Below are 72,089 nucleotides of genomic sequence, written 5' to 3' on the forward strand. Positions count from 1 at the left end.
TGGTGCGGCGGTCCCCCTTCCCTCCCCCCTCCTCCCTTTTTCTCGCGCCCCCTTGCTTTCTTTCTCTCCCCACCCCTCTTCTCGTATCCCTTTCTTTCTTTTTTTTTATTTATTTTATATTTATTTTATTTTATAGTTTTTTTAACGAGGGATAATTTGGTAATAAAAAAAATTGGTAAAAATGACGATTTTAAAACAAACTGAAACTTTGGAGACCATTTTATAGCAAAAAAAAAGTTGGGGACGAAACAAATTTTCGACCCCTATGTTAGGGACCAAAATTGAACTTATCCCAAAAATTTATTAAAAAATTAAATAAATATATATAATTATTATTATAAATATTTTATAAAATTATAATTAAAATTAAATTTTTTAGAATTTTAATATTAAAATATTAAAAATAATTAGTATTTATTTTAATTAATTTAAATTTTTTGAGTGATCATCTCACTCATTTATTTAAACAACTATTAGGAGTTAGAATCTCGCTATGTATGTGTAGCAATTCATTGGCTAGCAGCAAACTCTTAATCAATTGAGCATCAATATGTGGTTAGATTTGATAGGAATACCCGAATACGCAGGTACCCGACCCGTCCATACCCAATTGGGAAGGGTAATAACTTGACCTGAGTCGGAGCATATTTTACTCATGACAGGGTATTGTCGGGTTTAGGATGTACCCGCCCCGGATATATACATATAAACACTTTTTAGGAATTAAGATTTGTCTCACATCACAGATTCAGTTATTCATAACTTCAGTCCATACTCTATAGCCATGTAAGAAAAACCCAGTCATCCTCACCCAGAGTCTTCTTCTCGGCTTCTTTACAAAAAACCTCATAGCTCCCGTCATCGTCATTACTGAGCCCAACGCCGCCTACCCCTTCACAGCTCTCATCTTCCTTCACAGCTCATGTCGCCATCACTGCTTATCCCGTTACCGTTGTTGTTGAGCCTGTCGCCAACTTTCTCCTGCCGAGTCTCTTTTCTCTAGGTAAATTTCTCTCTCTCTCTCTCTCTCTCTCTCTCTCTCTCTCTCTCTCTCTCTCTCTCTCTCTCTCTCTCTCTCTCTCTCTCTCTCTCTCTCTCTCTCTCTCTCTCTCTCTCTCTGAGTCTATTAAGTTCTTCTCTTCTTCTTCCACAGACTCATCACTTACTCACCGTCGTTATGAGCCCGAGTGTTGCCGTTGCAGTTTCAGTTTCATCTGAGTCTGTCACCGAATAAAATAAAATTTTTATTCAAGTTGGACCAGTTAAAAACAGGCATGCATGAGATCATTTTTGCATGTAATTTCTGAATTTTCTCATCCAAACTTGATCTATATGGTTGAGTGTTTTAGTATGGCGATCATCATGGTTTCGTTGCGACACTAAAGGGATAAAAGTTGCGGTAATTTCATAACTAATATATGAGACAGACCAGATTATTAAAGTAATCAGGAAAATAACATTCAGATGTGCGCATAAAATTTATAAGATGTGATTATCTTAAGAAAATATATATGTATGGCCCAAGTGAAAGATTGTTAGGAAATTATTATTTCTTAATATATTTATGGACAATACATATATTAGTTATAATCGCAAATTAAGTAGTTTCACATTAAATGACTTATATAATGGTGATCTCATTTATTGTCATAAATGTTGAATTAAATAAGTCATTATTACTTTTGATTTGGATAAATGAGATTAAAACCATATATATTATTTTATTTAAATTTTAGGGTTTAATGAATATCACACTCAAATATAAATAATGACTTCAGGATTTTAGTCTCCAACACATCAAACTCGTCTTCGTAGCTCTTTTCCCACAGTAAAATTGTGATTCAGCTCTATCAGAGATACAAAAAGTTTTGGTTGACGAAGATCAAAGAACCACAAGAGCCGAGCTCTCTGATCTCAATCATTCTCTCAAATGAAGGAATGCTTCCGCGCTCTCAGTTATATTTCTTAATGATTTAACATGGATGATCTTGAGGTTGAGAAATCCTAAAATTTTTTGATAAAATAGAATTTTTATTCAATCAAATGATGATAAATAATTTTATTGAATTAAATTATATTAATGTGATTAGTGGATAATAAAGAATATTAAAAAAATAAATAAATAATATTTTAAAATTATAGAAATATTAAATTGTCATTTCAATTTATTTTTTTAATCAACGCAATAAATATCTTGAATTAATTAAATTTTTACAAAAAATTATATACCTAAAATTATTTCATTTCTTTAAAAATCTTTTGAACATACAATGGTTTAACGAGAGGTTAACTATTGAGAATTGAATATAATATTTTAAAATTCGTATTTTCAATAAAAAGATGTACTTAGTTCCATCCATCCTAAACAATTCTATATTCACTATTACTTATCCATCTAAATAATTCTAACACTGATAAAATATTATTTTTAGATGTAAAAAATTTAAAATATATTTATTCTATTTTAAAAATTAATATTCATATTTAACTTAGGATTTCGATAAATATGGCAAAAAAATTACATTTTTTAGTTTAAAAAGTAAAATATCTATAAATATATTTTTGTGCTTTAGCTTTAGATTTTTCAAAAAAATTTGGCAAGTTAATGAAATTAAATCATATTTCTATAACATATATAAGAATGTATATTACACATAAATAAAAAATGTTAGGTGTAATAGAACAAATATATAAATTAAAGTAAAATTTAGAAAAATAAAAATCAATAAAATATTGAAAGAAAGAAAAATATAAATAGAAGAAAAATAAAATTATTAGACAAAAGAGAAATAATTTAATAAATTTTATGTGTATATAAAAGAGGAATAAAAAGAAGACATACAGTACCTTGTTTAATTTAGCAAAATTTATGAAAATAAACACATAGAATAAGAGAATAAAAAATAATAAAAAACTAAATATCTGAATTAATATAAAAAAATAAAAATAATAAAATAATAATAATCCATCATAATCTTAATATTTTAATATAATTAATTAATAAAAATATAATTAATCTACCATAATCTTAATCTAATCTTTTAATATAATTAATTCTAATTAAATAATCAAATAAATTAAATATATGTCTAATCTAATCGTTTAAAGAAATAATAAATTTTCTATCATTAGACGTGTATATATATATATATATATATATATATATATATATATATATATATAAACGTCATTATAAAATGAAATTAGTATTATTAATGACATATAAATATTAAAATTGTATTAATACATTAATTGAAATATATAATTAGAATAAAAAATTGTAAGAATTAAAATAATAAAAATTTATTAATTTTAATTAGTTAAATTAGCATAAAATAAGAAAGAGATGATTAATCAGATTAAATAAATTAAAAAAGATTACCAAGCAAAGTAAATGTCACAATAATTATATTACTAATTGAAAAAAATCAATTCAATTTATTCAAATTTTTATTTAAAATAGACAATTAAAAATCACTAATGAATAAAAATAATTAAGATATAATGAAAAATAATTTTGGTAGTATAAATAATTAAATTAAATTATCATATACAATTTTTACTTTTTATCTTATTATAATTTAAGTTACCATTAATGATAAAAAATTATTTTTAAATAGCCCCAATTTTTATTTAACAACATAATTAAAGCACAATTCATAATTTTTTATTTTGTGATTAATCAATATTTTTTAATTTTTTTGGTTAAGACTTCTATATTTTATGATTGATAAAAATTTTCTACAAAATAAAATTTTTTGATGAATTATTACAATCATAATTAATTAAGAAAATTAAGAAAAATTATAAAAAAATTAAATAAAAGATAAAAAATAGAGTAAAAGTTTATTTTGAAACTTAAAATTTGTCAATTGTGCTAGAAATTCTAAAATTTGCATCTTATTATATAATCAATTTTGTTACTCACTTCAATTTTATTATCCATTTGTATCCAAAAAAGTATATAATGTCACACTTATTTTAAAAAAGATGAAACTCTTCAAATACACGGTATAATGTATAATTTAAGAATAATAAGATAAAAAATATTTAGAATTTTATAATAGTATTTAAAATTTTCAATGACGATAATACAAAGAGTTTAAATCTACTAAATGAATTCTAGATCTCAATTCAATAGTTATCCTTTGCACATATTATTTAAATTTAAATTTTAAAATTTAATTTGTATCTTCTTTTTTTTCTCCTAATATAAATTATTTTTGACAAAAAATAAGGAAAAAAATCTATTAGACCAAAAAAAATTCTATCAAAGAATTATTATAAAAAAAATTATAATTAGAGAAGAAAATAATAAAAGTATTAATAATAATAAAGAAAAAGAAATGAAGCTCATATTAAAGAATATTAAAAAAGAAATAATAAAGTTCATATTAATAATAATAATGCTGAGAAATGATATTGCTACTTTAGGCTTCTAGCCTCCGCCTTTGGCCATGATCTTTTTCCTTTCTTTGCTTTTTTATTTAAATTATCAAGTCATCAAAAAAATAAAGAACAATTCAAGAAAATGAAAACGGTAAGATCAATAGTAACTATACAAATCAAAACACATAGAAGAAAAATAAACTATTATATGATAGAATTAACATGAGTATATTTCATCGTTAAATAAATAAAGTTAACACAAAACAAAATTATACGTAAAGAGAAAAAAAGAGTTAAAATATCCAAAGTGATAAAAAGATTATTTTTACAATTTTATATATATATATATATATATATATATATATATATATATATATATATATATATATATATATATATATATATATATATATATATATAAAAGACTATAAAACAATGAACTTTTAACTAAATTAAATTGTATTTATTATTATTATTATTATTAGAAAGGGTAAAAGAGAGCAGTAGAGAAAATATGTATGTATATTCAAGTTGTGTTGAATGATATAATATAGAAGGGTATTTATAGGTGCTAAGAAAATCGACATTAATAAAGACGTAATATCATATAATAAATATTCAGATATGTTAAATAATGCTAATTGATTCTAATTATACTCTAACATCTCCCCCTCAAACTCAAGTAACAACTTGAGTTTGAAACTTATTTGAAACAACTAAATAAAAAAATGCATAAACTGATAGAACGGGTGCAGACGGAATTGCCTGAAGAAAGCACAGGCAGAACTGTCGGAATGAAACGCAGACGGAACTGCCGGAAGGAAGCGCATACGAAACTACCGGAAGAAAACACAGACGGAACTGTCAGAAGAGAACGCAAACGGAACTACCGCAAGAGTGGCCAACTGCTGAAAAGATGGCGAACTGTCGAAAAACTGTTGAAAAGTGATAAAGTGCGAAGAGATGACAAACTATTGGAAGGTGACAAAAAACATATGGTTTCTCCATGAGAATAAATAAGTAGTGGATGAGCTAATCAGTAAAGTAAGAAAAGTATCAAAGCATTGACAAAAGAGAAGGAAAAAAATAGTACGGAAGAAAAGTATGAAAAGTACGGTGATTTTATCAGAAGAAAATCAATTTATCCTACTCAAGGAGGATACCATGACTCTGATACCATGTTAGAAAGGGGAGAGGGAGCAATAGGAAAAAGGTTTGTGAGTATTCAAGTTGTATAGAATGATATAATATATAAGGGTATTTATAGGTTATAAGAGAATCGAAATAATAAAGACGTAATATCCTATCACACAAACTTTATCACTAAGGGCAAAAATACGAGATTTTTATAATAGAATAGATATCTAGCCAATTTTTTATTTTAAATATTTTATTTTTATTTCAAATGTTTTATTATATTTTATTTTAGTTATTTAGTTAAAATTAAATTTTTTAAAAAATATATTTTTATTCCATTATATATTTATCTAAATAACAGCATAATTATAGTGGTTGTAATCAAAGTAGACAAAATCGCGCTTTTACTCGTAGAAACGGACGATTTTATGCTTCTGCTCCATCTTTCCGTTGCGTTTCTACTATCTGTGTTGGTAGAGTGGCAATCGCGCAGAAATGCCGGAAAAAAGCACAGACTCACTGGAAGCGCGAATTTTTCGATGACCCATGTCTCATGAAGAAAACTGGTCCATAACCTCAGTTTTGCGCATCCAAATGGAACCCAACTCGAACTCAAACTCGAACCCGAAGCCGAGCCCAAGTCTAAATCTGTGTTTAAGAAAGATTGGAACCCTAGGTTCCCCTCTCCCTCTCTCTTCCCTTTTGCATCTGAAGCCTTTATCTTCTTCTCAATTTCAAAATTGAAGTATGGGTGCTAGTTGTGGTGGGTGGTGTGGCAACTCTTTACGTCTCTCATTCTATTCCTCTTCTCCTCTTGTCATTACTAGAGTAGCATAGGTGTAGCTTGGTCACACTGCTACTCTCTTTCTGTCACTCAAGCACCACGGGTGGTTTGGTCATGCTGCTGTAGTTCTCTTCTTCTCTCTTGAATTGCTAAATGTCGCTAACTACTTCACCGTTAGCCACTTCCTCGTTATTCCTTTTGTTTTGTTTGTGTTGATTTTATTTTGTTTGTGTTGGCTTTGTTGTGTTTAAATGAGTTTTATTAATTTTGTTTTTTATTTTCTTTTCTTAGTTATTAAACTGTTTTGCTAGCCTATAACCATTAGCATATAATATACATATGATTATGCTCTGTAATTTTTTTAATTTACTCTATTATGTTCTATTTTATTTTGTTCTAAAATGATTGAATTATTAATTTTTTTGTTGTTGTGGTTTTTTGGATATGTAATCTAATATGTTGGTAGGATATAAATTTTCATTGGAATCACATGGCAAGAAAAACGTTGAATACCATTGGATTTACCATTATTCTGGAGTTGACGGTATAAACATCGTCAAAAAACTGTTTATCGGCAGATTTTTTCATCTGACGCTAATTACCAGCAATTTTTCATTAGTATTTTCAATGGATTTGTTGAGACTAGGTTGATAATTACTGTACGTAACTTTGGCGCCATTTCATGTGTTTAGGCGCCAAGTTACCATCGGATAAATTCTATGGTAATGTTTTTTTTTTTTTTTTTTTTGGCACAGTTAAACTCTTCTTAACAAAATTGTTAGCAGAAATAAAAAATTATCAGAAATTAACAAATTATTTTATTAAAAATAAATGGTCTAAATACAATAAAATGTCACAGAAATAGAATACAATGAAGTAGATAAATAAAAAAATAATACCCTAACCCCTACTAGGGTTGGCAATTGGTAGGGTAGGGTAGAGTTTGAAGCCAACCATAATCCTATTCGCGAGTTGAGATTTTTATATAAACTCAATCTTACCCTACCTGCGAGTTGAGAATATCCTAACCCTAACCCTACCCGTTCTTAACCAGCGGGTACCCAACCCTACACGCGGGTTACAAAAAAGATGCAACATTATTATATAACATAATGATAATTTAAAATAGAACTGAGTTTTATGTAAAAAAAAAATTATTAAATTATCAATTAATGATCTTCTTTTAGTGGCTAAGGATCCTTTGCATTTAGTGAGAGGTCTTTGGTTCAACATCCACTTGAAATATATTTTTATATAAGTATATAACATATACATATATAGGGTGCGGGTTGGTCGGGTAGGGTTGAGACTTAACCCGTGCCCTACCCGACCGGGTAGGGTCGGGTTGGGTACTTGCGAGTAGGGTGAATGTTGCCACCCCTAAACCCTACAGATCCCGGTAATCGTCGTCGTTGTTGTCATCATGGTCCCCCTGCTGAGGTGGCGAAGTAGGTGCTGATGTCGGTGCCCCACTAATAGTGTTGCTGCTGGAACCAGCAGTGCCGCTGCCTCCAACGCCCCTGGCTCCAGCGCGCATCTGCTGGTTGTACGCCTCCATCTACTCTTGCAACCAATCTAGCTGCTCCAGCTTACTCGTCAGGTCCGAGTTGAAGGCAACGACTCCTCCCACGCGTGCAAGAAGGTCGTTGTATCTTTGCTCAGAGCCTCAGACTGCTCCACTTGCTGGTGAAGTTCCTTTGTCAGCTTCTGCACCTCCTCTCTCAAGTCGACAACTTTTTGGGATCGGCAGGGCTGGTGGTAGAGGCAGAGGTAGAGGAAGCCGCCAACGCAGAGGAGCGGAGCCACTGGCGAAGAACGACCCCAACCCGAAGCGGCAATTCTTGTAGGGTTTAAAGGCGGTCTCGCGCCAAACCCTATTAGGATCTACCACTGAGGTCTCGAAGTCGGCTTCGTCGTTCCCACTAGATGGCTGATATTGCTGGGTCACGGCCTCCAACCTCTGTGTGTAATCCTCCTGTGTCATACACGTCATGATTAGGATAACAGTTAATTGACTTTAAACAAAAAAAATTTAAAACTTAGAATTGATTTAAACTCACATAATGGGCCGCAAATCGCTCGTCAGCAAATCTCTGCTTGTTGCCCTTCAAAGTATGGGTATACTTGAAAGTCTCCGCTAGTGTCGCCTCATGGTCCAACGACTTAGACTACAAATTAATATATCAACCAATAAAATAAATGAACAAATTAACTAACTAATCCAGGTAACTATTAAAAAATCAAACAATGACAAAATTCTTACCAGTCTGCTCTTCGTCTTCATCAAGGTTGCTGACTCACCCGTATACTTCGACGACTTAGGCGAAGCCCTGTTAGCGACATTCATAAGATGGTAATGCTTGAACCCCTCATCATTGTTAAAATAGGCCTCCAGTTCCTTCTTGATGGATGGACAGATCCACAACGTTAGGTGGTCGTGCCCCTTACGAACGTTACTCATCATCTGCTGAAGTCGTTTAGCGGCCCGGTGGTCGCAGATCTTCCTGATCATAAGATTATTGTATGCATCCCATATTAATTTCAACTGCACAAAGTGATTTAACAACATTAGTTAGTTGGAATAAAATACAGTTCAAATACAGTTAATTAATTCAACATTATTGGGTTCTTACCGCCCACTTCTGAAACCGTCGATCTCTAGTTTCAGCCAGAATCTGCGTGTAGGTCGGCTACGGATGGTCGTACATCGACTTAATGATCTCGGAGATCTCTTGTGTGCAAGCATTACTATCAGAGAAATGACCAAACATTAACAAACACATAGAAACGCATAAATTTAAGATTAAAAAATTGTATGTACTCACGCCTGCATGCCATCGGGCCAAATTCTCACCCGGATGATGGGCGGTGGTAGAGGGGCATCTTACTGGGGCACTGGAGGAATCACCCACCTTGGGCTTTGTCATTGGATCTACAGGGGGGCGTAGTAGAAGGAGACACGTAGTTCGGGTTTAGGACCATGATGAGATGAACTGTTGGTTTGCTAAACCTGCCTGTGACGTCACAGGGGTCGACAGGGCAGTCGAGGTAAAGGGCGAGGACTGAACAGTCGCAGGAGATTTGGTGGAAACTCTCTCTCTACCACGACCACGAGACCCACTCGGTCTACCTCTGCTACCTGTCGTCATGTTTGGAAAATGAATGTATTATTAACACTAATCAGCACATGTTAACTACATGAATCATTCAACAAAACTCCCAAAAAAATTAGATATAACCTCTCCTAAAGTTGGACATATAATAATCATTACGATTCTCACAAATCTAATCAATCTCAACCCACAGTATCAATCAAAACACAATTAAATTCACCACATTTCCAACAGAGCATATTAACTTGTTTTCGTACTAGAATTCATACTATATATAATATTATACATATAATATTACAATGTCAAATACAACAATTTATTTAGTTCAATTAAAATTAATAATTAGTGACATGATGCCACCAAATATCATTAAGTAGTGTTCACCACTACAGGAATCTAGACTTAATTTCGTCTATGAATATTAAGCATTGAGTACATATATATTATGCCTACTATTATTAAAGTTATTTAATAAACTTTGATACATAAACTTTGAATTTAGTTTGGACGGTGAATCTGAATTTTTTGTTTAATTTTCCTGTTTTTGGATTATGAATTTTTTATTGCTAAATATTTGATTAGAAGACTTTGTTAAAAATTTTAAGGTTCTGAAAATCGGTTTAAATCGGCCGATCGAACCGTAAACCAACAAGAAAAGCGATTTCGACAAAAGGGATAACTGCATGTTTCAAAAATCGTTATTGGACCGTTGAACTGGCTGGAAACTGCCCGGTTGAATCAAACTTGAACTTAGTTAGTTTTCAAATTTTGGATTAAAAGTCACAAAACAACGCCGTTTTGTTCATTAATTAAAAAGAAAAAAAAGGAAAATGGTATCCAATGCAAGCAACATAATTTCAATCTCGAACCTTAATCCCCTTCCTCAGTTCCTTAAGTACTATAAGACAGCAGAATCTCAATCTCAATCTCGAACGTAGGCTCGCAGTAGAGAAGGAGCCTCCATCTCGTTAAAGAACGTCCAACCACCACCGCCATCACGATCTCCACTGCCACTGTCCGCACTGCGCTATCGTCATCGCAACGCGTCTATTCTCCACGTTTTCTCGTCTGTTTTGAGCTTCTGCCGCCTCTGTATCGTCGTGCTTCCGCCGCTGTGCTCCCTCTCCGTCGCTTGTTCAAGCTTTAGACCTCCAGCCTATTGTTATCACCACGCTTCGGCCTCTATTTTGACCGAGCTTCTATTGCGGTATCGCCGTGCTTCCACTGTTGTTCAACCCTCATCTGAGCTCCCTCTCCGTCGCGTGTTCGAGGCTTCGAGCTCCACGAGTTTCAAAATGTGGGAAGCAATGTTATGAAAACCAGATAGACCAGCTGGTTCGACCGGGTTAATTGGGAACCGCTCCTTTAGATGGTCTGGTTAATGTCTAAAACCGTCTTGCAAAAAACTAGTAGAAAACCGATCGAATCGATGGTTAACCGTTGAACCAACTGAACCGGTCCGGTTTTTAGGTTCCCGGTTTTGATTTTTAAAAAAGTAAAAAACAAATCAGAAAGACGCCCAAAACCCCACCCATCCCTCTATCTCTCTCTCTCAAACCCAACCCTAAACCTTCTTGGAACGCAGCCACCATCCCTCTTCAAAGTCATCGCCGAACTCTTCTCCTCCGGTAGAGGGTGCTGTCGCCGCCGGCGGGGACAGACCGTCTTCGAGCGCTCTCTCTCTCTCTCTCTCCCGCTCAACGTCCCTCTTCGAGCTCTCTCTCGCCGTCGCTGCTTCTTCGCTCCTCGCCGTGGGTCGTCGACGGTAAGTTCCTCGTCCTCGCCTCTGGTCTCTGTTCGTCCTTGTCCTCGTCCCTAACCCTCTGGCCTCGTCCTCGCCTTTGGCCTTTGTTTGTCCCCAACCCCAACCTCTCTGAGTCCCTGTTCTTTTAATTTGGTTCAATTTCAATCGCATTCATAACTTATTTTTTTGAAAAAAAAAAAAAGTTAATTAGTATCTGTAAGAGTATTATCATTGTTTTGATCATTGTTATAAATGTTTGGAAAAACTGGAAAAGCATTGTTGTGATCAACAATATAGTTAAGAACTTAAGATCATTGTTAAGCATTATTTGGGAAAACTGGAAAAGCCAAAAAGCATTGTTTTGATTTGTATACATAGGATTACTTACTGTTTGCATGTTAATTACAACATAGCAGCTGATGAGAAAAGAAAAATCTGTTTAAGTTTGTCATTTTGGAAAATAGCTACACTCTTGGTTCTACTGTAGCAGGTTATGCTCGGAAATAATAACTTTTCATTCTTCAATAAAACTATGTACAACAATTACGATGGATATTGATAGTTCTGGATTGATTCTTCACCAATTTGATATGATCTTTTAAGTATACAATTTATCTAGTTCCCTCTAAAAATTGGTATAAACATGATAAATTGTATTGAAGAGGAATGCAAATAATGATCAACAATCACAAGTCAGTGTTGGCCAACAATCACAATTTTTATGTTGAATTGTGAAATTTTGAATTTTAAAGAAAATTTATATTGTATTTTTAATAATTTATTTTATATTTAATTAAACTGGTTTGACCACGGTTAGATCTTTAAACCATTGAACCAGTCAGTCGACCAGTTCACTGACAGGTTCGGTTCTCGCAACTTTGGTGTGAAGTGATTTCTTTCCTTGTTCTTGTTCTTTCTTTTATTTGGGTTGCTGCCAGTTCTTTGTTGCTGTTGTTTCTTGGTTTTAGTTGTTTTAAATGTTGTTGTGGTGCTGATCTCATATCTGAGTTCATGTTATTATTATTGTTAACTTGGTAATTTGTAAAATTGTTATTAAGGTGCTGTTCTTTGACTCTATCTTTGTTAGGTTGTTGTAATTTTGCCCAATTGTTAATTTGAATAATTATTTTGATCTTAGTTTATGTTTTTGATCTTGTTAATTTGATAATTTGTTAAATTGTTATTGAGGTGCTATTCTTTGACCCTGTGATTGTTAGGTTGTCGTATTTTTGCCCAATTATTAATTTGAATAATTATTCTGATCTGAGTTTATGTTTTTGATTTTGTTAATTTGATAATTGTTGTTGTGGTGCTGTTTTTGATTTTGTAATTGTTAATTTGTATAATTGTTGTGACTTGCTTTTCATTATTCTTGTCATTGGACTACTGTTTTTGCGGATTTTTATAATTGATGACAAACTTTGATGTTGGCATTTTATATTTAGTTTTTTTTTTTGTTATTTGACTTTTGAATTTATATTTGGATAAGATTATAACATTGTGATTGATATAGTATTTTTAATTTGAATGACATTTTAAGGTTTATATTAGACTATAATTATGTTTTAGTGTGTTTATTTATATTTTATTTATTATTTTATTATAAAATGGTTATTTTGGTTGAACCACGAACAATCGGTTGAACCAATAAACCAGTGAACCAGTAGCTAGAGCGGTTCAATGACCGGTTCGGTTTTCAGAACCTTGGAAATTTTTTGTGATTCTGAATCCTTTGTCACTGATGGCATGTTAGAATATAAAAGACGACGATAGACGGTGTCAGTGGTGCCACCGCCGCTGCCATGGGTGCTCTTGCCACTCTCTCATCTTGGACTTCCGAGGACAACCTTCTCCTCAAGAACGCCGTTGAGGTTCTCTCTCTCTCTCTCTCTCTCTCTCTCTCTCTCCAATTCACTCTTAGCTTTCGATTTCAACCTCCATTCCTAATCTTTTGTTGCCTTTGCATCTGCGTATTTGTTTAATTTACTGTCTATCTAATGTGCTTTAGCGCCTTTTCTGATGAATAGTAGTTGTACTGCTAGGTAAAGTTGGTGCCTATGGTAAAATCCACAAACGTGTGTCTTAGAGGGTTCTTAGGTTGGGATCAATGAGTTATATTCATTGCATATTCATACTATTTATCATATTAAATGTGTATTATTTGAGGTCTTGGGGATAGTAGACACTCATATCATGGGGAAAATGTTTTAGTCCTTACATATTGAAGAGTGGATCTGTTTGTGGATGATTCTGAATGTCGTGGTTTATGTATGTCAAGGGGCAATTGCTCTGAATTGGATAGATGTTTGTTCTTGCCGTCTGGTTTGAGTTTTGAAGGGGGACTCCATGTTTAGTCTTTGACTTGTCTATCTGCAGGCTGGTGCTTCTTTAGAGTCACTAGCAAAAGGTGTGGTGCAGTTTTCTCGAAGATATAGTTTCAAAGAAATACGCGATAGATGGTATTCTATCCTCTATGATCCTATTATTTCTGCGGAAGCATCTGCAAGCATGACAGACTTCGAGATTTCTACTTCACCTCTCCCATCGAAGTTCATCAAGTTTGGAAATTCAAGAGAACGCAAAATTGATTCTGCAAAGAGAAAAGCTGAAAGTGTACGGACTTCCTATTATGCTATGCGGAAAAGAATCCGCAGTGACATGTTTAATTCCATGGACTTAGGTTTCCTTGTTGATCCTGAAAATGACAATTATGGTGCAAATGGAAATGAGAGTTTACCTGAAAACTGTGTGGCCGAAGGTGAAATGTCCAATCATTTTGGTTTCCATGGTTCACATACTGATCCTGCTCAGTATTCTTTTCCTGAAAATATGATGAATGGTGGTGCTACATCGAATGGAGTTACTGCCCATGCATATTACACCGGAGCTAAGGATCCAGTTCAAGACAATATCCCTGCTGAGCAACAAGATGTACTTAGAGAAGAACCTCAATTTCTTCGAGATGATGTTTCCAATGGAGCTGCAGAACCTCAATTTCTTCGGGATGATGTTTCCAATGGAGTTGCAGAGGAGATGGGTGTTCCAGAAGAACTAGCCATTGATAGCTTCATTGGTGACGATAATTTAGAGACCCCATTTGATCAGATCAACAGTGATCCTGGAAACCTGTGTTCTGAGTTTGATGGAAATGATGTATTTGATTCATCTGAAATAGAATGTGGTACATCATTTAATAGCTTACATTTGTCTCCACTCCCGGAAATGCCAGTGTGGAAAACACATGCGAGCATTCAAGAACCTGAAATGCCATGTGATGATTTTAAGGATTCTATTGCTTGTGGGGAGGCTTACCTAACAGAACTGTCCAATTCTCTCTTGAACTTCACTAATGAGGAAGAACTCTATCTGATGGATGTTGATGGAAAAGATGGGATTGATAAGTCTTATTATGAGGGTCTGAGTTCACTTCTACTGAGTTCTCCTAATGATGTTAGCCAAGATCAGATGCCTGAAAAGGCTGAGGCAGAGTCTTCAGTGGCATCACAACCAAAAGTTTCAAATCTGTCAGTTTCATGTCAGGCAAAAGTAGATGATAACAATAGATCACAGTCTAGCAATGCTCAAACAGTTCAGAAATCAGATAACCAAGTATCATCTTCTGTCTCTGTTAAAGATCCTCGTTTTCCTGAACTAACTAATGGAGTTGTATTCTGTGCACTAAACACTGAAGAACCAGAAGTTCCATGCAATGTTGATGTTTTCCTACTACCCTTGGATGTGCCTCCTTCAACATCTCCCTATTCATCTGAATGGATGTATACAGAATCCAATAAGCCAATGTCATCATGTGTTCAGGATTCTGGATTTAGTAACCATAAAGCTCTTGAAACAAGTAGAATGACAAAGGTAGAACAGAAAAAACCTGCAGAGTTTCGTGGATCTTCTCAGGTGATGGGATCTCCTCCCCTTCCAGGACCTGTTGGTAACTCTAAGGTAAAGTGTGAATTTCCGAATGCTCATGCATCACATACAGCATCCAGGAGTGCTATGTCTGTTTCTGGTGGGTTAGGTGGAAATAAAGCTAGCACAACCAATGCTATCATGCATGCAAATCCAAAGGACACACCTATCAATGTAGGCTTGACACATTGTCTAAATAGTCGTGTGACAAACTCTTTTAGTGAGAAACCAACCCTTGGGTCTAATGGCTTCAGAAATCATCCTTATTCTGATGGCTCTGGCATGAAACAGGGAAAAAACTTAGCCTTGCCAAAAGATCGTCATTTACAACATGCTGATGCGGGGTCTTCAGATGTTCCCAAGTCTCAGCTGGTGGCAATTCCTCCAACTTTAGATGAAGAGCAATATATGGAGAGTGATGATGACGTTCCTTGTTATTCTGATATAGAGGCAATGGTAAGGCGTGTAGTGCAGACCTTTCAATCAACAGTAACCTTAACCTTGTTTCATAATTGTAGCTATTTTCTGAGTTATTCCTTCATTTCCTTCTACAGATACTTGATATGGATCTGGATCCAGATGATCAGGATTTGTTTTATAACGAAGAAGGTATTACAAAGAAATTACTTTTGTCATTGCTTCTTGCATGATGCTATTTGACATCTTTTATATTTTGTTTATTTGGAGTACAGATAATTAACTAATGTCCCAACTAAATAACATTTATGTTTTGTGGTGCTTGCCTTATTCTGCCTCATGCCACAGAAGCATGGCTCAGTTATTTGGGATAGTCTCATAAACACTCATTTTGCATCCTTATGGTTGCCTATTTTTTATTTAACTAATGTCTTATTATAGTACAGTGATAAATGTGATGGACCCTTGGGCAGGTGATACTTTTTAGTAGTATTTTTTCCTTTTGAAGAAGCTGTAAAATTTGATGCTTCCCCCTAATGAGTTCCAGTTCACTAGTGACATTTTAGAAACATGCTAGTAGTTATGCGGCATATGAGTGAGCTCTTGTGCATTATGGACCAGACTTCATGTGATGATGTTTGATGCATGACCACGAGTTCTGCGCTTCTGCTAGTAGTTTACATAATTTCTGGAACTTGTGCAATATGTGTGCCTTTGTATGAATATGTTTTCGTTGATCAGCAGATATTCAGTAAATATTCTGTTTTTAAACTCTCCAAGTAGTAGTTTGTTTACATTATTTATCCTATACATCTAAGATAAATAGTTGGATATTATTCCGTTTTTGTTGATTTCATTGTCTATTTTCTTTTATAATAATTTAACAATATTATATTCTGATTGCAATATAGTATCAACATATCAACATGAGGAAACTAAGCGGACTATCATAAGGTTGGAACAGGGTGCTCATTCCTCTATGCAGAGAGCCATTGCTTTACATGAAGCAATAGCCATTTTATATGGTCGCTATTCAAAGCATTATATTAAGAAAGCTGAGGTATTTTATTGCCTAAACTCTTCACTTGACTTGCCGTCTGAGTGTGGTTTTTAGTTTTGGGTATATCCATGTGTTGAATTTATTTCCAGTATAAGAACCGAGACACACAACATATATGTCTATGAACAGATATTTACTTGCTTTATTCTGATTTTGTTTCTGGTTTGAGACAGTGATTTGATTGTAAATTTGGAGTGAACTGTGGTGAAGGTATAATAATTAAAGAATAGTTGGACAGATCTGTTCTGTGCCGTTCAGTGAAATCCATTTCTATGTTTGTGTGCGTTTTAATCTTTGAGCCTTTAAATGTCTAAGCTGTGATGTTTTTTTTTTTGGGAAGTAAGACCCACCAAATGATGCGAGGAAAGTAACTAAATTGCTATTCTCTAGGATTTATCTTTCCATAGAACAACAATCAAATTAAAGTGCCAACAGATAATGCTTTTAGTGATATCTCAGTTTCTCCTGCAGGTTTTACTTGGACGGGCAACAGAAGGTGTTTCTGTAGATATTGACTTGGGCAAAGGAGGTTATGCAAATAAAATATCTCGACGCCAGGTTAGTCATATTTACCAAATTTGACTTGGTTCATGATGCAACAATGATTTCGGTGCTTTCATATATTGTTACTCCCCCCCAAACAAAACAAAGTTTGACCCGTCGACATATAAATGATGTTTCTTCCTTTGCTAACTTTCAGGCAGTTATAAAGCTGCACAATGATGGATCTTTCTACATTAAAAACTTTGGCAAGACTTCAATATTGGTGAATAACAAAGAAGTGCAGACTGGTCAGTCTCAAAGACTACACTCCAATTGTTTGATTGAGGTATGATTCTATAGCCCGTATTTCAGAACCTCATATCCTCTTTGAAAAAGTTTTCCTGCATGCATGTACACATGCTCTTAGTATTTGTGCATATGGATAAAAGTTTTTAACTAGTTCTCAACCATGTGTTGTCGACAATCAAAATGAGTCTCAGAATTTGATTGCAGAGTTAATAGGTGCTGGATGGTCTGCAAATTCCTTTTTTTTTGTTTCTAGTTGTTGGTGGAATTAAGTGTCATAGAATCTTTGTGCTACCAATATCCCTTAGTAGGAATATAAGAACACAGTTTTTGTTATGAGAATGAGCATGTTACTGTTTGCTCATTTCAATTCCATCCCTGCTTTCTTCGAGTTTACAAAATAATCAAATATACGTAACTCACTACCACTAGTTTCTAAGTTGAGGGAGGTGGAGGCGGTTGGAATTATAAGATGCCCTTTGGGTTAGTTATGTAAATAGGAATCAAGTCTTAGTTAAATTGCTACAGTTGTCTCGAAATGTTTGAAATAAAATACAATTGGTTTTATTTTGCAGTTGAGGGGGATGCCATTCATATTCGAGACAAATCCTAGTCGTGTGAAGCAGTATCTGGATCAGCATATTACAGACAATTCACAAACCTTGTAGTGTCAAATGTAAATGTTAGTAAGAGATCCACTAGAACAGAAAGTGCTTATTTTTATTGCACTTTCTGAATTTTGGTAAAGAAACGTTGATGCTGTATGTCAATGGTTTTGATGCTATAATGGTGTTTCCATGGGAATGGGAATGGGCTTCTGTAGTTCAGTGCTCTCCTTCCCCCATGTTTCTCTGCTGACGTAAGTAGATAGTTATCTTAGCAACATTTTTGTATTATGTCAAATTTAACCCCCCTAACCTGAAAATGCTTGTTCACTCGCTAATGCTGAATCTGAAGCTCATTACTACCTTGCGTATTTCAAGGTAACGACACATTCTTTCCTTGAAACAGCATTCTTAATCTATTATTGTGGGTTAAAATCTTCTCAAAATCCACGAGTCCATGTTATAAAACTAGGCTTTTGAATTCTGTGTTCACAAAAATTCGTATGAGTGATATTTAAATTAAAAAAAGCCAATTTGTCAAAGTATCAGACAGTTTGTGGCCTGGTCAAAGGACGCTGTGCTGTATTCTTCCGTCCACCTCGCTGTGCTGTAAGTCAATTGCCATTTTATATGGTCGCCATTCAAAGCATTATATTAAGAAAGCTGAGGTATTTTATTGCCTAAACTCTTCACTTGACTTGCCGTCTGAGTGTGTTTTTTAGTTTTGGGTATATTGATGGATTGAATTTATTCCAGTATAAGAACTGAGACACACAACATATATTTAGTTGCTTTATTCTGATTTTGTTTCTGGTTTGAGACTGATTTGATTGTAAATTATGGAGTGAATTGTCGTGAAGGTATAATAATAATTAAAGAATAGTTGGACAGATCTGCTTAATCTCTTATCAAAAGACGAGCACTGTACTCTATTTTTAGGGCAGAAAGATGCTAACTCAGTTTGGGGATAATGGAAGGACAATTACCATAAGCTTCCAGAAAGAAGTCAGGGAGGGGATCGCTTATGAATTTCATTCTTTCAAACTACGCGCTAGGCTAAGAGTCCCTCTATTTTTGTCTCTTTTATTAAGAAGGTAAAGTAGTAAATTCATCCTCTATGTTTGGGTGTAATCTCGCTTTGGTCTTTAAGGTTTAAAATGTCTTATTTGAATTCAAAAAAATTTCATTTAACTTCAATGTAGTTTTGTAAGGTCAAAGTTAAATAATTAACGGAATGTCCTACATGACAACAGTACAAGAACAAGATCGATAATCTGGAGAACAAGTACAAGCTTCAGAAATACAAAATCAACCGTGGATGCATCAATACCAATTTTTCTTTTTTTTTCCAAAAGTGTTAATCGTAAAATACAATGGATAACCATTTTACCACAATTCATAAGGGTAAATAGGCAGAGGGGATATGCTTTCATGATCCAAGATGAAATTAAAAAAAAAATACTATGTATATACTAGTCAACTAATAAATAAATTATTATATATTATTTTTATAAATATATGTGATGTTTAATTTATTTTTAATATATTTTATATTTTAATATATATTATATATGAGTGGTGAATATGGTAGTGAATTTTTTTTGTACACATAATATTTTGAATCAAAACTTTAAATTTTATGATTTTGTTATTGGCAATTTATTATAAAGTGCAGGAACTTAATTTTATATATATATATATATATATATATATATATATAAATTTAATTGTAAATTTAATAAAGTTATAAGGCTAACAGAATAATTAAATTTTTTTTAAAAAGTTTAAAAACACTAAATTTGTAAATTTTTTTATTTATGTTTTCTTAAATGTTCTAATTTTTTGTCGGACTTCTGAAAATGGTTTAGTGGAGATCGGATTTTTAATAAATTAGTGGACCTTAATTCAACAAAACTGTGAACTAGTTACAATTAAAAGAACATGGCACACTATCGAAGTGGGTTGGCCAAATGGTCAGCTCACTCTTCTGTTTAAATAAGTGTTGAAGATTTGAATCCTATTTTATATATATAATAACTCATTGGTCAATAACAGACTCTTAAATAAAACTTAGATTCACAGTATATTAATCTTTAACCTATCGAACTAGGAAATACCGTAAAAAAAATGAACATGCACACAAACGTTTTGTTTGTTTTTTTTGGACAGGACACACAAACGTTTTGTATCCTCTTGATAGAAAAACAAACTAGATACTGTTGTCCAAAAAGAAGAAAAAGAAGAAAACATTAAGGTAGTGTTTGTGGAAAGACAGAGACGGAAAGACTGAGACTGAGAGACAAAGACTAAGAGATAGAGATTGAAATAAATTTCAGTATTCTGTTTGGTGCAAAATGGGAGACAAAAATTGAAACAAGAATGAAACTCTAATTTAATTTGCACAAAGGATAAAATTGAAATTAATTAATTGAAATGAGGGTATTTTAGGTATAAAATGTTATTAAATTTTCAATCTCCATCTCTAAAAATTTTAGTCTCCTGTGTCCCCACTTTTTGGAGGTACTGAAATACTGAAATTTTAGAGACAGAGATAGAAATTTTAGTACCAGTCTCTAAACTAACAAACATGATACTGCATTTCAGTCTCAGTTTCTGTCTCAATACCTCAAAACAAATGCTACCTAATAGAATTGCTCCGGTATAAGTGTTCAAAATGTATATTTATTCTTTGACCTGTTTTTTATTTTGGGATCTACATATTTCTCTGTTCTTTAAGCATTAGAAACAGTTTAGGTAGTGTTGCAGCAATGGCCCAAAGTCTTCAGCCCAACACGATTAGAGACATTTGATGTTTGTCCAATTAAAGGAGTCCAATTCATCAGGCTTTCAGGTGACAAAATGAGTAAGTCACTCAAAATTCAAACCGATTGGCACAAGTATGCCAACTAGTTCAACATGCACAAGACTCTACTAGAGTAAAGGCCTTTTTAATTTTTAATAGATTTTTTTTGTGACTAAAAACAAAACAAACAAAAAAAAAAAAGACACTAAAGGGAAGTATGCATATTCTCTGACACAATCTCCATTAATTCTCAGTTAGGAAGCAACCACTCCGTATAGGTTTGGTCTTTCGCACTGCAAGCTTAGCCATGTAGTCAGCGACAACATTTGCAGTCCTCTGGATAAGCGCCAGGCTCATTGTCCATTTTCTATTTCGAAGCTCTTGAATTTTTTCAATGAAATCTGCACTATTACCAGGAGCATCATGAATAATAGCACAATAAGCATCAAGGCAGTCCACTTCACAAATGATTTCATTGAAATCGCAGTTTCAAGCTAAACACATCCCACTCAAAATATCCAGAAACTCACACGGCATTATGGTGTCCACCGGAATAGCATCCGAACACCCCTTGATCCAAGTCTCCGTGCTATCTTGAAGAATGCAACCAAAGCCAGCTCAGTGCTAAGTGAGCAAAATACTAGCATCACAATTCAATTTAATCATAAAGATCAGAGGGGGGTCCAAGAAAGAAATGCAGAGGTCAGATTTAAGGTTCTTCCAACATAAAAAAAAAAACTGACAAAATCCTTAGCTGCTTGTTTAATTAAAAATGTTACCTTCACAGTACTCCAAGAGTCCTCCCTATCGAAAACATCGTTATTACGATCTCGCCAAATCCACCATAACGCTGCTAAGAAGAGGTATTCATGAGAAGAAAAATAGCATCTAATCCAATTAAAAAAGTCCATGTCTAGATCACTTGGCGTTCTACCAATCCCCAACAAGTACCACACCGCTGCGCTTTAATGGAATCCCTAAAGCAATGGAGGATATCTTCCTCTCCCATATTATAACGATGACACATTAATGATCTTGCTAAGCCCCTACGATGCCGAAATCAGTTAGATGGCAAAGCATTATGGATTTCCAACCACATAAGAATCTTAATCTTCTCTGGGATACGAAGATGCCAAAGTTAAAGAAAGTTTGCTTGCGGATCCCAAAAAATCTTCCTCTGAAGGAGCCACTCATATCCGTGTCTGGACAAGTAAACCTTAGTGGCCGAGTGCCTCCAAAACCAACTAGCGTCAATATTGTCATGCCCAGAAGGATGAATATACTCCAACCTAACTTAAAAGTCATCATCAATATGAGTAGTCAAAACACTCCAATCCCAGTGATCTTGCTTCCATACGTCCTCTACCCCCAACGCTATATCTGTGTTATGGATATAAGGGATATGTGCCGCTAGTGTCCCCTCTAGATTCCATGAGCCGAACCAAAAGGATTGAGAAAGAGGGCCAACGTTCCAAATAAACTCCTCCTGCTGCTTGGCCTTAACTTTCATAATATCGCGCCAAACACGCGAGTCATTGCCATTATCCTCGACATCCACAATCAAATCACCAATCACATATTTAGCCTTCAAGATACGGACCCAAAGCTTATGAGGGCAATGAAGAAGCTGCCAAAGAAGCTTTCCAATTAAAAATAGATTCACACAGTGCATATCTCTAACCCCCAAACCACCATACTTAAGGGTAGTAATTACCATAACCCACTTGACCAGATTAAGAATCATCGACTCTGCCTTTCCAAAAGAAAGATCTCATAGCCGCATCCATCTTCTTGCAAATAGGGATGGGGAAGAGTGAAACATGCATCGGATAAATGGGTAAAGCAGAAGCAACTAAATTAATCAAACAAAGTCTACCAGTCCTGTTTAAGAGTCTCCCCTTCCAATTTGCCAATCTAGATTTGATTCGAGTCAGGGTGTCAGCAAAAAAAGTTCTAGACGCTCGGGGATGCCCAATATTCACACCAAGGTATTTTTCTAAATCATTAACAAGACGAATCTGGGAGACCCCTGTCAGAACATATCTTCAGCCATTTGAAATGTTCTTAGAGCATAACGCCTAGATTTTTCAATATTCACCTTGAAATCCGAGGCTTTGCAAAAGAGCTCCAAAGTTTTCATAACATTCTGGACTTGAGTTTTGCTTGCTTTGCAAAATAATAGGAGATCATCAACAAACATGAGATGAGATCAACACGGACCACCCCGAGAGATAGCTATTGCGTCCCAACTACTAGATCCAACTTGTGAATCAATAAACGTAGCTAATTGCTCCATACAAATAACAAAAAGATAGAGCGACATAGGATCTCCTTGTCTAAGACCCCAACGGGGTTGAAAACTACCCAATTTAGACCCATTCCACATGATTGACAAATTTGAAGCCCGAACACAATTCATAATCAGCTTAATTGTGGCTTGAGGGAAGCCGAAAAAATCAGAGAGTCTGATAGAAAAGCCCAATCAACCCTATCATATGCCTTTTCCAAGTCAATTTTAAAAGCGATGGCTCCTTTCCTCAACTTCGTCTTTTTAAGAAAATGCAACATTTCTTGGGCCACAATAATGTTATCATCAGTCCCCCTGCCCTAAATAAAACCCCCTTGGATTGGGGTAATAATCTCATCTAGGTATGGACACAATCTGTTCACGAGAACCGTAGTGATTATCTCGTAAATGACATTACAGAGACTAATCAAGCAAAAATTCTTAAAGGCACAAGGAGAGTCGCACTTGGGAATAAGCACAACAAAGGTTTCCACCAAAGAAAGGTTGAAAGGATTTTCAAGAAAGGCACCTTGAACAGTCTTCCAAACCTCATGATCCATCACATCCCAATACTCTTTAAAGAAGAACGCTTAAAAACCGTCTGGACCTGGAGCTTTCAAGGGACCCATGTTGTCGACGGCTTGTTTGACTTCCAAGAAAGGCACTGGCTGAGTGAGGCGGTCACAGGCTTTTTGACTGATATTAGGAGTGGGAACCATACCTACATACTTAGTGTCAACTTGCTCAATGGAACAAAAAGGACTTTATAAAAATTTAAAGCTTCACTCTGCAAAACTTCAGGATCCGTAACCCAAGTTCCATCACTAACAAAGAGACCATGAATCTTGTTAGTCTTCCTTCGGATGATAGTTTGCAAATGAAAAACTTTGTATTGTAATCATCAAACTTCACCCACTACTCTCTAAATTTTTGGAACCAAAATAACTCTTCTTGTGGTAGGATAGTGTTAAGAGCTGATTTGATATCCTCTTGCTTCCTCCTTAGCTCATCATCGTCGCAACTTTTTACCCTTCTCTGAACTACTTCAAATTGACCCTCCAGCTTACGCTTGTTGATAAAGATGTTACAAAAAATTTTGGAATTAAACTCTAACGAAACCTGCTGAACTCGAAGAAGTCGCCTCTAGATACAACCCTCCTCTTAAAAAGGATCCCACACCCTCCTAACAAGCAGCTTATACCCAGAACGCGAGGCCCAAGCTGCTTGAAATCTAAAGGGCTTGATACCCTTCTTCGTTGGGGCTCCCAAACACTTGACCGAGATAGGACAATGGTCCGAATGAAGGCGGCCCAAGACCTCAACATATGCTTCCGAAAAAAGCATTTTCCAATCCCCATTACTACACACTTCGTCTAGTCTTTTCGCTATGTCCTTAAAGCCCTGAATTCTTCGAAACCATGTAAATTTTCTTCCAGTCACAGCTAAGTCAAACAAGTTGCAGAAATCCAGGGTATCATACAAAGAAGAACTACGAGCAGGATAAAAATTATCCCCTCTAACTTCATCAGAGCAAACAATCTCATTAAAATCTCCCAGCGCCAACTAGGGCTCCAAACAATTGAGAGATATGTCCCTCAGATGGTTCCAAAGAAAATTTCTTGTAAAAAATTGAGGACTACCATAAATAGCACTACAGACCCAAAAATTTTTTCCTTCGCCAATTTTAACAGTGACACATTGATCATTAATAGAGAGGATAGAAAAAGAATAACTAACATTATATGTAAAAACCAAATACCCCCTTATGACCAATGATTTGGAGATACCCACAGAAAAGAAACCCAAATTATGCCAAAAATTCTTCATACTAGCAAAAGGAATATGCATATCAATAAGAATAAAAAGGATTGGCTTGAATTTTCTTACCAATTTTTTGCAGTGAACTCGAGACATCCTATTAGAAGCTCCCATAATATTCCAACTTATAATATTTAGTTGATCCATAAAATAATGGGAGATAAGTTGGAACACCACCAAAAGGATCTACACCTTAGGACTTCGATCATCAAGCTTGCAAATGTCCCCCACCGCTGCGGCAGTATTTGCTTGTTCACCCACTTCATTTTTGCGAAGGAGAGTTTCAATGGGTGATCCTTGTAACGACGCTGGGGCACTGGCGCTTGTGGGTATTAGTTTTGGCACGAACATGATGAGAAGAAGAAGACTCACCCGCTGTGCCCTTTGATCCACCCGGATTACACCCCAAAACGATCTTCATAGGAGTAAAAGAGAGTTTATTGCCAAATCCAAATTGTCTAGGCCCTAATTTTTTTTACTCCTTGTCCAGGGATGGGCTTCACCAAAGATGGGTTAGCTTTGGAAGAATGAATAAGCTTACCCTTTCCTTTCCAAGTGACTGGGACCACTCTTCCTCCTTTGCATGAGTTTTATTAACGTTGCTAGAATCATGCAACGTATCATGCATGAGATCCGATGTCTCATTAATCAACGAATCCTTTTCCAAAATGGAACTAAATTTAAAATTTGAACTCTTGGCCGTAACCAAATTGGGATTGTGAACATGCAGTAGCTCTTTTGATCAAACATATGGGTTGGCGTCAGCTCCGTCAGCTCCATCAGTCCCTCTGCTAGAATTTGCTCCTGCTTTTCGCTGACCGTAGTCGTGTGCGGCATATCCATAGCAATTACATGAAGAGCATATTAAATGAAGATTTTCGCACTCCACCTCATACACTTCATCATCAACATCAATTCTTCTAATCATTGGCTGTCCCAGATTGATCTGAATACACGCCCGAGCATGAGCATATTTGCCTCTTTTTGCGGATTCGGTAGCCAAATCCACCCAAATAGGAGTCCCTATGGAGGAGGTGATAGAACGCATCGCCTCTTCATTATATTACCATATATTAAGCCGTGAGATCTTGACCCACACCAGTGTTGACTCAAACGATTATTCAGAAGGTCTAAAGGAAGTGTCCCATAGCTTGACCGCGACATAGTTGTCTGCAATCATCCAAGACCGTCCTAAGAGAACCTGATCTCTATCATCCATAAGATCGAACTTCACCAAAAAATAGCCAAAATTCACGTCTAAAACCTCATAACCACTTTTGGTTTTTCACACATCTCTAAGCTTGTGAATAATGGCCGTGTAACTAAACCGCTTTCCTAAAACTTTGATGACAATAGGGTCTTTGTATGGTTCCGCTAGAGCTGCTCACGCTTCAGGCGTAAAACAAATCCAAGGAATGTCCAACTCTCCTTGATCGATGTAATAGTAGCCATCTTGTCTTTGACCAAGGCCCCTGCGGTCTTCATGGCTCTAGAGACCGTGAAGCCAACTACCTTGTCCCTGAAAGAGGTCTTCAGAGAAACACCTTTGGATATTCCTGCTCCTCCCTTCTCATCCCCTTTGCCCCTTCATATCACCGGCTGTAGCCCCCCTCCTACACTCTTCCCCTAATCACTTTCTTTGGCTATGCCAGAAACCTCACTGTGTTTGCCACTCTCAAGAACACCCCCTACCCCCCACTCTCTTCGGTCTCTCTGTTCTCTCTCATTTTTTGACTTTTCTTTTTAATAGGTTTAATTACTTTGTCGATCTCTATAATTTTACCAAATTCGTAATTAGGCCTCTATTTTTTTTCAATTAGGTCATTACACTGTTTTTAATTTTGTAATTAAGTTATTTTCATGTCAAAAATGTTAAAATTAATATAATATTTTTTCTAAAAAATATGTGGTAAAAGATCTAATATTAGATTCTTAATTATAGATACCTTCAATTTACAAAAAAATATTCAGTTAACTCTAATATCTTTTATATTAGGAGGGATCTAATTGTAAAATTAAAAGCAGTGAAATTCAATTGAAAAAAAAAATATAAAGATCTAATTAAAAATTTAGTAAAACTATAAGAACCAAGATCAATAAAGTAATTAAATCTTTTTAATATTTAGATTAAATTTTAATTTTATTTTTAATATTTAAAATATTTTATTTTCTCTCAAATATTTTATTATTATGTTTTATTTTAGTTATTCGATAAAATTAATTTTTTTCTAAAAATATTTATATTCTCATTATCATCTTCTTTTAGACAGTGACCATGATAGTTATAGTGATTTAAAACTGAAAGTGATAGGACCATCAAAATGGACTAAATTTATTGGATCAATTCATTTACCTGTTTAAATGGGCGGACTTTGCCTCTAAAATTAAACCTATTAAAATTTTGGGCTAAATGGGTTGAATCCGATTAACTTAAAAAATTGACAGACTAATCAGATTAGCACGCGGACTAACGGGTGGCCCGTTTATTTTTTTACATGTTTTTCTTAAAAAATAATGCTTTTAGCCAACATTTATTCCGATTCGATTCGAAAAATTCGACCCATCAACTAAAAAAATCACTGTTTGTTTAAGGTTTTTAACTTAAAAGTGATATTTTTTGTCAAAATATTTTTTTAAAAAAAAATAAAAGAGTAAACGAATTAGCCTATTTAACCTATCGGACTTACCATAAACGATTCGAACTGAAAAATTATAGCTTGTAAATAAAATGAATCTAGACGGACCAATCTCATTTAACTCTAGAGTCTAAATAAGCCGGACATAAATGAATTAGACTAACTCGTTTAACAACCTTTAAAAACGATAAAAGAATAAGAAAAAGAAGATAATAAAAACTCTCTAATCTTTACAAGCTAAACCAATCACAAAGACTAAGAGAAAATCCTCTGATAAAAAAATTATTCAAAAATATAATAAGTGGACTCCATAGTCCATAGTAATTATTTGTCCGTGGCATATGGTTACTTGTGGTATTTTTTATTTTTCAGAATTATTATTTCCATATACCTGCTGCATTAACTGAGGCAATTCATTCCATGATTTTGCTTTGTCTTGCCTGCATGATATATGAACAATATTAGATGCTCTCTCTTTTTCGAAATCATTGTTATTTTAACTTTTCTTATACATTAAAAAATTGATGTACTTAGATGTGAAACAGGTTTAGATAAATGATTTTTTTAATATATAAAATAATCAAAACAATAATTATTTTAAAATGGAAGAAATATATTTTTCCCCTTCTTGATCATGTTATGAAATTATGCATTATTTATTTTGTGTACATTAATCTGCAACTTTTTTTTTTGTCCACAATTAAACCACTATAATCAGAATCTTATTACTAGATTTTTAATTAATCTAACCCAATGCAATTTCATTAAAGAAATTAAATTACTTATTATTTATCAGTTATATATTTTTTATTGTCAGAAATGTTCATGAGTCTGACTGAGTTAGATTTAATTAGACCCAAATCTAATTCTAAAAAGTAATTAGATTTATTTTTAATTTGATTTAAAAGTAATTCGAAAATAAATTAGGTTGACCAAATGTAAAATTAATATATATAAATTTATAAAATTTATATATTAAAGTAATAAAATATTATTTTTATAAATTAAATTTAATAAATATTATATCATATTTATATAAAAATAAATTATTTTAAAACAAAATAATACTGTATGATATAAAAAATTATTAATTAAAGTATAAAAATATAATATAACATTATTAATTTCACTATAAAATATATATTTTTACTATAAAAAATCATTTCAGATCAACTCACTGACTCAAAACATAATCCAAACTTAATCTAAAAATAACACTGAATAAAAATAACCAATCTAAATCTAACAAAATATATCTTAAAATCGAACCGAATCTTAAATACCAACCTTAGCACAACAAATTACATCGGGTGTTGATATGCAATATTATATCTATAATGAGTCAAATAATATGTAGAATCAAATTTGATTTGTCGAACTTTTTTTTTTTTTTAAATAAGGATTATGTTTATGTGTCTTAGGATATATGTTAAAGTTACTGACTGAGAATATTTTTATAAAAATTAAAAAAATTTAAAATTTTTAATATATTTTATGTATTTATTTAAAAAATAAAAAATTTTATTAATAGTAATTTTAACATATGTTCTAACTTAGAACACATGTTTTAACTTTTTTATTTTTTTAGTACATTAAAAAAAAATTAATATACTTAGACATTAAATAGATTTAGATACATCAATTTTTTAATGTATAAAAAAGTAAGAAAGAAAATTATTTTAAAACAATATATATGAGATGTAAATGAAATGAATGCATTTATGTAAAGAATCTTATAATAAAATAATTACATAGTCTATAACAAGGTTGCTTGAATGCTGGGTCATCAGTTGATGGTGGGGGTTCTTGGCCAAATATCATCTCACAACTCATGTCATCAAAATCTGCAAATCATCAAAAGAAAATATATAATCAAACTATCCATATTGTTGAAGAAATCTATCTCCCTCGTATACTGATACTGTTGTCTATTATATACTTTCTGCACATTTGATTTAGGTAATTAGTTAACTTAATGAGAAATTAAATCACCTATTACATAATTTAGGTTAGGGGAGTTTTCAGTCTGATCCATTTGTTAATTAACGTATTTTTATTCTTTCATCAACCCAACTTTTTTTTTTTAATTATTCTGTTGCTCTTTAAAATTTTATTAAATTTTTAATTAAATTTTTATAATTGTTTTAATTAAATTCTTACACTGTTTTGAGGTTTGTAATTAAGTCTTTTTTAGTATAAAAATATTAGAATTAATTAAATATTTTTTCACAAATTGAAGATATCAATAATTAAGAACCTAACTAGATGTTTAACCTTATATTTTTTAAAGAAATATTTTGTTAATTTTAATATTTTTAATATAAAAAATATTTAATTATAAAATTAAAAACAAAGTAAAATTTTAATTAAAAAATGTAAAAATTTAATAAAATTATAAGAATTAACAAAATAATTAAAACTTTTTTTTTGTTCTGTTAATCATAATTATTTTTGGTGCGTGCATGTATGACAAACTCAAAAAAAAAAAAATTTGAACCATTTAAAGTTGGGTTGGGTTAAGTTAAACCCGTTGTGCAATGTAGTTTGAAAATAAACCTTTTTAATTAAAGTTGTTTTAAAAAGCTTCTTAATAAATACAATAATGATTTTATAGTTCTTAAAATATATAAATCTAAAAGTACATATGGTTTTATTTTTTAGGGTATTTACCGTTAAATGCAATGACTGATTTCCTTGTATATCATAGGATGGTTCATTAGAGGGGTAAAGTAACACCGGATATAAATAAATATAAAAGAGCATACCAGAACTAATGAGATGAACAGAATGAATTAATGGGAAAGTTTAGGGGTCAATAACTTTTTAAAAGATTGGTCAGTATTTAATTATAAAAAAAAAATTGAATGATTTCACACAATTGAATTTAATCTCACACCATTAAAAATATTATTAATGGCTAATTAATAATTACAAAACACAAAAATTACTGACTTCCTAACACTCCTCTTATATGGGTTAAAAAATCACAAACCTTCTTCCACACATTCTATCTTGTTGGTTAATAAAATCTTTAACACAACTTAAACGATATTCTTCTAGAATTTATACACCCAAAATTATAGTATTTATTTAATAATTAACCTTATTATGATTACCTTAATCATAAACTTACTTATTTTTCTCTTATTCGTTATTTTTATCTTTGAATTTAAAAAATATAATATCTCACATTGGTTCTTATCATTTTTCTAAACAAATTAGATGTTAATAAAAAGTAGAGGTATTTAAGATTGGGTATGGCCCGCAACCCAGTCCAGATCCTAGATATATTTTGTCGAATTTAAATTTAGGGTAAAGTATTAAATTAGTCTTTTTATATTTGAACGTAATTCTATTTTAATTTTGAAGGTTTAAAATGTCCTACTTGAGTCTAAAAAAATTTTATTTAGTTTCTATGTAATCCTATCGTAAAGTTAAAGTTAAATAATTAACGGAATGTCCTATAGCAATACAAGAATAATGTCGATAATTTGGAGAATAAGTACAAACTCTAAAGGCACAACATCAACCGTGGATGTATCAATATATTTATTTATCATTTTTCTTAGTTCTATAGAAAATATTTCATTTAAATTGTAAGAAAAATGATAAATAAATGTATTGACGCATCTACGGTTAATTTTGTGTATCTGGAACTTGTACTTGTTTTTCAAATTATCAACCTTGTTCTTATACTGCTGTGATGTAGGACATTTCATTAATTATTTAAATTTGACTTCACGGTGAGACTACATTGAAGGTAAATGAAACTTTTTTAGATTCAATTAGGACACTTTAAACTTTAAGAACCAAAACAGAATTACGGTCAAATATAAGGGATTAATTTAATACTTTACCCTTAAATTTATTATTTTAATCGGATGTTATTTTCAGGTTGGATTCAGATCATAAGATAATTTCGACTTGGCCCGAATTCATTTTATATATATAAATATATATAGAGGATGAAATTAATAATAAAATATTATATTATTATACCTCAATTAATATTTTTATATTACATATTATTATTCTTGTTTTAAAATAATTTTTTTTGGTATAAATATAATATAATATTTATTAAATTTATTTTATTAAAATTTATTATATAAAACTTACAAACGCTAATTTTTTTTATCGGGTCGAGCCAGATAGTTTTCGGATCAATTTAGAGTCGGGTTAAATTCTTTAAAATAAACCTGTAAAAATATTAGGATTGGGGCGAGTTCTGATCAAATTTTGCTTGTCCAATCCATATGCATCCCTAACAAAAAGGCTTGATATACTGGTCCTTTTTTAAAAAAAACTTAGATAAATAAACTCGGAAATAGATCCTCTCCAGTTTTTTTAATACTTGATAAAATACAATGCAATTTCTCACCTTTGATTTTAATAGTGGGACCAGAAATAAATAAGAGAGAGAATGTGGTGAATGGTTAGATTAAACACTGCACACCATCCAGTTTTTTATTCACTGGAGAGGATCCACTCTTAATAAAATAAAATTCGTCCCTTATCTTTCAAAATTTTAGACAACTTAATTAATCCCTCAAACATATTAACTTTTAAGAAAAATTAGGAGTATTTGTAATTTTTAAAAATCAATCTTGTTATGTGTATACAAAAAATTAATACTCTATATAACATATATGTTGAAATATAAAATATATATTAAAAATAAATTAAATAATATATGTGTTTATACATAAATAAATAATAGCTGATTCAATTGCTGAATTTTTATTTACACATAGTATTTTTGTTTAAAAATATAAAGAGCTATTTTTTTAACTTTATTATGGATAATTATCTATTATTCTAAAAGGTCAAAATTTAATTTGTCAACTTTTTTTATTAAATAGCGTTTGGTGGAGAGACAGAGACGGAAAGACTGAGACTGAGAGACAGAGACTAAGAGACAGAGATTGAAATAAATCTTAGAATTCTATTTGGTGCAAAATAGGAGACAGAAATTGAAACAAGAATAAAACTCTAATTTAATTTGTACAAAAGGTAAAATTGGAATTAATTAATTGAAATGAGGGTATTTTAAGTATAAAATGTTATTAAAGTTTCAGTCTCCATCTCTAAAAATTTTAGTCCCTTGTGTCCCTACTTTTTGGAGGTACTGAAATATTGAAATTTTGGAGACAGAGACAAAAATTTTAGTACCAATCTCTAAACCAACAAACATAATACTGAGTCTCAGTCTCTCAGTCTCTGTCTCAGTACCTCAAAACAAACGCTACCTTAATTGTTTCTAAACAAAAATAATTAAGACACTAATCTAAAATTTACTCTAAGAAAATATATAAAATAAAAATAAAATTAAATGTACAAATGACATTAGTCTATATTTTTCACAAATTAAATCGATTCAAAATCTATCCATATCTTTATAAGTTAGACCCACCCAATTGACACCCTAGTCATCAATATGTATGATTTCAATGCCTTTGGGTCCAACCAAAAAAGAAAAAGAGAAATTAAAAACCTTCCTTTGTGAAATTCCTAGTCAATTTTAATAAGGTGTCATTTCTGGTGAAGTTTAACTGTTTAAGTGTTTAACGTGCGGCTATTATTCAGGTGTCAAATTCCATATGAAATTGAAATGCAATGTGTAAAGCATTGATCTTATTTTAAGCCTCAACGGGTGTAATTGCATTTTGGTACCCTAAGTGGTATCTACATGAGACCCTCCACTAATTAGTATTTTGATAATGTAAGTAAGGAGCATCAATTTCTAGTCTTGTCACACAGATTTTGTCACTTGCTAATTTGAGAAATGTAGACATAATTATTAAGATGATGATGTTCTTTTGAAACTACTCAAAATATGCATGTAAATAGTTACATATGCACAAGAAAAATATTATGCTAACAACTCAAACAAAAAATCATTTAAATGAATTCCTAATATTTCGACAAATTTTTATTTTGTCTTTAATGGTTAAAATGTTTTATTTTTATTACAACATATTTCTAATTGACTCAATATTTTTTGTAAGTTAAACTTGAAAAAAATATTTTATGCTCTTAATAATAATATCACTATTTATGGGTATTCATATATTCGGATCAGATTCGCAGATCAATGGTATTTATCTATATTCAATCCTATAATCATCAGATCGTATTAGATCTAATTTATAGTTAAATAGTATTAGATCACGAATTTTTATATCTATATTTACAAATCCACATAATAAACAAAAAAAATTATATTATGTTATGTTTAAGTGTTTTTTTATTTGGTATAGTTCTACTTTGTGTTGTACTTTTAGAATATTAGGATATTAAAATTTTATTATTATGTATTTGTTCTTGTTGTTAGAATGTTAAATAATTAGATTTAGTTGTTTTATTTTATATTCTAGAATTATATATATATATATATATATATATATATATATATATATATATATATATATATATATATATGTTTAGTTGTATTGTGTTTATCATTTAAGAAAATATTGATTGATAGTGTTTTAGAAGTAAATAGATATTAAAAAAAAGGGAAAAATATATTTTTTAATTTTTAGAGATATTTTTTATTTTTTTAAATTGGATATATCCGATATTTTTTAATTCAATCTGTAAAGTTGAGGATTGTATTAGATCTTAGTCTAAAAAAATGTGAATATTAGATCAATGATTTTAGCACAAATCGAGTTAAAATTTTAGTTATATCCAATCTACATACACTTAATGTCATAAAATCACTCCTCACAAAAGCTTAAGGTGATAGGAGAAGCAATATGAATTATAATATCTCTAATGCTATTCTTCAAATAAGAGTCTCTTTTGGATTTGTTTGAATTTTTACATAGGCCTTCTTTTTTTTTCATTTTGTTTGTCTTATACTATTTTTTTTTTTTCTTTTGGAGTTCACCAAAAATCAAATTTTAGACCATTCGAACATAGAGTTATGATACAATTTCATGATATCATTTCTTCCAAAAGTTTAAGCTGATGGGAGGAAATAACATGAATGATTATATCTCTATATTTTTTCTCAAGCAAGAATTTCGTTTGAATTTGTTTGAATTTTGTGTAGTTTTTTTATTTATTTTATACTATTTTTTTTATTTTGGAGTTCACCATAAATCGAACTCTAGACTTTTTGATATAGAACTTTGATACTATATCATAAAATTACTTCTCTTAAAATTTTAAATTGATAAAAAAATAATATAAATAATTATATTTTTAACACCTAATATATATAGTGACAATTATGCAAGAATATAGTCAATATATCTATTATTAACCCACTTATTATCACTAATAGTTGGCTCTATTGTCAAACAACTTATTAAGTAATTCCTAATATCTTTTAACATAAACATAAATTTTTTTTAGTTAGCTCTAAATTACGATGTTAAAATATACACGCATATTAAGGGAGAAAATTAATAATATATGTTATAGAGGGGTAAATAAAGCTTCTTAAGATGGGAGTCATAATAATATATGATTCAGAGGTTTCTGCTACCAAATTAATTATTTAAATTAAATTGGTTTGTTAAAAAATGAGTAAATTCTTATTTTAATCTTTTGAAATTTGTGTGATTATCTATTTTAATATTTGAAGATTAAAATTTTTTATAATGGTACTCTAAATTCTGGTTCGGATAGCGATTTGGTCTCTCAACCCTTTTCACCGATGAATTAGCAAATAGAGTATTGATGTGACAAACTCTTGTCATATCAGACACTTCAACGATTAGATGACATGACAAGATTTGATTTTGGACCCTATTTAATTCTTGAAACCCTAACTTTTTTTTCTTCTTCTTCTTGTTCTCCACCGTCCTTCTCCTCTCGCTTCCCCTTTTTTACTTCTTTATCTCCCACCTGACTCATTCCTTTTTCTTTAACTTCCTCTCCGTCTGTCCCTTCTTTGCTGCGATCCTTCTCTTTTTTTTGACACGATCTCTCCTTTCCACACTCGGTCCGTCGCATCCCTCGCTCACTAATCATCATCGATTCGTTGGCTTTGATCCAAATTCTAAATCAAAAGCAAAGTTTGTTATTTTAGTATTACGAAGATAGCGGTACGTCCCAACAGCAACAACAACAAGAGTAGAACTAATGGCAACGACAACAACACTACAAACCTTTGCTGCTATCATTGCTATAGTTAGTTTCTTCACACCCCACTTTTTTCTTCTCAAAATTCAAGCTTTTAGGGTATGTTATACATATTTGTATTATGTAGAACATGTCACTAAACACGTTGTAATTAACACAACACTAGTATAATCTGGCCAAATAGAAGGTAATCGTAATGAATTTCACCGAACTGAAGATGACGTTAATATAATTTACTCTTGAAATATAGGATGCTTTTACTGTGCTAACTCAATCACCTCTTTTGGTGACAGATCAACCTCATCTTTAAAAGAAATAAAAATTTTAAAAAAATGTCCTACTCTAAACATTATTTTATTTTATTTTTGTTGTTTTTTTTATTTACATTACTGTTGTGTTTCTCTCAATAATTTTTTTGTTTAGAATTTTATGAATTCAACAATGCTAGAAAACTAAAAGGGTATTAGTCAAAAATCAGCCAAATACCTTTGGGTGAATCTAAAATCTCTACGAGTTAATATATATAGATGTTTCTTTTGCTAAGTATCAGAATGTTTCTTTTTCATACTAAATGGATGTTCTTTTATATATTTTTCAATTTTTTTTGTATTGCAAATGTGAATGTCTCTATTTCTTTAAAAATTTCATATTTTTTTTAAATTTTATAGATATTTAATTATTTTTGCTAAAATATAACTGAATATTTCTTTTGTTAAGTATTAGGATGTTTTTTTTCATATTAAATGAATATTTTTTTTATATTTCTTTCCAAGAAGATCAATTAGGCATGCATAGTGTTCTAAGGTTAATTGAATTTTACAATCTGCACTCGCTTGTTTGAATACCAGTTGCGCCTCAGTTACAAGACCGGCATGATTACAAGCAGATAATACGGCGGGTAAGGTAATTGAGTCTGACTTCACTCCTCCCTCTCTTTTATTTCATGGAAAAGTTGCAATGCTTGGTCACCACATCCATGAAGACCGTAGGCACTGATCAAAGTGCTCCATGAAACAGAATCTCTATTTGGCATTTCTAGGAATATCTTAATTGAGTCATCCAGACAACCACATTTGGCATACATATTTATAAGTGCATTTTCTACAGAGATGTGTGAACTAAACTCAAATTTGAGGACATAGCCATGAAATAGACAACCATGTTTCAGTGAAGATAAGTTTTTGCGGCTCCAGTAACACATCTGGTTCACGAAAGGGAAGCGGTTCTTGTCGACGGTAGCGAATCCGACGAGCCAGATGTCGGTGATAGAAGAGGAGTGGGTCGCGGTGGGGAGGCGAAGAGGGCCTGACGGTAAGAGAGAGAGGTCTGTGTGTGTGATTGTTGAAGGTCGGTAGGTTAATGTGAGAGAGAAGATGGTTTTTATAAATTTTGAATTTAAAAAATTTAAAATTAATTATTAATATAAATTAATGTGATTTTATTTAATTTTTGGCTGATAATCTCTTGGTTCCATATACTTTTTCTTATGAATTTTGTTATAATTCAAATTGAAGAAGAAAAAGAAAAAAGTCATGTCACTTAATTGTTGGAGAATCTAACAACATTCTGTTTATTGATTCGTGAAAAGAATTGAGGGGCTAGATATAAATTTAGACATTACTATAAAAAAAATTTAAATTTCTAAAACCAAAATAGATAATCGTGTAAATTTCAGAAAACAAAATGAAAATTTACTCGTTGAAAAATACAACTGTAATGATAATGTGTGGATATATCATATATGTGTATTTGATCATGCAAATAGTCGTCGAAAATATTAATAAATATATATACTTACTAGGAACCATGTTTACTGGCATACCAAAAGAATCTTTTATAAAAGATTGAGATGGCATCTTGCAGAGATTAATGCACATTCCTACGCAATTTGTCTTCTCCAGAAATCTGCATATATATATATATATATATATATATATATATTAGTGAAATTCTTGTTCAACTGAAATTTTATTAAACAAATATATACTAAAAACAATGTTATGATTCAAAATAAATATGACAAAAAAATAATATTATTATTTGAATAATAATATATTTTATATATATAGACATATTTGGTTAAATTAGTAAATTGAACACAAGTGGCCAATTCGTTCACTGGTTTTTTTATCTGAACCGGCCGGTTCAACTTCAAAATAAATCGAATTTTAATTCAATAAAAGTCTTGATGATATCTTAGCAATAATGACAATAACATTGAATCATTGATGGTGATGATCATGATGAGAATGGAGTGTGGAGCTTGCATAATCATTAGAGCATATTGTTGAGGCCATAAAAGTATGGTATAACATAATTTTCTGTGTTAAATAATAGAAATGTATGTGAAGATAATATAATTATATAGAAAATTAAGTGGAAGTTGAAGTTACCTGCATTTCTTTATGTGGACTACATTTTTTTCTCTTCTTCCATTGATCTCTGATTCTCTCACCTTTACACACATTGTGAAAGAAACTTATTAATGACGTTATTACATGCTTAATTAAATTCCTTTTACATTCAAGAAAACTACCAACATCTTAGAAAGTAAAAGGGTATAATTTGATTATTATATGCACTGTTAGAAACAAGATACTAAACTAGAGAAATGATTTGTATATTGTTAAGTGTATTCAAATTGTCTATTCAAGTTGTGTATTATTGAGTGTAATTAAATTATGTAGAATGATACAATATAAAAAGGTATTTATAGATACTAAGAGAATCGTAATAATAAAGATGTAATCTCCTGTAATAAATATTCAGATATACTAAATAATGCTAATTGATCCTAATTATATTCTAACATGCACTTATCTATATTATAGCTTATATTGGGCGATTGTTTATTTCAAGATATAAAAAATACATAGGTTCTAATATATATATATATATAGAAAAATTAAAGAAAATGTCGTAAAAGAAATAATTGTGCATATATTCATAATTAAGCATATTATTTTCTAAATAAACTTGTCACTTTCAATATATACATGGCCTTGGAATTTGGATCATAGAGCATGATGATTAGTTGATTACATAGTGCAATGCCCAAAACAATGTTATACTATATTGATTTTCAATGTCAAAATTTATTTAATTAGGTATGTATGTTACACCATAGGGCCCAAGGGTGTTGTGTTTCAAGCTTAACGAAATGAATTGATCCTATTAAATTATTACTCAATATAGTTAATTAATGATATCCGTTTGAATGATGATTTATATCAACGATTCAGCATATCTACTCATGAAACTCAGAAACTAGATTATTGGGGGATGATGCTTGAATAATTGTACATGCTAATTATGGAGAATAATTAGTGGGTGACGTCAGATATATGGCAGTGCTCCACACAGTAAAAGAGATTTCCCAAACTTAATTAAGAAAAAAAGTTGGTAAGTTGAAATTTATTCTCAAATCATATATTTTAAGTCCATTATTGCTCTATTTACAAACTTAGTTTAATTTGATGACATGCAATGAACCTTTTAAAAAAAAAACTTTAATCTCTTGACAATTTACTAAGGAATTATATACCATGAATTTCATCAATTATTATAGTCATACAAATGGGATGGGCTACTCTTTTCTTTAAAAAAAATATATATTTATTATGCAAAATTACAGTCAAGTAACTAATCAATAATGAATCTCAATAGAGAGCTAATAGAGTAAGTATACAATATATATAATGGGCTGACTCTTTAGCCCAATACAAAAAGTAATTATCTGCTATCGTACAGATTCGAACATCTATGATAAAATACTACTAATTTATCAAATACAATACACCCATATTATCTAGAATAATCATCCGAGTACCAGAGATAATAAACATCTTACATTAATTTAATTTTAATTTAATTAATTAATTGTCCATAATTTAATTTTAATTTAAAATTAACCCATTATATACATTGTACGGCACATATATTGACTCCCTATACTTCCTTATCAAGAATATAAAATACAAATAAAATAGTGTCTTAGTTACCTCGGAGGGTCCGACCAACCAAGCAAAGAACAAAGTGGTAAAAGCAGCAAAATATTCCCTTGCAAATTTAGATGGTGGTAGCATTGTCCTTATCTGCCATTTTTCATGAATAATAATTATAATACATAGTTATTATAAAAACAAGAAAGGAATTTAACAAGTTCACTACAACAAAAATTATTTTTAATGATAATTTATTTGTCTTTAGCAACAACAATAAAAATAGCCGTCCATATATTATTGACAATTAAAAATTAATCATCTTATATTTTGGTTTTTAAAAAAAATTAAATGACAATTATAATAATTGATAATAAAGACTTTTTTATCGCTCACAAAAAAATTTCATAACTTATGATAACAATGCATAATAATAAAAATAAATATATAATTATCAAAAAATAAAGTAACTAAAAAAATAGTGATCCTAATGTTATTGCTACTAAAACTATTTTTTTTTCTAAAAGCACATGTATAAGTGTTTTTTTTTTTTTTTTGTCTATAATTATAGAGGAATTAATAACTTGGAAAAGTGGCGGTAAATTACTTCTAAATTCTAAGATAAAATGAGTTAAAACACCTTGAAGACTTATAAGTTATGAAATCATTCGTATACTTTTACTTAATAAAATTGATTGGTTTCTATTCTTTATGGAATTTAAAGAAGAAATAAAAATAATAAAATTTTATTTTCTATTTCAATAATAAAAATATAAAAAAATAAACTAAACATACCCTTATAAAATGTTATTTTCTATTTCAATAAAATTTTATTTTCTCTAATTCTATAATACTAAACACAAATGGAAGTGAAAGCAACAGAAGATATCATCATATTAAGCAATGAACTCACCAACATAAGTATTGGCCTTGGAAATGCTCTATCAAGTGCTTGAATGATAACTTCTTTCTGTTCATTAGAATCAAATTCCTTATAAGCCACCATCGCTGCTTCTACAAGGCTCTCATATCCACTCTTTCCATTACTGTGTCCTGAATAAGATTCAAAATTAAGGTGAATTAATAATATACATACAATTAGTAGTACAGAGTATTTATGTAATTATAGAGATATACTATACTTTTTAGGATTCGGATCTTCTAAAATAAAAAAATTGCTAGAGCAATAAAATAAGAGGCTAATTACTATTAATTTATAACTTTTACGAGTCTTACTATCTTAATTCAATGGTGATTAAATATACATTTTTTGTTAACCAAAAAAAATTATTTTTTCTCTTTATAAATCTTTTCATTTTAAAAGATCTTAATCTTAGTTTTAAAAATAACTCAATTCCTCTAGAGAATCTAACTCAAAGAACAAACCTAGTTATGCTAAAAAAAAAAATTAAGAATTTAACTAAAAGGTGTCATAGAATTAAAGCAATTATTGAAATAATTTAAATAAATAGTTTTAACTTTTTTTAATATATTGTTAATATATTAAAATTTATGATATATTTGGTTTGTATTTGAAATTTCTGTTTTTATTTTTTATTGTAAAATTTTTGGTAAATAAAAAGACTGAAAATAAAAAATATTAAACCAAAAAATCCTTAAATTTCATATTTTCTATTAAAATTTCTTAATTATAGAAGAAGAAGTAGAGGAAGAAGGAAAAGAGGGGAAGGAATTAATTAACCTGTTGATGCTTGAACACTTTTTGATAAATGGTTTATAGCTAAGTGATCAAACCAATTATCTTTGTAGACATTAGTTTCTTGAGCATTATTCTCAGCTGGCCTTGCAAGAACTCCAACTACAAAGGGAGATTTTGATTTATGCTTCAACTTCATCATCCATTGATAAGGTGAAGTTAGTGTTAGATTATTATTGCCATGTTGTGCCATCATCATTTTTGCATCCAATATTATTATTTTTGAGAGGGAGAGATAAAGAGAGAGAAACAACTATGGAGAATAGAGGGATATGGATGAAGATGAGAGAAGGGGTTTAAATAAGAACAAAGAGTGCATGAAAAGCATCTTAACAATTTGGTAGAACACAAGATTCTAGTTCCTCTTTGTTTATTGGAGGCTTTCTTTTGTTGACTTATTACATGACACAAGATGCTGCGGTGCATAATGAAAATAGATTGACAAAATTTTTATCTCGATTAATTTTACAAAGTGTGATCTTATATTATATAATTTTGTTTTATTTAAATCTTATATAATGTAAATTGTACTATGTAAAATCAATTAAAAAATTGAAAAACTTCATTGTCGTATAATACTAATATATTAAGTAATACTAATATATACTTGAGTATCCTAGGTTAGAGAGGGGGATATTCTTTTTTTATAATTTATCTTTTTTTATAATTTTTAAAGATAAAATAAGAGTTAAATATAAAACATGCCAATTTCATGAGATTTTTATTTAAATTAATTAAATATATTAGTTTTTTAACAAATATATAGACCAAATTGATAACTATAACAAATATATAGACAGACATATATCAACATTTCAACAAATTGATAAAACCAAATTGACACTTTAAAAAATATTTAGGTTTACTTTTTTATTTTCTTTAGCATGCATGGCATGATATACTCTAGTCTTATCTCTATGCATATAATAGTTACGAACTTGCATTCTATAATAAACCAACATATATATATATATATATATATTAAAAAGAAACACCCATTAAAGTCAACAAATCAGAGTAACAAGGAAACGGTTGTTTAGGAAACACCAAATAAGATCTAAAACACCAGTTAAGATCGCATAAAAGCAACATCAATAACTAATTTACATCATAACATCACAGTTCTAAAACAAACTACTTGCAAAAGAGAATCAAGCTAAATCCTACTTTAATCAAAGTCATCATAATTAAAACAACCTACAAGTTTTGGTTTCAGTCAACAGCCATATATATAAATCAGAAGCTTAACAACAATGAATGAATCACTCATTCAATCATTCCTTGGAAGTTTTGTTGATCAAGGACTTATGAATGTGAGGGATGACACCACCACCAGCAATGGTTCCTTTGATGAGAGTGTCAAGCTCCTCATCTCCTCTGATAGCAAGCTGCAAGTGTCTTGGTGTTATCCTCTTCACCTTGAGATCCTTGCTTGCATTCCCCGCCAGTTCAAGAACCTCGGCTGTCAGATATTCAAGAATGGAGGCCAGGTAAACTGCAGCAGTTGCACCAACACGTCCATGAGCTTGGACCCTTTGCTTCAGCTGTCTATGGATACGACCCACAGGAAACTAGAACCAAACCATATGAATATCAAAAACAAAGGGAGCAATGATATAGCAATAATACACCTCTTTCAGAAAATGACGGAAACTCCCAGCACCCAAAATTTCAAAACTACTCAATACTGTATAATAATGCATACACTTTATCTTTTTTTAATAATGATAAATACATGTCAAGAACCAAGAGGTTATGCATCAACAGAAAACAATAAGCAAATGCAGTATTCTAGATATAGATGTGAAATAACTCAAATGGAAAACAGTAAATACGTCCTACAAAATATACAAACTGAGATTAAGGTTCCACTTTCCAACAATTTTAAAATGTAAAAATATCACACCTCTTCACACAAAGGGAATAAGTGCCTAAGACTAGTAGGTAAAGAAAAGTCAACCATTTAAATTTTAATCCAAGGAAATCAATGTGGAAATTAAAAAATTATTGTAACATAGTAGCCATAACAATAGAACTATTTGTTTCAATCACACTATCTCATGATTGTAACATAACTTTGGAACCATACATTAAAGATAATTCATTTTTAACTGATAATATAAAATGTGGTTATGAGTGCAGATCCATCAAAAACTAAGAAGAAAAACAGAAAAGTGAACAACTTTAAAATCTAAAATCCATTCCACTTCACACAAAGGGTATCATTTACCTACATCAATAGATTATCTAAAGTCAACAAATCAATCTCAGCAAAATCACAATGGAGAATTGCTTTATAGCTATGCGGATCTATCTAAGCTAGAACCAACTAAAATACAAAACCATTCGGAAAACTTACTTTATATTTTATATACACATTACGTTTAAAATATATCATAAAACTAACACCACAATCTCCAATCCCTACCAAACCATTCTTTTTCAAATAATAATAACTTTTTTGTAAATGGTGCACAATTTAACATAAAGATTTAAAATCAGTAAACACATTTGACTACGAAAATAAATAAAAAGAAAATTAAAATCAGAAGAAACGTAGAGGTAAATCTTTACCTGGATTCCAGCACGAGAAGAGCGAGAAATAGGTTTCTTCTTATCCTTGTCTTTGTCTTTGTCTTTGTTAGCGGCGGTGGTTTTCGCTGCCAGAAGACCTTTTCCCCCTTTTCCCGCCATACCTAAACCCTAAACCTTATTCAATTTCACAGAAAAATCAACCTCAATTTTAAAATCACAAACTAAAACATAGAATTTCAGAGAGAGAAATAACAGATTACCTGAGAGAGCGAGAGAAATGTGAAGAAATTGAGAGAGAGAGAGAGAGAGAGAGAGAGAGAGAGATTATGGAGTAAGAAGCATTCATACGACTATACGAGTCATTAATATGAGTTAAATGAGCGTTTTACTTTTCTTCCGTTTTTATTTAATTTTGAATTTTTATGAAAATAAAAACGAAATCTAAAAAGTGGCGCTCAAACCTTCGTGTGCGTGGGAAAATAAAAATTTTACAAAATTTGACGGAGAATTCAAAATTTTCACACCCTTCTCTTCTCACCGCTTTAACAAATATTTTTAATTATCAGGGCCCAATAACCGGATATTTTTATTGGAGTTAATTGTTAGGTCCATTTTGGCCCACTATATTATCCAACTAGAGTCTCAAACTTGTGTCGTGTTGCAGCCGAGGCCTTAGATCAATGGCAGCATCACCTGTCTCGCTGGGAGCTACACCAGATTTAAATTTTCTGTGAAGAATATAGAATCCATGTTAATAGTAATAGTGTGTGTAAATGAGTGTTTTATGTAATCTAGGGCAGCTGATGTCTTAGTTCGCATTCAAACTTTGGTGAAGTATAGTATGAGTGTCTTGTGATACTTAAGATTAAGATTGAAGGTTGTCCAATTTATTTAACAAAAAAAAAACAAAACTTATGATGTGTTCGATATGTTTTTAGGTAAGAAACCCCTCTTCATACTATTAGAGATTATCCCAAGGCATTTTCAACTAAATAAACAAAACTTCCAATGTTTTCGAATTGCCCTTCTAAATAAATCGACTAAAGAACAAAATTTTTAAACATCTGTCACTTGCATAGACTAGTAAATTAGCCACTAGACCAATTCAATTTAGTTAATGTAGTGGGGTGTTTCATTTTTAAATAGTCTAATATTTCATCATTCTTTAGGCCTCTTTAGTATCAAAAGGAAAAAAAGTATAAGCTAAGTCTAAACAAAAATATTTTTTCAAAAAGAAAAATACAAAACACAAGTTGAACACAATATAAAATTTTAAAAATAATTTAATTAATTAAAGGTTAATCCAGATAAATAAATTTTTTATATTTTAAAAATAAACATTTTGAAAATTCCAAAAAAAAAAAGAAATTAAGCACATACAAATTAAACACAATAAAAAATTAATTATTACAAAATAAATGGGATAACATGATCCACATAACAAATTAAGCACTATATCTATATGTTTTATTATTAAATATTTTTTATACACCTAGTAGGATAATCGGGTCAATATCCGTTTTCTTTCAGTTAATGCTACTTTTATCTCTCACAAATTAATTAATAAATTGAAAAGGGTTATGTAATAATATGTAAATATGGATAGCCATGGGAACAAGATGTGTTTTTCCAACCTGTGGTTCCAGCAAATCGGGTCTACTTATTTGTTGTCACATTTAAAATGGATATTACATGGTAATAATCAGACTATCCAATTTACAGTTTCTAACTCAAGAATTTTTAACAATCATGCTTTATGAAAGAAAAATAAGAATAATTTCCAACGTATAAAATAACATAATTCACTTACATGTAATTTGTGTAATTCCAAATTTAAAACCAAAAGTCCCATATTAAAGAAAAACACCAAAACAAACAATATTATTGGCTTACACACTATAGTAATCCATAATTAATTAATAAAATAACCTTTATTTATATTAGAGGTGTGCATGGGTCGGGTGAAACCGGGTTTAATGTGACACAGACCCGACTCGAAATATATGTCGACCATATTTGTTAGACCCGAACCCGACCCTAAAACCGATGAAACCTATACACTTTCGAGCCACGATTATACTGGGTAAAAACCGGATGAAAATCGAGTCATTGACATTATATTATTTTGATACCTTCTTAAAAGTTTGCATGTAAAAATCCAAATTTCCAAGACTCCAACCATTATTTAACATGGTAAAATTCACTTAGAAAAATATAACAAGAACCAACTCTTCTCTAAAATTAAAGCATAACTATAATCAATACTAATATTGCCTAATAACACCAAATATTTAAATCGATACAAATAACACAATATTATGCATTAGTCTAAAATCTTATGCATTTTAAACATAAAACATTAACTTATAGTCTTATATACAATGACTAATAACACAAAAATATTAAGGTTTACAATACTTAAATTCCACATAATAATAGCCATCATCCATCACTAATAATACAAAATATTAATTGTGTATATTAACCGAGCCACCAGACCGATTTCGAATGACCCGAGCTATGACCCGAACTCGACCCAAAATAATTATCAAGTCTATTTTTGAAACATTTACCCGACCCTAAACCCAATGAAATCATACCAAATTAGTCCTTAAAGTGTTCGAGATTGGACCGGGTCTTCAAGTCGGGTCAGGCCATGCACACCCCTAATCTATATTAAAGCCATTATTTCTGGTAGAATTCAATAAATAACCCGTTGCAAAAATTAAATAAAAGTAACAAATATCATAGACAGAAATAAATAACCAATAAAGACTACAAATCTTATATTATAACAAAAAAGGATAATTTCGATCGGTCAAAGCTACAACTATAAGAACAAATCCAGCAGTTAAAAAGATCACATGAAAGCACCATCCCTGACCAATTTACATCCTAACAGCATCATAGTTCTAAACAAATTACTTGCAAAAGAGAATCAAGCTAAATCCTAGTTTAATCAAAGTCATCATAATTAACACCTAGTTTGAGATTCAGTCAACAGCCATATTATATAAATCAAAAGCTTAACAACACAAGATGAATCATTCATTCCTTGGAGGTTTTGTTGATCAAGGATTTGTGAATGTGGGGAATAACACCACCACCGGCAATAGTTCCTTTGATGAGAGTGTCAAGCTCCTCATCTCCTCTGATAGCAAGCTGTAAGTGTCTTGGTGTTATCCTCTTCACTTTGAGATCCTTGCTTGCATTCCCCGCAAGTTCAAGAACCTCAGCTGTCAGATATTCAAGAATGGAGGCCAAGTAAACTGCAGCAGTTGCGCCAACACGTCCATGAGCTTGGACCCTTTGCTTCAGCTGTCTGTGGATACGACCCACAGGAAACTATGACCAAAACATGTGAATCTCAAAAACAAAATGAGCAATGACATAGAATCACAAAAGAATATAGCCAATAATATATAATCATTTCACAACAATATTAGATCTCTTTTGAAAAATAAGGTACTCTCAACACCCAAAATTTCAAAACCACTTAATACAGGATAATGATGCATATACTTACCTTTTCTTTTTATAAATGATTTGTACATGTCAAGAACAAAGCGGTTAAAAATCATCAGCAAAGAATAAGTAAATGCAAGATTGTAGATTCAGACATGCCATAACCCAAATTGAAAACAAATTTAAAATGTAAAAACATCACTCCACTTCACACAAAGGAAATACACGCCTATAAGTAGTAGGTAAACAAAAAGTCAACAATTGAAATTCAATCCTAAGAAACCAATGTGGAAATTAAAAATTGGTTGCCAAGGGGAACAAATAAAGCAGCTAAAAGCACAGCTAATCATGAATTGCCATAACAGAACTATGTGTGTCAAAAACACTATCTTAATAATAGTTGTAACATAGCATAAGTGTTGGACAACCATGGAGAACTCTTGACCAATAGAGAGATTTTGGAAAGGAACAAGTAAGATAAAAAAAAACACCACATCCAACTCAAAACCTTAAGATATCAAGTTAATTAGGTTTCTCATCTTATAAAATCCTCACTTTTCCTTGTTTTCTTCAATATGAGACTAATTTTATGCACTCTTCGCATTTGCAACATTAAAATTCGAGACTATACACCAAAAGTAATTTCATTTTTAACTGATAAAATAAAATGAGGTTCTGAGTGCAGATGCATCAAAACTAATAAGACAAACAGAAAACAGAACAACTTTAAAATCTAAAAGTCCAATCCAATTCAGGTAAATGGTATGGTTACCTACATCAATAAATCATCTAAATTCAACAATTTAACCTCAGCAAAATCAAAATGAAGACTTGCTTTATAGCTATGCCAATCTATCTATCTAGAACTAACTAAAAATACAAAACAACAGAAATCTTACTTCACATTTTATATACACATTGCTTAAACTAAATCATAAAACCAACACCACAATTTCAATCCCTACCAAACCATTCTTTTGAAACAGTAACAATAATAATATCTTTTAAAATGGTGCCAAACAGTATTTAAAAATGGGAAACAATTTAACATACAGATTTAAAATCAGTAACAACATATTCGCCTGCGAAAAAAGAAAAGAAAGAGAATTAAAATCAGAAGAAATGGAGAGGTTAATGTTTACCTGGATTCCAGCACGAGAAGAGCGAGAAATAGGTTTCTTCTTATCCTTCTCTTTGTCTTTGTCTTTGTTAGCTGCGGTGGTTTTCGCTGCCAGAAGCCCTTTTCCCCCTTTTCCCGCCATAGCGAAACCCTAAACCTTATTCAATTTCACAGAAAAGTCAACCTCAATTTCAAAATCAGAGAAACCACAAACTAAAACATAAAATATCCCAGAGAGAGAAATAGAAGATTACCTCCGAGAGAGGGAGAGAGGTGTGAAGAAAACGAGAGAAATCGAGAGCGAGAGCGAGAGAGAGAGAGAGAGAGAGAGAGAGAGAGAGAGAGATTGATTCAGATTATGGAGTAAAAAGCATTTCATACGAGTCATTAATATGAGCGTTTTAACTATTACTTTTCTTTTGTTTTTAATTTTGAATTTGCAAAATTTGTGAATGAAAATGAAATCGAAAAGGAGGCGCTCAAAGCTTCGTGTGCGTGGGAAAATAAAAATTTTATAAAACCCGACGCAAAATTCAAAATTTTCCCACTCTTCTCCTCTCGCCGCTTTCCAAGTATTTTTAATTATCAAGGCCCAATAACCATCTTTTGTTTTTATTCAGTTTACTGTTAGGTCCATTAGGCCCACAATATTAGACAATATGAGACTCAACTTTTGGATACTCTGGAAACTAAAAAACTATTGGAAATGTTTCACAAAAATAAAAAAGTTTTATAGGTCATTATTAGATCAACATGTTTAAATAATTTTTTAAGTAGTACGTTTAAAAATTAGTTAATTTTGTTAATGTAAAATGTATAATTGAAGAACTGTATAAATAATTTTACATGTAAATACAAATTAAATATAAAATAATAACAATAATACTTCAACCAACTAACTATAGTTCAAATAGCATAATCTTTCCGTATTCATCTAGAAGTCACGGATTGGAATCTTACTCTTAACTTTATAATAATAATAATAATGCTTCGAGGTGCGTACTAATGAGATCAATTGGATCTAGAACGAAGATGACATAAGAGCTTTGAGGAAGTGTTCAACTACCATCTTTTGGTAGGATTTGGTAACGTCTTTATTTCCGAATTCTAGAATATGCGAACACAAGGGATTGAAATTTTTGAAAACAAAAATTGAAACTTTAATAACATTTTTTTTTTAAAATATCCTCATTTAAAACTTCATATTCCAAGTCCATCATTCATCCACAACCCCACCTTATCTTTTATCCCACCACCACACTTTTGCCATCACTGAAACTTAACTACTACACGTCAGCCATCACCAATTTTACCACCAACCACAACAATACCAAAAACAACAATAACTTCATCAATATATATCAAAATAAGAGAAGAAGAAGAAGAAATGTACCTTCCAAGCTAGGAATAATTCGAAGTTGTTGGGAGAGGGAGAGGGAGAGGGAGAGGGAGAGGGAGAGGGAAGGGAGGGAGGGAGCGGGGAGAGAGAGATTTATTAGCAATATTTAAGTCTCTATTTTTATTTTAAACCAAATAAAATACTGAGACATAACAAAATATTGAGACATAATTCAGTTCTATGCACTTTACACTAAACACAATAGAAAGACTTAATTTAGTTTCTGTTTCTCGGTCTCTATCTCCCGGCCTTAGTCTCTCTTCCAAATGTTATCTTAGTAATGGGTTGTTCGCATAGCGGGTTGGAGGATCCGAGATTATATTCGAAGAGGGTAGTTTGGAATCGTTTGAATTTCAGGACTAGCTAAGTAAGGTATATCATGGCTTTTGGCCTATAGTGGGCCTTACCTAATCATGAGCTTCCAAGAGAAAAAATATAGGTTTTAGATAAACGAATCTCTAAAATTTTTTTAGTATCTCCAATACTACATCTAATTTTAATTTTATTTTGGATCTTACAAGATGGTACATAAATATTTGTAGAATCATGTATTAAAAATGGTGATTTAAAATTTAAAGTTAAATTTATCCCTCCATTGCTTAGTCTTAATTTAATTAGAATTTTATATTATTTCATCAATATAATTATATGAGTGAAAAAATTTTATTGATTCTTTATTAAAATTATACCGTATTTCTAAGGTGATACGAATTTTGTTTTATCAATCAATTTCAATATATATTTAATTTTAAATTAATTTATTTTTTGAATATATCAAAAATAATACTCTAAAATTTTTTTATTAAAGATGCTAAAACAAATAATAATAATAATAAGAAATAAATAAATAAAATAATACTAACAATAAAGCTTGTTAGTTTTACGGATCCTAAAACATTTCTAATACAAATTTTTCATGCATCATATGGGTGTTAGCGTAATATTTTAAATGCTACATACCCAATATAATTTAAGGATCTCAAATGATGATTTGAAAATGTTAAAAACTAAAATTAGACCATACTTATAACTAGAGTAAAAAAGGTAATTTTACACCTTAAAATTCACTTGAATTAAAGGTATGTTTATATACATAGGCTTTTTTTATATTCTTTGATACGATTAAAAAGCACCAGCAAGTAGACGGTAAGATTCGTCGGCAGTCTCTCTTCTCAAGAAAGGAAGTATACAACCCAAGTTTCTAATGCTATATTATCATATAGTAAGTGCTTTATTGAATTATGCCAACAGATTTTGAAAAACAAAGGCTTCTGAATTGATGTGCACTCAGAAAGAAACATTTCATTGCATGTTAAAATGGCCAAATCCAATGTCTTTTCCATAGACAAAAGGACTAGTTACGAATGTGCCGTTGCCTGCTTTGTGTGCGAAGATTGTAATGTTTAATTTTATGATTTGAAAGAGAACACGCATTCGGTCTTTGTCTAACTCTATTCATTGCTTTTCTTTTTTTCTCAAAATTCCAAAACTAATTATGATCAATGCTCCAATACATTTGTTTCGAGAGTTATCTAAAACGTTAATTTTGGGGCTGAACGTGAGATCCAGAATCCCTTTGAGATAGCATCCGACTTGTTCTTACGCTGAGGTGCCACCGTCCGAGTTACTCGTGAGAAAGTGGGAAATGGTACCTATAAGAAACTCCAATGCTTAAATTGGTAACAGTTTTAGACAGGTTTTTAGTAGATTAGAACGTGAGTATACCTGAGTAGTGTCAGTATATTTATAGTAGAGCTATTAACCACCTTTGCAGGAGTAGTTCCATCTTTATTGGTGAATATCTGTTCCCTTTATCTTGGGAATTTGTTAGGATCTACCTTTTAGGAAGACAGAGATAGTATGAGAGATTCGAAGAGGCAGTTACTTGTATGCACTTGTCCGATCTCTTTCACCATGTCCGACCTCTTAAAAGAGGTCGGGTATGTGGTGAAGGCTATCCTTTTTGGGTGGGCCTCTCTTTCTTATTGGGCCTGTCTTTATGTTTTGGGTCCATGTATGAATAGTACCCCTACTTGTGTCTGAGCTTTCAAGAGGTCGGGTTCAAGCAATTTAAGACCTTAGCTTCGTCGTCTGATATCCCTGCTTTCACGGGGTTGGGTACTTGACGTGTTTCAAATTTTTGAATGTTACTGCATTAAATGGGGGGTGAGCTTTGCGCGGCAGTTTCCTTGGAATCCGCGCATAGCTGTAAAAAGGGATGTGAAATGACTGTTTTACCCTTCTTCTTTATAAAGTGTTTGCGCGCTCCTTTTCTTATCCTTTCTTCACTTTCGAAAGTGCTTCATTTGCTTCCTTTCATCGCGAAAAAAATTTTCTCCTTTTATTCTTACTTCCCAACCGCTCTCAGTTCCAAGATTTCTCCATCTCGAATCCTCTGAAGGTCTTGTTTTGCTGGGTGGAGAGGAACGTTCGTGCTTATTACTGTTTGACGTGCCCATTTTCTTCTTCGAGTCTTCATCAAGGTTACTACTCTTGATTCTTGACTTTCTTTTTCGTAACTGTGCTTTTTGAATCTGTTTCTTGTGTTGGGGTGGTGTTCGAGTAGTAACGGATATTTATTGCATTATTGGTTTTGTTTGTTCCTTGAAACTTCTTTGACTGTTGTTTATGTTGTCTACTAAAAGACCCTTTTGAACCTTTTTTGTTGATTGAAATCACTGTTGAATATTTGGCAGTGTTTGTGGAATTTTTGTGGGACTATAGCCGTTTTGTTATTTGTTGATTGCCTTCGTATTGCCCCCCAATAGTGTCGCTGCTGTCGGCACAGGAGAAATGCCATTTCTGTTTATTCTTGTTTTGAAAAGATGTTTTCCAAATTGTGTTTTGCATTTTTGTTTCTTTTGCTCGACTTCTTTTGAATGATGCCCGAGTTATGTAGTGATGATTTCTCTGTTGTATTTGTAGGTGTAGATTTTATGTCTCGATCAGTCATAAAAGATATGTCGACAAAAGTCCCCCTCTCTTTTGACTTGGATAGATACTCCTGTCCTTATCGCTGTCTCCGTAGTTGATAAAGAGTATTGTGAGGTATTCCGTAGACATCATAGATTATGTGAGAATAGAGAGGATGAGAGGAATTATGCGATAATGGTACCAGATCCCGAGGAAAAGGTGTGTTTTCCTCCCGTAGACAACTCGAGACGGCCCTTTTTCTATGTCTATGATTGCTTTTTCTCGAAAATAGATGTCAAGCTTCCTTTTTCTGATTTTGAAATAAATGTCCTTTGGGCTTGTAACATCGCCCCTCCCAGCTTTATTCGAACTCTTGGGTTTTTTTGAAGATTTACCAGCTCCTATGTCGCGAGCTCGATGTCCGACATTCGGTTAAGGTCTTTTTCCATATTTTTGTTTTGACCAAACCAGGTCTTTGAAATGAAAAATTTCTTGGGTTTTTTCACGCCGTTCAAGGTAAAAAGGCTATTTTCATTTTCGATGAGTCCTTCCACGATTTTAATAACTATTTTTTCAAAATTCAAGTGGTAGAGGAGGTCCATCCCTTCTTTTTGGACGAAAATGACGAACCCTGCTTCCCTTTATACTGGCAAGAAAAACCCATGATAACCAAGTATAGCGTAGATACCTTAGATGACCTTGAGAAGGGTATGGTAGAAGTATTGGAAAAATGCTGGGGTCGAGTTCCTCACTTGGACATGAAGAGATTCTTACGGGATCCCGGTATACTTCGGGTCGAGCTAGGTAGCCTTCTTTTCTTATCTTTATGGCTTTTGGCTGTATCATCTATGATTAATGTGCTTTTTCATTTACTTTGTAAAAAAAATAGCTCCCAAATCTGCAACGATGAAACAACTGCATCAAACTCGGAAGACTGTTGTGGCGCGTGGTATTCAGGAGAAAGAAGCTGGGGTGCTTCTACCCAATCTTCCCCACAGAAATCGGACTCAAGTTCTTCAGCCAAAAAGAAGATCATTCTCACTCCATCAAGTCGGTTGGTCTCTCCTGACCCGCCTCCAAAGATCTCAGTTGCTCCTCCTTCTCCTTCATCTTTAAAACCTCCCCCTAAGAAACAAAAGATTGCTGAAGAGGCAAGCATTTACGATAAAGGGTTTGACGGGATCACCTGGAGTGAGAGGAATATTCTCCCTCATAGTCACATCAATATGGATGATGTAGCTTTTCAAAACCATCTCAATCTTATGGCCCACAACGACATTCAGATAGCGGGAGTGTGTGCGTCCCTAGTCAAGGAGTTGAAAAAGACTTTCCTCAGTGCCACTCAAAGCTCTCTTGAGGCTACCCGAGCTGAAGTGGAAAGGCATAAGGAGATTAAGAGGGAATTGGAGGGGGAGAAGGCTGCACTGTCGTCTGATTTGGAGGAGGCCCGATCTCGGGTAAAAAAGGCAGAGGCGACCACAACTATGGCAGAAGGGGTGAAGAAGATAGTGGAGGAGAGCTACACCCGGCTATATGGGGAGAAACTTGACCTTCAAGAAGAGTTGGAGAAGACCAAAGAGAGATACGCGACTCTTGAAGAGTCTGTTATTGAGGGGATGGATAAGATGTTTAACAACCTGAAGGCTCAAGTCTAAGTCCTTGCCCTCGGGGTTGATTTATCTTTGTTCAACCAAGACAACATAGTGGTTGATGGAGAGATCGTCCCGACCCCTGAAAATGATGAACCTTTGCCTGACCCAAAGTCTTCAAATACTAGGGTTAGGCAGGCTTCACAGGCTCCTGAATCTCTCCCCGAGGTGGTCAATGTCGAGCTCCCCCTTCCCCCCGACGCTATCCCGGCCATGCCGGTCTTTATTCATCCTCGACCCCTCTTGCCGGAGCCAGGAAGTAGTGACTAGGGAACTTATCCTTTACTTGTCCCTCAGTAGTTTTGCTTTTAACTCTTTAGACGACCCGACTTGTGGATCTTTTTTATGGACACTTTTATTTTGTAATAGCTTAGTAGTTTTTTGAATACTTTTACTTTATAACAATTGTGGTTTTAATAACTTTTTTGTAGTCGTATTCAAACAACTTTGAAATTTAAAGAGCTTTTTTGCTCCTTACATAATGAAGCTAGGCCTTTTTGGAATTTAGCCTTTATACAGTTGCTTAGTTTGGTGTTTATACCTTAGCAACTTTTTCGATGTTGTTCCTTTGCTGAAATTTAAAAAATGAGTTCATTTATATGGATTTCCTTTTCAAGTTCCAACTTTGTGTAGTCAAAATTTGTTAAGTTACTTCTACACTTAGTTTTTATTCCGCCTTATAATTGAGGTTGATTTTCACGAGTTTTTTATATAACTTCTTACATTAATTTGTATATCGTCACTTCATCTTGCCGACCCTTTTAGGTTGGGCAATGATTTTCGCAGTTTGTTAAGCTTAAATTAATGCATTTTTATAGGAAACTTTCTTAAGAGAAAATGGAATTTTTATTCATGAATGAGAAATTCCTTTACATAAAACCTACTATTAAGGGTTTTGACCGCATTCAGCCTTTACTGTGATGCCTCATTAAAATCTCCTTTTGAAAAAACCTTTTTTAGGGAAAAAAATCATAAGGTTGGGAAAAAGAGTACACCAAGGATCAAGGTTTACTTCTTAACTGTAGTACTTCTTTAGGTTACATGCGTGTCAAGACCTTGGGAGCTCCTGTCCTTGTAGGTCGGACACTTTATAGTAACCCTTTCTTAAGACTTCGATAATCTTGTAGGGTTCTTTCCAATTTGCAGCTAACTTCCCCTTGCCTGACTTCTGAACTCCGATGTCATTTTGGATCAGTATAATGTCGTTTGTGGCAAAGTTTCTTTTGATCACCTTCTGATTGTACCTTAAGGCCATCCTCTGCTTTAGTGCTTCTTCTCTGATATGAGCTTTCTCTCAGACTTCTGGGAGAAGGTCGAGATCTGCCTTTTGTGTTTGAGCATTGGCCCCTTCATTATAGAATACAACCCTGGGCGACTCTTTAGTGATTTCTATAAGGATCATAGCATTCATTCCGTAAGCAAGTCGAAAAGGTGTTTTCCGAGTTGTGGAATGAGGGGTTGTCCGATATGCCCATAAGACTGGAGGGAACTCGTCAGCCCATGCTCCCTTTGCATCTTGCAGTCGACGCTTTAATCCGGCTAATATGAATTTATTTACACTTTTAGCTTGTCCATTGGCCTGAGGATGTTCCATCGATGTAAATTGGTGTTTTATTTTAAGGTCGGCGACCAAGTTCCTAAAGGTTGGGTCGGTAAACTGAATTTCATTGTCCGTGGTGAAGGAGTGAGAAACTCCAAACCTTTTGACAATGTTCTTATAGAGAAAATTTTGACTTCTCTGGAAAGTGATGGTTGCTAGTGGTTCCGTCTCGGTCCACTTAATGAAATAGTCAATCCCCACTACGAGGTATTTGACTTGTCCTGGAGCTTGGAAAAATGGTCCGAGAATATCGAGTCCCCATTTTGCAAATGGTCAGGGGGAGATGACGCTAATAAGCTCTTCAGGAGGTACCACATGAAAATTGGCAAGCTTTTGGCAAGGTAGGCACTTTTTAACAAACTCGGTCGCTTCTCTTTGTAAGGTCGACCAGAAGAAGCCGACCTGGATTACCTTTTTGGCTAGTGATCGGGCTCCTAGATGATTCCCACATATGCCTTTGTGTACCTCCTCTAGGACCTCTTTTGTGTTGGAGGTTGGGGCGCACTTTAAGAGAGATGTTGGTATTCCTCTTTTGTATAGGTCGTTGTGAACCAACGTGTAATTTTGTGCCTCCCTTAGGAATATTCAGGCCTCATTTTTCATTTTCAAAGAGGATATCAAATTTGAGATAGTTGACTATAGAGGTCATTCATCCTAAATATTGATTAGATATAGTCATTATGCCCGTGTTGTCATCTCCTTTTGATATTGATGGTGCATATAGAGTTTCCTGGATAAGGCTACTGTTGTTGCCCCCTGGCTTGGTGTTGGCTAATTTGGGTAGGCATCAGCTTGAGTGTTAGATTCTCGACTTATATGTCGGATCTCTCCTTCCAAGAACTGTGTTATTTGTTCTCATGCTTCATCTGAGTATTTCTTCATGTTTGGATCGTTGGCTTGATAGGTATTGTTAATCTGTGAAGTTACCACTTGAGAGACACTGAATACTATCAGCCTTTCTGTCCCCACTTCTTTAGCCAGCTTCAGGCCAGCAAGTAAGGCTTTATACTCTACTTGGTTATTAGAAGTAGGAAACTCAGACCTTAACGAGAGTTCTATATGAGTTCCTTGCTCACTTTCAAGAATGACGCCTGCTCCACTGTCGACTTTGTTAGATGATCCGTCTATATATAAGTTCCATGTAGTTGGACTTCCCTAACTTTCAGTGTATTCAACTACAAAATCGGCAAGATATTGGGATTTAATTGCCATCTAGACAATTTCACAGCTCATTGCAGCATTCGTCCTGCTAGGTCCGTCTTTTGTAGAATGTGTTTCATTGGTTGATTGGTACGGACCTTTATGTGTGAACCTGAAAATAAGGTCGGAGCCTTCAAGAGGTGAGTATAAGGGCATATGCAAATTTTTCTATCTTTTGATAGTTCAATTTTGCTTCTTGTGAAGCTTTGCTGACAAAGTAGACGGGTTCCTATCCACCTTTATCTTCTCTGATAAGAGCTGAAGCTATAGCTCGGCTCACCGCTGGTAGGTAGAAAATGAGTTCTTCTCCTGCTATAAGCCGGGTAAGTATGGAGGGTTGTCCCAAGAAGGCTTCGAAGTCTTGAAATGCTTGCTTGCAATATGGGGCCCATTCAAATTACTTTTCCTTTCTGAGAATTGAGTACAGTGGTAGTAATTTCAGTGCTGATTCTCTTAGGAATCTGGATAGTGCTGCCAACCTTCCGTTTAGTTGTTGAACTTCTTAAAGACAGGTCGAGCTCTTCATGTCCAATATATCTTTACATTTGTCCGAGTTTGCTTATATACCTCTTTGAGTTAATATAAAGCCTAAAAATTTTCCCGCCTTTACTGTGAAGCTGAATTTTGAGGGGCTTAACCTCATCTCATCCTCCCTTATGGTAGAAAATACCTCAAAAAGAACAGACAAAAGTGCCAAGTCGACCTTGGTTTTAACAAGCATGTCATCCACATATACCTCCATAAGTTTTCCTAAGTGGGAGGAAAACATCTTGTTCATCAGTCTCTGGTATGTGACTTTGGCATTCTTTAATCCAAAAGGCTTTACTACGTAGCAATAGTTACCTTTTGGAGTTATGAACAAGATCTTCTCTTGGTCTAGCTTATGCATCGGAATTTGATTGTATCCCGAGTAGGCATCCATGAAGGACAGGTATCTATAGCCGGAGGCTGAGTCGACCAGGGAATCGATGCTGGGAAGAGGGTATGGATCCTTGGGGCAAGCCTTATTGAGGTCGGTGTATTCGACACACATCCTCCATTTTCCGTCTTGCTTCTTTACCAAAACTATGTTGTCCAGCCACAATGAATATTTTACCTCTCTTATGAATCCTGCTTCTAATAGGGCTTGAACTTGTTCCTCCACAACCTGTGTCCTTTCGGGCCCGAGTTTTTTTCGCTTTTGCTGGATAGGTCTAGAACCCGGATAGATGGCGAGTTTGTGGGACATTAGGTTGGGATCTATGCCAGGCATGTCGGAGGCTTTCCAAGCGAAGATGTTGGCATTCCTCCTTAGAAGGTCAATGAGTTGCTTTTTCAGACCTTCTTCCAAGTTAGCCCCTATATTCATTGCTTTTTCATGGTGATCTCCAATTTGCACTTCTTTCACTTTTCCTCCGGGTTAGGGACGCAGTTTCTCCCGAGCTCAAACACCTCCGAACTCGATGGTATTGACTTCTTTTTTCCCAGGACTGCCTTCTAAATTAAGACTTTCATTGTAGCACTTGCGTGCTAATTTCTGATCTCCCTTTATGGTGGCAATCCCTTCTGATGTGGAAAACTTCATGCATAAGTGGGGTGTAGAGACAACGACTATAAGTCAGTTTAGGACTTTTCGACCTATTAAGGCATTGTATGATGAGGTGATGTCAACCACAATGTAGTCGATGCTCAATGTCTTTGACTTTGCACCCTTCCCAAAAATGGTGTATAGAGATATATATCTGAGAGGTCGGATCGGTGTGTCTCCCAGTCCAAAGAAGTTATCTAGGTATACCCTGATCTATTAATGTTCTATGGAGGTTTGCATTAGCGAGGATCATAGTTATAACCACGGGATCACCATGGTCAAGCGTTACCCCTTGAGCATCTTCTTTAGTGAACGGAATTTTTGGCAAGTCGGAAGATCTGCTATCTTCTACGACTTGGAACACCTCTTTAAGATGCCTTTTTCTTGATGATTTTGATATTCCTCCTCCATCAAATCCCCCATTTATCATGTGTATGTGTCGCTCGGGAGTCTAAGGTGGACGTTCTTGTCGTCCCCCTTCTTCGTCTATCTTTCTCTTCCTTTGCTCGTCCGAGCTATCTGCCAAGTATTTATCTAGTCGACCTTCTCTGGCCAACTTTTCTATGACATTCTTTAAATCATAACAATCGCTGGTAGAATGCCCATAGAGTTTATGGTACTCACAATATTCTGTCTGGCTTCCTGTCTTTTTGTGCTTAATCGGACGAGGAGGTGAAATATTCTCGGTGTGCTGTATCTCTCTGTAAATATGTACAAGAGAGACCCCGAAGGGAGTGTAGTTATGATATCTTCGAGGTTTCTCCGGATTGTACTCTTCCTTCTTCTTAGCTTTTTTTCTTTTTCCCGAGATGGATAAGGCAGGCTGGGTCTCAGAAGTGGTTCTCTCAGTTTTGAGTTCTCCTCCATATTGATATACTTCTCTACCCATTCTTGTACTTTGTACAAGGAGGTCGGGTGTCGCTTGGATATGGATTGAGAAAATGGTCCTTCTTTAAGGCTGTTAACTAATCCCATTATTACTGTTTCAATGGATAGGTTTTGAATCTCCAAGCATGCTTTTTTGAATCTTTCTATGTAATCTCGGAGTGTCTCCCTAACCTCTTGCTTAACTCCCAGCAAGCTCGGGGCATATTTTACCTTATCTTTTTTAATTGAGAATCTTGTCAGAAACTTCCTTGCCAGGTTATCAAAACAAGTCACCGACCTGGACGATAAGTTGTCGAACCACTTCATCGCAGCTTTGGTCAAAGTTGTCGGAAATGATTTGCAACGAGTAGCATCAGAGGCATCGGCTAGATACATCCAACTTTTGAAGTTGCTGAGATGGTGCCTTGGGTTGGTTGTTCCGTCGTAGAGATCCATGTTGGGAGTTTTGAAGTTTCTTGGAACTTTAGCCTGCATGATATCTTCCATGAATGGATCTTCACCCCCTAGAGGGCTTTTTTCCCGATCTACTCGATTGCTCCATTTTCGGAGATTAGCTTCCAATTTTAAAAATTTTTCTTCCATCTCCCTTCATCGTCGTACCTCTCTTTGCAGTTCCCTTTCTGATTCCCGTTGACGTTCAGCTTCTTGCTTGAGCTGTTCTAGTCGTCCACGATGACCATGAACTAGACTCAATATCTCCATTGTTTGTGGAGGTTCTTCTTCTTCCGGTGGATGGATCTCTGATTGAATCCGTCCTGGCTCGGGATTTTCCGACGTCCCTTCTCCATGGGGAACGTGCGTTCTTTCCCATGGTGAAGGTATTGCAAGTGTGAGATCATTGCGGTGAGGCTCTGATTTTGATTCAGATGCCGTGCGACCATCTTTGTAGTGATCATCCACCATGGTGAAGGGTTGAATTTCAGGTCTCCGGCAACAACGTCAATGTTCCGAAGGTTACCTGAAACGTTGACTTTGGACCTGAACGTGAGGTCCAGACTCCCTTTGAGATAGTGTCCTACTTGTTCTTATGCTGAGGTGCCGCCGTCCGTGTTTCTCGTGAGGAGGTGGGGGTGATACCTACAAGAGACTCTGATGCTTAAGTTAGCAAGGGTTTTAGGCAAGTTTTTAGTATATTAGAATGTGAGTATACCAAAGGAGTGTCAGTGTATTTATAGTAGAGCTGTTAACCACCTTTGTAGGAGTAGTTCCACCTTTATTAGTGAATATCCATTCCCTTTATCTTGGAAATTTGTTAGGATCTATCTTTAGAAAGACAGAGATAGTAGGAGAGATTCGGGGAGGCAGTTACTAAAAAGAGGTCGGGTATGTAGTAAAAGCCATCCTTTTTGGGTGGGCCTCTCTTCCTTATTGGGTCTGACTTTATGTTTTAGGTCAGGGTATGAACAACATTCAACTCGATTATTAGAGAGTTATGTACCAGCAAAGGCGCTGTATCTATTATATATATTTTTATTATAGAATAAAATATTATTTCTATTTATAAAAATCTGGATTACTAACAAATTTATAGATGAATAAATAAAATTAGTTTTAAGTTTATAAGTGATAAGTAAATTACCATTCTTATCCATTATTAGTACAAAATAATTTCAACTCAAGTGAGGATTGCTAATAACTAATAAGGTTGAGAAATAAGGATAAACGTAAACTCTTAAAAAAGAAAATCGAAAAAAAAAAACAGTCTTTTTAAAAGGAATCGGAAATGGAAGCCAATTCCCGTGATCCTCTCATATAAGTCGAAAGAAGCATCTCCTTGTAAAATTAAATGGCATGTCTCCACTAAAGTAAAAAAATGTAACCTCGAAAAAGAAGATAGGCCGAAAAACATAAAAATGAGGAGAAAATAAAGAAAAAGAAAACTTAGCCAAATTTCACAAAGATTATGATCTTAAATCTAAATCAAACATGAAGAAAAAATAAGCATCGTTATTAAAACATGTTGAATTCTTAAAATCTGGAATCAAAGTAATATAAAGATGAGTGAAGAGTTAACACTGCTAGAATCTAGGTTGAAAAAGGTTTGGCAATTAATGGGATATTTGCTTCTCAAAACGTAGGTAAAATTTGCTTGGCATCCAATAAGATTTAGAACATGAACGAAGTGCTTGATCACAAAAAAAAATATATTTTGAACTGAGGAGCTTAGAAATAGAGAAGTTTAAACCTAAAAAAGAGATTTTTATTCGGTAATTTCACAAATTTCACGTATATAATGTGAGAGTAAGAGTTAATATTCAAAATGGTCACTGAAATTTGACTCTCGACTCAATTTAGTCCTCCAAATTCCAATTGACCCAAATTGTACCATGAAACTTTAAGGCAACTCAAGTTGGCCCCCTGTCTATATTCGTCACCGGAAAGATGACGTGGCATGATTGAACGACGTTGTTTTGCTGTTTGCACCTAAACGACGTCATTTTACTCCTCCCCTCTTCTTCTTCCGCCTCCTCAATGCGTGAACCTCCCACCATTCCATTGCCACCACCCTCAATCATACCATTCTATTGTGATTAGTTTTCCTATGGGGGGAAGCTGAATAGGCTCCTTAAATATAGCATTGTGCTGGTCTAGAACTTTCTGTAGTCAGTCGGGAATTATTGGCTCTTCCAAATCCTCCCCATTATCTACTAGTTTCAAATGATATAGAGTGCTAACCACTTTTGCTGAAACCATTTTCTGCAACATGATATTGCTAATTGCATCGGATTGTAACAAACGCTCCCTTTGCAACTTGATTGCTATTCCATTCACCACGAACTTCATTGTGAGGAGGTCATAATGGGTGATAACATAGCCAAGACACATTAGCCATTGCACCCCTAAAACGATATAAGCTCCTTGTGAATCTAGGACAAAAGTGTTGACTGTGAATTGATAGCCTTGCATCACCAAGGGCACCTCGTCACAATAAGCCTTGCACCCAATAACATCACCATTCCCAACTAGCACTTGAAGGGGGGAAGTTTGCTTTAACAAAAACTCGAGCTTCTCATCCACACTTGCCTTCACAAAATTATGTGAACTACCACCATCAATCAGAACCAGCATTGACTGCCCCTTGTAGCTACCCTTCAACCTAAACGTAGTTGGTTGGTATTGTCCCACTATAGCATTAAAACTGATTTCAAGCTGAACCAGTTCCACAATCACATGATTCTCAGGCCCCGTGGTCAAGACTACCTTGGGATCAGGATCCTTAAGTATTTCTTGTATTTCATCTTCTCCAATCAGCAAGTAACAAGACGTTTTACGTCTATGACCAAGAGACCACTTATTCTCACAGAGTCACAGTAGTAGCATAAGCCTTTTTTTTTTCTTTTTAACTTGATTTTGGAAGCAGAAAATTTCTTAAAGGGTGGGTTTTGGTTTAGGTTTTAATGGTTGATAAGTGTTCAATTTTGGCTACTGGTGTGTGAATTTAATAGGATTGGGTTGAACCTGGTTTTAGATGTGCTATTTTGGTGGTGAGAGAGACTCAATTTTGGGAGCTTGTGGTTTGTGAAGTTGGACTTTGTGTCATTGGATGGGTTTTCTTATGAAACGGTTTAGTCGAGGTGTGCTTTTGCTCGTGAAGTTGAGCTAAGGCAACTGTAGTAACATAAGATACTGGTTTAGCTAGTAACAATTCACACTTCAGACGGTCCTGTAATCCATCCACAAATAAGGAAATCATCCACTCTTCACTTAACATAGTGACTTGATTAGATAATTCCTTAAATTGGCCTTGGTATTCTGCTATTATGGATGTCTGTTTTAACTCCTTAAGAGCTGCTTTAAGGTCATAAAACTGATTCTGGCCAAATCTGACTAGCAAGGGTTCCAAGAATGATTCCTACGTGTGAGTGATATTATTGTTAATTACTTAATGGTACCAAGAATAAACAGGTCCAGACAAATAAAATGAAAGCATACGTACCCTCATGGCACGGGAAACAAAGATCGGTAGTTCTACCTTGAAGCTCCGAATCCGCCATTGGAGGAAACTAGACCTGTGTGTTCGTGGGTCTTGCAGTGAGTCTCCTTCATTAGAGTCGTCAGCCGTTTTCGTCATCCTCATGGCTTCCTTGAGAAAGCCTCGAATCTCCCATAATGAGTGCTCTACACCATCCATACGGTCATTATTCCGAGAGAGTTGGCTCGCTATTTCAACGTGGTTATGTTGAATTGCATCGATCTCAACATGATGGTTGAGTTCTCTAGGAATGGTCACTTTTCTCTCAATGAAAGCACCAAATGATAGCTAAGAAAATGAATTAGATGCAGCAACATAAATTATGCAGCACACAATTATGGAACAAGGAAGAAAGTGATGATGGAATTGACGAATGAGGAATTACAAATGATATTCCCTATTCGAGTCAAGGAAGAACTCTAAGTAACAATTCTTTACACTTTTTTCTAATTGAATTATGAATCCTCCCCACTCACTATAAACTCTCACGTAACAAACTTGCTAAGCTGTCAGAGAGGAGATCTGCTGTGATGCGCTCTTCATCCCACAATCTATTCACTCGTCTATTTGGATTGCTTCTTAATCCTTGGTGACTTGGGCTGTATTGCTAGAAGTCCAACATCAATTTCATGTTCTGGTTCTCCTTCTGCACTCCTCATCTCTTCAATTGGGTCTTCATTTGGGATGACATTGATAGAACTAATATTTGTTGTTTGAGAACAAATTCTGTTGTTGTTCATTCTTGTTGTATCTCGTTGTTCACTTGTTATGTTTATATACGCAGCCAGCAAGCAAATGGAATCATCTAGAGATGTCTTAGCAATGTCGATCTCGATTATTACTCTAAAAGAAGCTTTTAGTACTAGTGAAAGAGTGCTTAACACTATAAAAAAAAATTTTTTAATCCAAAGATAGTTGAGTCATTGATTTGTACACAAAATTGACTTCATATTTTTCTAATGACAATTTATTTTGAGGAGCTTATTGAGAATTTTAAGAAAATTATTAATATAGATTGAAATTGTATTGAATTTGGATGTGATATATTTTTGTTATTTTAGTTTATTAACAATTTTAAACTTTATTTTACTGTGATTAATATTATGTTAATTAGAATAAAAAAATTGACCGAACCAAATTACTTTTAGTTTTGTTCATTTCGGTTCGATTATTGCAAAAACAATAAATCGATTAATCAATACGATATAAAAACCGAACAGATTGGTTCGATTGATTTTCAATCGAAATCGAACCAAACCAAACCGATGAGACCCTAAATTATTTTCCATATAGAATAATTAGGCATGAAGCAAACTAGGGAGTAGGGAAGTACTATTATATTCGTGGGCCTCACAAAAAAAGATAGGAGGTAGCAGATGGGTTACTTCCCGACATGACATCCATCATCATTCGTCAGTGTAGAGTGAGTGCCCACCGCACAAACGTTAACGTTAAAAAACGTTGCCATGGACCATCATCATGTCATCGTCTCTCTTTATGCACTTGACCCCACATTCAATTTTCTTCTTCCAGGTTCCCCATTTAATACGTCCTCCCATCACTTCCAAATTTCCATCCTCTAATAGATAAGGTGATAATTAAAGCCTACTTCTTTAATTGAAATTGCCGTATAATATAATGTATTCAATCTTCACGAGTGGGGAAAAGGAGCCTATTTTCGTCAATAAGATCATGTCCACTCATTATTCAGAAATTGGAAACTAAGATGTGTTTGTGAAAAAAATAATAGGTAGGAAAAAAAGTAACCGATTTACTATTTCCCTAAATAGAAGACATATAAGAGAGAGGATATATTTCTCTTCTATATACAAAGAAGGTTATATTAGGAGAAATTTAATCCACAACACCTCTTTTTCTCCTTATCATGTTCTTCTTCATAAGAATTGAACTAGCGACGAATCTACAAATTTTAGTTATGCGACTAAATATATAGTATATATATATATATTTTACCAAAGATACGAAAACTCGAACTCGCAATTTTTTAGATAAGTATGGAAAGATTATGCCATTTGAGCTATTACTTATTGGCAAATATATAGTATATTATAATAAAAAATTTATTTTAAACATATCAAAATATATAAAATTAAATTATATAAAAATATTAAATATTAAATAATTATTTATTTATTTATTATCAATATTGGTATATAATAGGTACTATAAGAGTTATTAATTTATATTTTTATAAATTAAATATATACAATAATAGTAAATTTGATATTAATCAAGATGATAAGTAGATTACCTTTTTACTAAAAGACTTTTTTGAGTCTTCGAAATAATAAAACACATTTTTTTATGAATTATATATGATAAAATGTATTTTAGGAAGAAAAAACTAATAATAAAAAAAGATAGAAATACCAAACCTTTTATATCCCTATTATATATTTTACAGATTATCTAATAATTATTTAATCATTTAACAAATAATAATAATAATAATAATAATAATAATAATAATATCAATAAAGTTAGTTGGTTAAATAGATAGATAGAAAGAAATATAAAATACTTTTGAGTATTAATTATTACAATACATATATATGTCATACATTTTTCAGTTTGTTAGAAAATATTAAAATTAAGTAGAGAAAAAATTTAAAAATATAAAGTTTAAATAAATAATTTTACTAATTAAACAGGACCATAATATTATCTTTTTTATTAATTTGATTATATATATTAGATAAAAGTTAATAAGAAGACCTTTATTATTATGAGGTCAATTTAATAAAATAATTTTGTTGACACAAAATTCAATAAGGTAACTTTTATTTAATATGGAAGCAAATGTAATTTTATAATGGGACATTATGCATAAAAATATATACTTTTTCACATTTTTTTTAACATGTTACTATGTTAGTGGGGTACTTCCCCCACGTCGCAAAGCATAAAGCTATCCTTATTGAACCCAATATTATATTTAGAAAATAAAGTATTAATTAAGTTTTATTAATTCCATCATGTATTACTCTTATTATAAACCTTTAAATAAATAAATATATCATATGATATAATGGATGTATCGATGCCTATTATTCTACTATAACAAATAAAAACAGAGATAAATTTTGAAGACAACTAAAAATAAATCATCTTATTTTTTTTGAATAAATTATTATTTATATTCACATAAATTTTAAACATTGACAAATATATCCACAAAAAAAATAAAATTAAAGTTGTACCATAAAAGATCAGTTTTGTACGAAAAAATTATCCAATTCTAAAAAATTATCAAAAACTTTAAATTACTCTTTTTTTTTCTAACACTATCATCATCATCCTCTCTCTCTCTCTCTCTCTCTCTCTCTCTCTCTCTCTCTCTCTCTCTCTCTCTCTCTCTCTCTCTCTCTCGCAACCACCAGCCATCGTCCTCATCTTTATCAGCGTCGCCAATCCTAACCACCCATACTGCTATCAACCGCAACCACTCACACCATCGCCTCCTGCAATCCTAACCACTATAGTCCAGCCCTCACCTTCTCCAACTGCAGTCGCACAACCCCACCATCACCAGTAAGTGCTGCACAGACTTCAACACCTTCCTTGTTCTTGTAGCAATTGCTTCCCCTTCCACCATTGGACTCTGCGTTGCAATTACTGTTGATATGACTGTGACTCTTCTAGATGTTCTTCCTGCTTCTTCTTCTTTAACACCTAATATTTTATTTTGGAATATCCTCCCATTCCTTTTCAATTAAATACTCCAAATAATTAAAAAAAAAGCCTATCAACAACTTCTTTCAAACCTCTTTTCTCATTAAAACAAATATCCAACTTTCAAAGTATTTTTTCATAGTGTCTGGCAGTAGCATAAATTCGCACACAACAAATCTGCCATGAAAATTTGTAAGTAACAAATAAGTGGTACACACTCTTAACATCCTTACTACACATCACACAAGTAGTATTACTTTGATCGATAATAGCCAATCTATTTGATCTATCTTTAGTATTTTGTTACAATGGGCTCACTAATTAGGCCTAATATCTTTAGTAAATATGAACAGTCATTTTCTGCTTTGCCATCCACACCTCTCAATATGATGACTTGAAATGATAACTCTGTTACACTGCACTTTGCAATACTAGGATGGAAATAGAAAGATTAACATGTATAATTGGCAAGATTATAATGCAAATTAGACTGCTATCTAACTGAGGATGGTCTTGGGACATAGCTGGTGCCAAACAGCTATGTTGCTCTCCAAACCTACACACCTCCCTACAAAATTATTCATAAATCTCATCATCTAATATATAACATAAATAACATTTACTTGTTAATTTTGTAAACTGTAAAGAATGACATTTACTAGTAGCTCATATTTTGCCAAAGTGCTATACGGAGACTCCATATACGCCAGTAGAGAATTACTTACGTCGACAATGATATTTTATCCGATCAGACTCTAAAACTCTATATTCAGCGTTTCTTCGAATGCTGTAGTTCTTCATTGCCATCAGAACATCATCTCCAGCACATAATCATCAAAGGAATCACTCTCGTTAGAAAACTCAGTTTCAACAACGTAATCCAAATCTGACTCACTTTCATCTTCTTCGACACGATCACAAAGTTTGGCATAGTGAATCAGTGTTGCTGCTACCGAGACTACCTGTGGGATCGAAGAGGACAGCCCACAACTACCACCAATGTCATGAACCGCAACATACCACTCCATCACATATTGTGGCATTAGCCTAACATGCATGTCAAACATTACCCTTACATGCAAGGTTGTCAAAGTTGCGAGTCTAAGTAAACTCGTGGAGCTGACCTAGAATCGACTCATAGACTCGTACAACTTTACCTGTTATGAATTAGGCATTCAAAATTAACAATTTTAACCTCAAAACACATAATAAAATTAGTAAGGTTGTCCCTAAATAAATATTCTGACCCTAAATCAAATAATTAACTATGAACATTGAATCATCAGCTATATTATATACTAACACAGTTATACAGTAACACTGTAATTTACTAAATTTGTAACTACAATAGCTTTCAAATTTAATGACATAAATCAACATCATTCTCCAAACAAAACTAAAATAAATCCAACTTTTCTCCTTTACAAATTACAATTATGAAAAATGACTAAAATAAATCCAACTTTTCTCCTTTACAAATTACAATTATGAAAAATGACTTAAAAATGATCAGAATTCAAATATTAAAAGTTTAGATTAACGTAGAACAACTAAAAAATGAAGTGAATAACAACTAAAAAATGCAGTAACAAACTAACAAGTAACAACTTTGAATTAAAAAAAAAAAAACCTGAATGGAGCACAGAAGCAGCACAGTCTTGCAGGCAGAGAAGCGGTGCAATCATGCAGGAAGAGAAGCGACGAGCAACGACAGCAAAGTAGAGTAGATCAGTAGAGTGAGAGAATAACCTAGCCACCCAAGGATGTATACGGCTATGTACAAACCAAATCAAACTGCAGAGGACATGATGAGCAGTGGTAGCACGATGAATACTGGCAAGGTAGCAGACGACAGAGGCTCGACATGTAGCAAAGCAGAAGAGAGAGCGAGACTGCGAGAGTAAGATGATGCAAAGCAAATAGTAGAGAGTGGAGTGTAGCTGTACGCGAAGACGAGTAGACGAAGGATATGCAGGCGATTGACAGAGAATGGTGGCGAACGGCAGACGGTAGAGGCGCAGAAGTCAAAACAGTGAAAGAGTGAGAGTTGTAATACCCTACCACACAAAACCTTACGCTATAGTCGTAAATCAGAGGTGGTGAGGCATTACGACATCTAAAAGAAAAATATACGTACATAGAATTCGAAGGATAATAATTAACTAGGAGCATCTGAAGAAAGGTTAAACAAAACAATGACCGTTATCACATACACGAAGTGTTAAAGATAAGAAGCATTGATACAGAAACAATATATATATATATATATATATATATTAGATTCAGAATAAGATACATAATAAGAACCAGTCTTGACCTGCGAAGAAAAGACGGGCTAGAATATTACAAAAACAAAAGTGATAAAATACATCCTGTTTCTCCAAAATAAAACCTCTAAGATGAATATACAATATAGTATTCAAAAGCAAAGAAAAGTACTACATAAAACAAAGTAAATTCCAAAAGTAAAGTTTTCTTCGCTTCCACCAATGAAATCCTGCACACTCAGCGAGGTGCATCATGCCCTGTATCTGAAAAACAGAAATTTCCACAACGAGTGAGAACTCGGAAGTTTTTAGTAGGGTAATAGTTTTAAATAGAAACTATATAAAGGGACATGAATCCACAAGGCAATCATAGTCTTCAAACTCACAAGGTTTAAGCCTAAGGTTTAACTAATCCCAACAAGGTTAATATGCTAAGTTTTAGCCCTTATCAATCCTCTCTAACCTCAATTTCTTTCCAACAAAATCATATTTGTTCCCAATATCACAATTATTCATATCAGTATCTTATCCAATAAAGTCAGACATAATTAAGAATCAATGTAAATTATACACAATCAAAGAGCAAATATAGCAAATAATACATTTAGCAGTTAAACAGAATTATTCACATAGGCAAACTAAATACAATAACCACACCCAAACAATAGCAAATAGATGTACATGATGCATGCCTTTCCTATTAGCCATGAGATCACGTGTCGGTTATACTACCAAACTTGACACAAAATTCGGCTAGCATCATCCGAATCGGTTTCTCGATGTGAATCCCTAGGAGGAATTTAAACAAGTCATGGTACCATTATCTCAACAAAGAGTGTCGTTTCACCTCCTAGAGGTATAAATCATGCCAAGACAACAGAGAATGCTGTCTTATTTCATCGGAGAGTGTCGTCCACCTTGAAACCAAGAGAAGGTGGAGTGTGGGCGAGATCAAATCACCATCCCCACATCACATCTCAACCATGAGCAAGTGGGATAAAACTATCGAACTTGCCCAAAAACCAAGAACAAGAGGGATAAAAACCACTGACCTTGCTCGGAACAAATGTCAAGTCAATACGCAAGTAGAACGACACTCACGACCTTGCCACGCAAGCGAGACAAACCTCTATCCTTGCCAATTCAGTCATTCAGACCTCAATCAGTCAACATCAATGTCTTTAATCAATTTCATAATTATTAGATTTATTAATTCAAAATATCTTTGCCAATTAAACACTTCGTTACCTTGTGAGCGGGATAACACCACCGTCCTCACCGCGAGCAGGATGAACCTCCATCCCCGCAATAATTTCCTCTAGTTAACTAAATGTTTATCCAGAAATTAATCAATCCAATTCATTGGATTTAACTACACTCTTTTTAGAGCTTAAAAACTAGTTATCAGACATCATATGGCGTTATAAGACTTTACAAGCTTACCAAAAAAGTTAAACAATAAAAAACAAATTAGAGAGCATTTTCCGTCGTGTGTGTACGTACCACCCTGTGTGCGCAAGCTTGCAAAATTCCCTTGATGTGCATACGCACACCCTTGTGCATATGCACACCCCTCTGCGTACGCACAGGCTTAAACACATGCTCTGTTAGTGTGCATGCGCGCCTCTGTGCGCAAGTACACCAGCTAGTTTTTTTGGTTTTCTGCTGAATCTGAAATTTCAGTTTTTAACAACACTTTTTGAAAGTTCATAACTTTAGCTACAAAATTTCATTTTTTCCGTTCTTTGACAGTTTTAAAGCTCTCGTCATCATCTTTAATTCAAGATAAATTTCATGCAATTTCAAGCTTCGAGCGCCAAGTTATGCCCCATCAAAATTTGTCAAAAATATGTTTTTACCAATTTTTTGCATAAATATCAATTTTACAATTCTCTAATTTTTACCTCTTTCAAGCCAACATAACCAAATTCCTAGGCATCCTTTTCACTCAACATCAATTCTCAACCATATCCTAGCCATTCAAAATCCAAATCACCAATTCCAATTCAATTAACCATCTCATTATTCAACAACAACATCTATCAACAATTCACATATATCATCCAACACTCAAACATACCAATTCACATAATTTAATCAATTAAGGCCTTCGGCCATAAGTTCACTTAACAATTTTCAATCAACTTACTGAAATGCCTCCAATCACGGCCTTCGGCCAATTAATATCAATCGTTATATTAGGCAATCAAACCACAATTTTGTATCCAAATTCATTCAATATATATATATATATATATAACCAATTAATCACATTAAGAACTAAACCTTAAACAACTATTTCCATTCAACATTATCCTAGGAGCATTTAACCTAGAATTTCACATAATCTTACATAATGTTTACCCGAAACCAAAACCCATATCTTATCGACGACAGTTTTCTAACTCTTGAATTTCCTCTCCGATTGGACCCAAGCCTCAATCAACCAACCAAGCCTCCACCAAACACTCCGAAATCAACCCAAGCCTCCAACTCGCACCAAATCAATCAAGGAATCTAAGCTACTCTATATAATCTAATTACATCAATTATTCAAACATT

At 33.1% G+C, this 72,089-nt stretch overlaps 4 protein-coding genes across 8 annotated transcripts; 1 reads left to right on the top strand and 3 right to left on the bottom strand.

Annotated features, from left to right (window-relative positions):
* The first annotated feature begins 10,308 nt into the window (after window positions 1–10,308).
* On the top strand, window positions 10,309–18,362 carry LOC112726948 (uncharacterized). 3 transcript variants are annotated; one of them, XM_025776523.3, is made up of 9 exons: window positions 10,360–11,188; window positions 12,921–13,038; window positions 13,544–15,121; window positions 15,380–15,544; window positions 15,643–15,697; window positions 16,417–16,565; window positions 17,037–17,123; window positions 17,266–17,394; window positions 17,930–18,362. In XM_025776523.3, exons 2-9 carry the CDS (start codon window positions 12,970–12,972, stop codon window positions 18,020–18,022), a joined length of 2,325 nt encoding a protein of 774 aa, XP_025632308.1. In that variant the 5' UTR covers window positions 10,360–11,188; window positions 12,921–12,969; the 3' UTR covers window positions 18,023–18,362. The 3 variants fall into 3 exon arrangements, with proteins under 3 accessions (XP_025632307.1, XP_025632308.1, XP_072064981.1); XM_025776522.3 differs by having other exon boundaries at window positions 10,309–11,188; window positions 13,544–15,544; XM_072208880.1 differs by having other exon boundaries at window positions 10,397–11,188; window positions 12,931–13,038; window positions 13,544–15,544.
* Window positions 18,363–27,766: 9,404 nt separating this feature from the next.
* Window positions 27,767–41,557, bottom strand: LOC112726949 (beta-carotene isomerase D27, chloroplastic). The gene is made up of 7 exons (XM_025776524.3): window positions 41,244–41,557; window positions 40,455–40,594; window positions 39,602–39,694; window positions 37,994–38,055; window positions 37,399–37,505; window positions 29,255–29,347; window positions 27,767–27,943 (listed from the first exon to the last, which is right to left on the bottom strand). Exons 1-7 carry the CDS (start codon window positions 41,455–41,457, stop codon window positions 27,903–27,905), a joined length of 750 nt encoding a protein of 249 aa, XP_025632309.1. The 5' UTR covers window positions 41,458–41,557; the 3' UTR covers window positions 27,767–27,902.
* A 719-nt stretch (window positions 41,558–42,276) lies between these two features.
* On the bottom strand, window positions 42,277–44,315 carry LOC112726950 (histone H2A variant 1). Of its 2 annotated transcripts, none has more exons than XM_025776526.3 (3): window positions 44,054–44,315; window positions 43,833–43,967; window positions 42,277–42,829 (listed from the first exon to the last, which is right to left on the bottom strand). In XM_025776526.3, the coding sequence occupies exons 2-3, from the start codon at window positions 43,950–43,952 to the stop codon at window positions 42,533–42,535; spliced, it is 417 nt and encodes a 138-aa protein (XP_025632311.1). In that variant the 5' UTR covers window positions 43,953–43,967; window positions 44,054–44,315; the 3' UTR covers window positions 42,277–42,532. The 2 variants fall into 2 exon arrangements, with proteins under 2 accessions (XP_025632311.1, XP_025632312.1); XM_025776527.3 differs by having other exon boundaries at window positions 43,833–43,961; window positions 44,054–44,197.
* Window positions 44,316–46,555: 2,240 nt separating this feature from the next.
* Window positions 46,556–50,068, bottom strand: LOC112726951 (histone H2A variant 1). Of its 2 annotated transcripts, none has more exons than XM_025776529.3 (3): window positions 48,633–50,068; window positions 48,401–48,529; window positions 46,556–47,138 (listed from the first exon to the last, which is right to left on the bottom strand). In XM_025776529.3, the coding sequence occupies exons 2-3, from the start codon at window positions 48,518–48,520 to the stop codon at window positions 46,842–46,844; spliced, it is 417 nt and encodes a 138-aa protein (XP_025632314.1). In that variant the 5' UTR covers window positions 48,521–48,529; window positions 48,633–50,068; the 3' UTR covers window positions 46,556–46,841. The 2 variants fall into 2 exon arrangements, with proteins under 2 accessions (XP_025632314.1, XP_025632313.1); XM_025776528.3 differs by having other exon boundaries at window positions 48,401–48,535; window positions 48,633–48,928.
* Between the last annotated feature and the right edge of the window lie 22,021 nt (window positions 50,069–72,089).

The sequence above is a fragment of the Arachis hypogaea genome, chromosome 12, assembly GCF_003086295.3.
Source record: "Arachis hypogaea cultivar Tifrunner chromosome 12, arahy.Tifrunner.gnm2.J5K5, whole genome shotgun sequence".
Lineage (NCBI taxonomy): Eukaryota > Viridiplantae > Streptophyta > Magnoliopsida > Fabales > Fabaceae > Arachis > Arachis hypogaea.

Bases quoted from the DNA above. Each gene is read 5' to 3' on its own strand.
- LOC112726948 (XM_025776522.3), top strand. From the start codon at position 12,970: ATGGGTGCTCTTGCCACTCTCTCATCTTGGACTTCCGAGGACAACCTT. The intron at 15,698-16,416 runs GTATTACAAAGA...ATTGCAATATAG, and splicing joins TTTGTTTTATAACGAAGAAG to TATCAACATATCAACATGAG. The intron at 16,566-17,036 runs GTATTTTATTGC...TTTCTCCTGCAG, and splicing joins ATTATATTAAGAAAGCTGAG to GTTTTACTTGGACGGGCAAC.
- LOC112726949 (XM_025776524.3), bottom strand. From the start codon at position 41,457: ATGATGATGGCACAACATGGCAATAATAATCTAACACTAACTTCACCT. The intron at 40,595-41,243 runs GTTAATTAATTC...AATCTTATTCAG, and splicing joins AAGTGTTCAAGCATCAACAG to GACACAGTAATGGAAAGAGT. The intron at 29,348-37,398 runs GTAAGTATATAT...GATGATTTGCAG, and splicing joins GCCAGTAAACATGGTTCCTA to ATTTTGATGACATGAGTTGT.
- LOC112726950 (XM_025776526.3), bottom strand. From the start codon at position 43,952: ATGGCGGGAAAAGGGGGAAAAGGTCTTCTGGCAGCGAAAACCACCGCC. The intron at 42,830-43,832 runs GTAAAGATTTAC...GTTTGGTTCTAG, and splicing joins CTTCTCGTGCTGGAATCCAG to TTTCCTGTGGGTCGTATCCA.
- LOC112726951 (XM_025776529.3), bottom strand. From the start codon at position 48,520: ATGGCGGGAAAAGGGGGAAAAGGGCTTCTGGCAGCGAAAACCACCGCA. The intron at 47,139-48,400 runs GTAAACATTAAC...TTTTGGTCATAG, and splicing joins CTTCTCGTGCTGGAATCCAG to TTTCCTGTGGGTCGTATCCA.